General features: G+C 37.3%; 5 protein-coding genes across 5 annotated transcripts; 3 read left to right on the top strand and 2 right to left on the bottom strand.

The window, feature by feature from the left end:
- Window positions 1–26,572: 26,572 nt before the first annotated feature.
- On the top strand, window positions 26,573–29,281 carry LOC104214901 (uncharacterized). Its single transcript, XM_009764626.2, has 5 exons — window positions 26,573–26,842; window positions 27,496–27,549; window positions 28,007–28,110; window positions 28,667–28,705; window positions 28,877–29,281. Exons 1-5 carry the CDS (start codon window positions 26,767–26,769, stop codon window positions 28,976–28,978), a joined length of 375 nt encoding a protein of 124 aa, XP_009762928.1. The 5' UTR covers window positions 26,573–26,766; the 3' UTR covers window positions 28,979–29,281.
- Window positions 29,282–31,475: 2,194 nt separating this feature from the next.
- Window positions 31,476–40,122, top strand: LOC104214900 (general transcription and DNA repair factor IIH subunit TFB2). The gene is made up of 15 exons (XM_009764625.2): window positions 31,476–31,726; window positions 32,392–32,559; window positions 33,402–33,470; window positions 35,374–35,467; window positions 35,636–35,736; window positions 35,868–35,916; window positions 35,988–36,047; window positions 36,783–36,851; window positions 37,032–37,115; window positions 37,220–37,303; window positions 37,562–37,647; window positions 37,983–38,073; window positions 39,093–39,173; window positions 39,471–39,545; window positions 39,648–40,122. The coding sequence occupies exons 1-15, from the start codon at window positions 31,614–31,616 to the stop codon at window positions 39,783–39,785; spliced, it is 1,362 nt and encodes a 453-aa protein (XP_009762927.1). The 5' UTR covers window positions 31,476–31,613; the 3' UTR covers window positions 39,786–40,122.
- Window positions 40,123–40,701: 579 nt separating this feature from the next.
- LOC104214899 (tetraspanin-19-like) lies at window positions 40,702–42,492 on the top strand. The gene is made up of 6 exons (XM_009764623.2): window positions 40,702–41,018; window positions 41,341–41,440; window positions 41,533–41,613; window positions 41,749–41,853; window positions 41,940–42,136; window positions 42,215–42,492. Exons 1-5 carry the CDS (start codon window positions 40,852–40,854, stop codon window positions 42,117–42,119), a joined length of 633 nt encoding a protein of 210 aa, XP_009762925.1. The 5' UTR covers window positions 40,702–40,851; the 3' UTR covers window positions 42,120–42,136; window positions 42,215–42,492.
- Window positions 42,493–42,918: 426 nt separating this feature from the next.
- On the bottom strand, window positions 42,919–44,551 carry LOC104214898 (sphingolipid delta(4)-desaturase DES1-like). Its single transcript, XM_009764622.2, is given in 3 exon segments — window positions 42,919–44,098; window positions 44,101–44,199; window positions 44,202–44,551. Coding segments are annotated over 3 exon segments (825 nt in total). The 5' UTR covers window positions 44,458–44,551; the 3' UTR covers window positions 42,919–43,628.
- A 1,841-nt stretch (window positions 44,552–46,392) lies between these two features.
- Window positions 46,393–51,812, bottom strand: LOC104214897 (E3 ubiquitin-protein ligase AIRP2-like). Its single transcript, XM_009764621.2, has 5 exons — window positions 51,466–51,812; window positions 50,084–50,234; window positions 49,914–49,980; window positions 49,577–49,811; window positions 46,393–46,927 (listed from the first exon to the last, which is right to left on the bottom strand). The coding sequence occupies exons 1-5, from the start codon at window positions 51,561–51,563 to the stop codon at window positions 46,717–46,719; spliced, it is 762 nt and encodes a 253-aa protein (XP_009762923.1). The 5' UTR covers window positions 51,564–51,812; the 3' UTR covers window positions 46,393–46,716.
- Window positions 51,813–71,427: the final 19,615 nt, after the last annotated feature.

Below are 71,427 nucleotides of genomic sequence, written 5' to 3'. Positions count from 1 at the left end.
TATTGATGATGTCCTTGTCTAGGTGGACAAATTTATCTTGCCAGCTGATTTTATGATCTTGGATTGTGAGGTAGATTATGAAGTTCCAATCATCTTGGGAAGACCTTTTCATGCTACTGGGAAGGCCTTAGTTGATGTGGAAGTAGGGGAACTCACCTTCCGGGTGGGTGATGAGAAAGTGGTCTTTCATATGTGCAAGTCAATGAAGCAGCCCAACAGTTCTGAGGTGTGCTCTTTTATGGACCATGTCACAACAGTGATAGTTGATGATACCAGTGCAATGATTAATGTGGAGGACCCTCTAGAGGTTGTGTTGTTGAATCTTGATGTAAATGAGGATGAAGGCTGAGTGGAGTGCGTGAATGCTTTACATGGAATGTGCTCTTACTCTTATGAGCCTAGGAAACTCTTTTTGGATCTTGAGAATAGGAATACTCCACCAACAAAACCTTCAATTGAGGAACCTCCGATGTTGGAGTTGAAGCGTTGCCTCCACACCTTGGGTATTAGTTCTTAGGCCCTAGTTCAAATTTGCCAGTTATTATTTCTTCTTGTCTTACTAACATGCAGGTTGATGCCACATTGGCGGTGCTTCAAAAGCGAAAAAAGGTAATTGGATGGACTTTAGCTGATATTCGATAAATAAGCCCCGCATTCTGTATGCACAAGATCATTCTGGAAGATGATGCAAAGCCCTCATTGGAACATCAAAGGAGGTTGAACGAGGCAATGCAAGAAGTTGTGAAAAAGGAGGTGATCAAGTGGTTGGATGTCGGGGTTGTGTACCCTATCTCTGATAGCTCTTGGACTTTGCCGGTACAATATGTACCGAAGAAGGGTGGCATGACTGTGGTTGCAAATTCGCAAAATGAATTGATTCCTACCAGGACCGTCACCGAGTGGAGGGTATGCATGGACTACCGCAAGTTGAATAAAGTGACCCGCAAGGATCACTTTCCATTACCTTTTCTTGATCAGATATTAGATCGATTTACTGCGCGTGCCTTCTATTATTTCTTGGATGAGTATTCTAGATACAACCAAATCTTGATTGCTCCGGAAGATCAGGAGAAGAACACATTCACTTGTCCATATGTCACCTTTGCTTTTCCTAGGATACCTTTTGGGTTGTGTAATGCACCGGCTATATTTCAGCGGTGTATGATGGCCATTTTCACCGATATGGTAGAAGATATTTTGGAGGTGTTCATGGACGACTTTAGTGTTGTGGGTGATTCGTTTGATGAATGTTTGAAAAATCTTGTTAGAGTATTGGCCCGTTGTGAAGAAACCAATCTTGTTGTTAATTGGGAGAAATGTCACTTCATGGCTGAAGATGGCATAGTTCTTGGGCATAAAATTTCAAAGCATGGTATAGAGGTGGACAAAGCAAAAATTGATGTGATTTCAAGGCTCTCTCCCCCTACCTCTGTCAAGGGAGTTAGAAGTTTTCTTGGCATGCGGAGTTATACCGGAGATTTATCAAAGACTTTTCAAAGGTAGTGAATCCCTTATGCAAGTTATTGGAAAAAGATACCAAGTTCGTGTTTGATGAGAGATGTATGCAAGAATTTGAACTTCTCAAGCATAAGCTGACCATCACTCCTATTATTACCGCACCCAATTGGAGCTTGCCTTTTGAGCTCATGTGTGATGCGAGCGATGTTGCGGTTGGGGCGGTTTTGGGTCAAAGAGTGAACAAAATGTTTTATCTGGTGTACTATGCAAGCAAGACAATGAATGATGCTCAAGTGAACTACACGGTGATCGAGAAAGAGCTTTTGGCTATTGTGTTCGCAATTGAGAAATTTCGGTCGTATCTCATAGGTGCCAAGGTCATAGTCCATACCGATCATGCTGCACTTCGGTACTTGATGACGAAGAAGGATTCTAAAGCTAGACTGATGCGATGAGTTTTGTTACTTCAAGAGTTTGATTTGGAGATTTGGACCGGAAGGGTAGTGAAAACCAAGTGGTGGACCACTTGTCCTGCTTGGAGGAGGAGGGGAGGCCTCGTGATGGCCTAGAGATAAATGATTCATTTCTCGATGAACAACTCCTTTCGGTGTCGGTGAATGGTATGCCATGGTTTGCGAACATTGCTAATTCCTTGTGACTGGTATAATCTCATATGAGCTATCTTCTAACCAAAGGAAGATGCTCAAACGAGATAGTTTGGATTTCTATTGGGATGAGCCGTACTTGTTCAAGATTTGCACGGATGGTGTGATCCAAAGGTGTGTCCTGGAGGAGGAGCAACTAAGTATCTTAGAGGCATGTCATTCCTCTCCTTATGGTAGCCATCATAGCGGGGTGAGGACGGCTTCAAAAGCTCTTAGTTATGGGTTTTATTGGCCAACTTTGTACAAAGATGCAAGTGAACTTGTGAAGAGGTGTGAAGAATGTCAAAGAGCGGGTGGAATTTCGAAGAAATATGAGATGCCCCTCAATACTATTCTTGAAGTTGATATTTTTGATGTATGGGGCATTGATTTTATGGGCTCGTTTGTTAGCTCGTGTGGGAACACATACATTCTTGTGGTGGTTGACTATATTTTAAAGTGGGTTGAAACTGTGGCTTTACCCAACAATGAGGCTCGGGGTGTTGTTGCGTTTCTCAAGAAGTGCATTTTTACAAGGTTTGGCACTCCTCGTGCAATCATAAGTGATTGGGGGTCTCATTTTTGCAATAGAGTTGTTGACACTTTGCTTGCAAAGTATGGTGTCAACCATAAAGTTTTTACTCCTTATCATCCTCAAGCGAGTGCCCAAGTTGAAGTCTCAAACAGGGAAATCAAGATTATATTGTCAAAGACGGTCAATGCAAATAGGACCGATTGGTCAAAGAAGTTGGATGATGCTCTATGGGCTTATATAACTGCTTACAAGACTTCGATTGGTATGTCTCCGTACCGGTTGGTGTTTGGGAAAGCTTGCCATCTACCGGTTGAGTTAGAGCACAAGGCCATGTGGGCTTTGAGGAATCTGAATCTTGAATGGCATGTGGCAGCAAATTTTCGTGTGGAGCAGCTTAATGAACTCGATGAATTCCGATTTCATGCCTACTACAGTTCATCCTTGTATAAGGACAAGATGAAGTACCTTCATGATAAATATGATCGTGGCAAGGAGTTCAAAGTGGGTGATTTGGTTCTCTTGTTCAACTCTCGGTTACGTCTGTTTCCGGGAAAGCTTAAGTAGAAATGGAGTGGACCTTTTGAAGTGGTGTTTGTGACTCCTTTTGGTGCACTTGACTTGAAAAACAAAAATGGGGAGGTTTTCAGAGTTGGGCATAGGGTCAAGCACTACCTGGGCAAGATTGATTACAGCCATGTGGTGGCACTTCTTCATCTAAAGTGATTTGATGGTAACCTGCATCGTGCCGCGACATTAAATCAGGCGCTTCTTGGGAGGCAACCCATGTGTCATTCTTTTTGTTTTTCTTTGATTCTCTTCTTAGTGTAGGATTTATTTTTGGACTGATTGGTTGTACGATGTTGTAGGATTGTCTTGATGCAGTGCAGGACCAAGTTGGAAAAAAATGCACACTCTCTGAAGTTTGCAATGCGGGTCGCACTTCATTTTGTGCGGCCGCAAAGGCCTCTTTACGGGGGCAACATTTCAATGCGGATCGCAGAGTATCTGGTCAAAAATGAGGAGTCTCTGATGTTTGCCACCGCGGCCGCAATGCATTTTGTGCGTTCTACGGTGGACCACTGCAGTCGCATTGCATTTCTTGCGGTCCGTAGTGGCCATCTTTCTAGTGTCACTTGTTTCTGAGTACCACGGACCGCGATGCAATTTTACGCGGTTCACGGTGGGTAGGTGAGATGGGCCCCGGGTCTTTTTTTATAAATAGGACCTGAAGCCCTCAACTTGAACTTTTTGACCTTTTACACTCAACATCTTAAAAATTACTGTTCATCACTCATTCTTGCGTGAATTTAACTGCTAAGTCTCGTTAATCAAGCTTGCATCTCACTTATGGTAACTTTAATTCCTTCTTAGTCGTTTAATTTTGCCATTTTCTTTTAATTTTTATTTTTCTTAGTTGTTTTTCTTTTTCTTCCCGTTTTTCTTTCAATTATGTAGCATAGGTTTGTCTAATCATGTTTAAATTAGGGCCAGTTATTTAAAAACAGTGATTAAACACTTAGGGGATCAAGAATAGATGAAAATTTGGACTAAAAACATAAAAAACTTGAACCTTAGGTTGGTATTGTTGTTGGGTACTCACCGCGGACCGTAGTGGATTTTGTGCGGTCCGCGGTGCTTCTATGCGGTCCGCAATGCTATTTTGTGCGGACCACGGTGGTAAAAGTTCTGAAAGCTGACAATTGAGGACCACGGCTGTAATGCATTTTGTGCGGTCCACGGTGCCTCAATGTGGACCGCAATTCATTTTGTGTGGTCCGCAGTGCCTGTAATCATTGTGAACACCTAATTTTTGACAACATTTAATTTTTTATCACTTCTTTTATGTAAATATTTTAGGGGGTTTTAACCTACTAATATTTTAGCTTTATTACACTTTTTTTTATAGGATAAAAATACAAAAAAAAAATTAAAAGGTGAATTATCACTATTAATATATTTTTTATTATTTTTTGTTTTTTTTTTATAAAAAAAATCCGAAAATATTATTTTTTTAAAAAAAATATTTCGGGAATGATTTAAAAAATAAGAAAAAGGGAAGTATTGAATAAAATAAATATAAAGTAAAAATAAGTGGAATTCTCTTTTAAAAAAAGTAAAAAAAATGTAGAAAATTAAAAAAAAAAGTTTTGTGGAAATTTTAAAAAATTTAAAAGTAAAAGAAGGTTGGAATTAAAAAATAAATATAAAGGTATCTGAAAATTTAAAAAATTTAAAGTAAATGAAAGTAGCATTTTTAAAATAAAAAGGAAAAGAAAGTGGTTTGTTTTTTTAAAGAAAAGTTAAATAAAGTGAGATTCTCTTTTAAAAAAATAAAAAGTGGGATTTTAAATAAGATAAAAGTAATTAAAATTCGAATTTTAAAAATAAAAGTAAATATAGGTGGGATTTCTTTTTCTAAAAAAATAAAAGCAATTTGTAAGTGGGATTTCTTTTAATTAAAAAATAAAAAAAAAATCTGAAAAATTTTGAAAATTTTGCTATAAATAGAAGAGAAAATTTAGGAAGAACAGGGTTCAATAAAAAGAGGAAAAAAAAGAAGAGAAGAAAAAAAGAAGGAGGCGGAGAGAGCGGTATACACTGGATATACACTCCGGATACACTGGATATACAGGGGCAGAATTCATTTTGGAGAGAGTAAATAGATGGAACCAAATTTTCTGAAATATTGAGAGCGGAAGAACACCAGAGAGAGTTCAAATCTAGAAAGAGAAAACAAAGAGAGATTTCCGGACTATTTTTCTTCTCCATTTTTACTGGTTTTCTCCATGTTGATGGGATTTCTGGATTGAGGTGTTGAAGCTACTGTGTTGGGCTTTCTACTGTTGTATTTTGATGTTTGTTGTTGCTGATTGCTTACCCCATTTTTCTGTTCTACATACCAGGTATTCTCTTGAAACTATGTTGGAAATGAAGCCTGATTAAGTTTGTGTAAAGATCTGTGAACCAAGCTGGAGTGTAAAGGAAAAACATTAAGTTCTTGTTGTAATTTCTGCTTGATGCTGTCATTTTATTGTTCATGCTTTCAGTCTAGTTTATTTTGGATATTTCATTCCTAGATGTACATTTGATTTAAATGTTGAGTGAACTTATTTTGAATATAGGTGATTCAGGAATGTTGTAAACCTCGTATAATCATGTGTTAATTGAAGATTATGATCCTTAATTAATTAGTTAAGATTGGATGATTTGGATGTACGTTTCATGGCTGTGGTTCAAATTACAAGTTTAGACCCTTCATGTGGTTGGTCGAGTAAGCTTTGGTTTGGGTTTATTTCCGACTGTCCATTTTAGATCTGTTCCTATATAGCTTGAAATACAGCACAATGGTTTTAGAGTTGTCCTTCAGTTCTGTTGTTGCTCATGTATGAGCAATTTTTTATCTTAAAATGGTTTTTGAATGGGGTTTGAGCTTGGTTTTTGACTTGAAATTTTCAGATCCAGATTAACCTTTCATATTTAGTTTTTCTTTGGCAAGTTTCCATGACATGTGGTATGTTTTAAATATGTTATGCTTGAATCAGAATTTAATATAAACTAGGGGGAAGGGACCTTTGAGTTTTGTTAATTGGTGAATAATTTGTGTAAATGTGTGTTGTTGCAACTAGGATTGTATCTTCATTTTGGAACCTATGTTAGCATAAAAATGTGCTTTGCATTTTATTCAAAGATTATAAGTATTTGTTCAATCCCAGAATTTCTTGAATGATGCAATTTGCTTCAAACATATTTGTTGGGTCATGTATTAGGCTGCCATCATTGGCCTAATTTCGATGGTCTTCCACTTCCACAATCAGGCTGCCAAACTGGGCTTCAAGTTGAGCCCAGTTATTTCACGCGTTGAGCCTGCAGTAATGGGCAACCAGACGTGGGTTTTTGACTAACTCGGCCTTTCCACAATCAAATGTGGGTGGTCTGCTACCAGTTTATTTTTTATTAAATTATTAGTTTAAGCTTTGGCATAACATAAGTAGGAATCCCTTTACATTCTTTGATGAACTAGTCACATCCTTTTAATTAAAGTCGGGTGCGTATTTATGTGATCCAAATCCAAATCCCAACGATGTTAAAGTATGTCCAAAAACCACGGGTGCATTTATGTGACGTGGTTCAAGACTTGTTTTAATGACGTTGCAATTTTCTTTAAAAATGAATAAAAGCGGTTAAGGTTAAAATTTGCACATAGGTTCACAATTGTTAAAATCAAATAATTTAAGCCAAATATAACAGTTGAGCGACCGTGATAGAACCACGGAACTCGGGAATGCCTAACACCTTCTCCCGGGTTAACAGAATTCCTTACTCAGATTTTTGGTTCGCGGACTGTAATACAGAGACAATCTTTTTCTCGATTCGGGATTCAACCGGTGACTTGAGACACCATAAATCTCCCAAGTGGCGACTATGAATCTTTAAATAAACAAATCCCGTTTTGATTGTCCTTTAATTGGAAAAACTCCCTTTACATGTATCCTTTTCCAGGGTGTAGGTGAAAAAGGAGGTGTGACAATCATAGAGTGGGTAGTCTGAACCTCACCTCAGTGCGAACCACAGTGGATTTTGTGCGGTCCACGATAACTTCTTTGCGATCGCACTTCATTTTGTGTGGTCCGTGATCTGCAACTTCTGAATATCTGCAATTTTTCTGCAATGCTTCACTGACTCTGCTGATACTAACAAAGTTCAACTGTATTCTCTTTGTAGATCATGGTGAAATCACGAGGCAAAAGTGATAAACAATTAGGGAAAGGAAAGTCCTCCCATGGGTAGGGGACGAGGCATGATAAGATTGACCCCACAAGCCCGGCAAAACATCAAAAATATCAGAAGGCTCATAAAGGCTGCTGATAGAGCTATTGACCAATCCGAGAGTGAATATGAGCCTTCCCGGGAGGCATCTGACTCAGACTCCGTGCCAGAGTATGTTTTGGACTGGCCGGAAAGGAACATATTGAGGGATACACCTCCGATCTCTCCCACTGCCCAAGCATCAATGTGCATATCTTCTGAGTCGTCTGAGGGCTCATCTGTAGGCAGTGGTAATGAATATTCCACCTCACTTACAGCTTCACTATCAGGGGAGGGGCTCGTAGAAGAAAAAGGAGAAGAAGTCGGAGGGGGTGAGCCCCAAGTAGGAGGGGTAGAGAGAACCAGAAATCCGGAGGCCTGGCAGGACAGGTTCGTGAGTGAAGTGGCCTACTACAAGTTCAGAGAATGGTGGCCCGAGAGGAGATTAATATCGAAGCAAAAATTCATTACCCGAAACCTTTTGCCTCACAACCCCAATGTTTTGAGACAGTTTAGAGAGAGCAGGCTGGGACTATTTCATAGGCCATGTGGAAGATGCAAATGAGCACTTGGTGAAGGAGTTTTACACGAATGTTACCCACATCAAAAAGGGCACCACAGTGACTAAAGTGCGGAACTTAAAAGTGAAATTTGATGGCAAAACAATAAATGATTATTTGGGCTTCCCGGAGGAGGACGAGACCTTGTACTTAGAAAAGGTGGCATTGGGTGAGGTTGCTCGTCCTTGGTTAGCAGAGTACTTGACAATCCTAGGTACCACCCCAGATTGGTTGACTGTGGGAGTGAAGATTCTGAGGAGGACCATGAGCTTTGAAGCAAAAGGGTGGGAAACATTTGTGTGTAGCAGGCTAAACCCCACCACTCATGACAACTTACTTCCTATCCCCCGGGCTATATTGGTGGCATCGATCATGGCGGGGTACCCGATCAACATCGGGAATGTGATGTCGAGGGTTATTACACAGGTTGTGAAAGAAGGTGACATATCCTATCCCTTCCCAAATTTCCTAACCATGTACTTTAAGGACCTAGATATAGAGAAGCGGAGATTCGATGTGAAAGTGAAAGCAAAGACACTGTTCTCCTAGTATAGCACCAAGGGTCCTGACAACCCCAAAGACCCTAAGGACAAAGCCACTACTTCAACTGGCCAGTCTAAAGAGCAAGTAATAGTAGTGGCTCCTACTCAGCCTCATTCCGCCACAACAGACATGGCCCCAGGACCCTCCACTTCTACAGCTCCAGAGATCCCCTTATCCACTGCATATCCTTTGACTACCCACCGCTTGAACCAGACCCTTGCTAGTATCAACAACTGGATGCAGACAACCACTTCTAAACTGTCTGTACTATCTACTTCGGTGGCAGCCCAGTCAACACCTCCTCTGCCATAGGTCCCACAGTTAGTAGAGGACACTCCCAAGGAGTTTTTGGACAACCAGAAGAAGCTCATGGATGCTGTTGATACTCATGGAAAGACATTGAAGGAGATTGCTTGGGAGGGAAAGAAAATGAAGATGACTCGTGCTTCAAAGGAGTCGGTGAAGGAGTTACGGGTGGAGGTAGAGAGGTGGAAAGCTGATCACTTGCCTCTGGATCTGTTATTGCATGACCTGGCTCCAGCAGCCCAGCCCCAGCCAGATCAGGAGTCAAAGAGGCCACCCAAGAGGAAGAGGGTGATTCCCCGTACTGATGATGTTGTCATAGAGTTGGAGGACCCGCAGAGAGGTTCCTCTACCCAGCCCTAGATTCTAGTACAGGCCCAGAACTCAGTCCAGGCCTAGGTCCCAGTGGAGACATAGAGTACAAGGAGCCAGTCATAGGTTCTCGAGCAGACCGAGGACCCTGGGACCCAGACTCAGGACTCTATGCAGACGGAGGGCCAATATGGAGTTTCTTTTTCCTCTCTTCCTTATTTTGTGCTTATTTTGGTTAGTTAGTATTGAGGACAATGCTAGCTTTCATTTGAGGGGGTAGCCCTATTTGGATGACTGTATATATTACATTATTTTTTTTCTTTTATGCTTTCTTTTTACCTTTGGATTGTACATAATTTTATCATTTTATTGCACTTTTCGTACTTTTACTTTTTGTCTATATATAAAGTTATGTTCCTATGTATATATTCATTCTCCCTATTGTATATTCGACTAAATTCCTTTTTGTATATATTCATTTTACTTTCCATATTTTTCCTTTCATAGCTTCTTATTTTATGTTCGTAGCTTCTTGTTTGAGTTTTTGCAATAAGCCTTTGGTTTTCTTAATGCCATGATTCTTTCCAAAGGTGGAATTTGTGTGAACCAGGTGGCTCGCCCCGATGATGGATGACATGACAACCTTCTTTAGGGTTTGAGTCTATTTTCTTTTGCTTTTTAGTAGCTAGTTGGTAAGGGTGCCTCAAGCAAAGCTTCACTTGGGCCTAACACATTTGCCTTTGATCCTATGGTCAAAAACAAATTGTTATGTATAGGATGGTGAAACTCGTGACCTTGAGACTCTTGTGTTGGCCGATAATCATCAAGTGATTTTTCGGGACCATTGTGTTGCTCAAATCTTAGCTGAAGTTGTTGTGGGCCCCCGACTCTGTTTCTTTAGCAATTTCATAGCTTGCGTGGTGAGAATTTGAATTGCAAGTCCAAGTCCCGAGCCATTAGTCTAGAACTTGCCCCGAATGTTTGTCTAGGAGAAATCCTAAGTATAATTTGACTTAAGATGTGATTATAGGCTCTCCTTGATCTGAATGTTATCTTGAACACTTCCATAGTCTACCAATGATAATATCCATAGTCAACTCTTTTTGAGCCATAGACCTTTTTCTTTCAAGAACCACGATACAAGCCTTTACCCGTTCTAAAAATACCCTCTCTTGGCGCCCGATCTTTCCTTAGCACAATGCAAAAGCATAATTTTGGGGAGATAGATGAGGAATGCAACAAAGTGATAAAAGGTACAAAATGAATAAAAAGAAACGCAATGAAAAAGAAAGAAAATCAAAAAAACAAAAAGAATGTTCAATGTAAAAAAGAATGAAGAGATTCAATAAAAGCAAAGAGATGAAAGGTGTGGAAAGTTAAGAAAGGAGAAAAAGCTTGAAATGAACAAGAAAGAGTGACAGTGTGTCTCTCTAACCCCTAAGAAAGAAGCAAATGACTTAAAAAGTCAAGTGAATGTGTGCCAAAATGAAGCAAATGAAGTGCTAAAGGGAATATGGAACTTACTTAGACCAAACATTTCCTACCCTAACCAAAAACATTCACTATATCTCCACAAAAGCCCTATATGATCTTGAGTTGAATGAAGCTTACATTAGTAGTGACTCACATAAGGGGCAAGCTTAGAGCCGAACTTGTGACCTTTCTTTGAGAGAGATGAGCATGTTTCCACTATCCTCGTTCTGAGTACTACAATCTTAAAGGTGAGGTTTGCTTAGGGAGAGTTGAGGATGTATGAGTTTGGGTCCACAATGACCAAAGTAGTAGAAAGAGTTTCTCTGATGGGTTGAGTCAACTCTTGATGCTCTTGTATCGCGCTAAAACCATGATGCTTGAAAGAGTGAATGTTGTTAATGATTTATTTGAATTGAGGGCAATTGTTAGTCCCAATTGATGCTAGATGAGGTCACTTTAGGTCAGCTGAATTTTCTTGGATTTATTCTTAAGGGGTGGGTCTTATTTTATTTGCTTGAGGACAAGCAAAAACTTAAGTTTGAGGGAGTTGATAACTAGGGATTATGGTGCATTTTAAACTCCTTCTTACTTGAGTTTTGATTAAAAATGTGTACAAAATAGTTCCAAAGGCATACATATTGTACTTGTTTGCAGGGTTTGGTCAACAAGGTGACAATTAGTCAAAATCAACTCAAAAAGGAGTGAAACATGCACAAGTACCAAGAACAAGTCCAAGCACAATGCAACCGGTCCAATGCGGCCGCACTCCATTCTGTGTGGTCCGCAGTGAGGAAGTTCAGACAAGTGCTCATTTCAGACACTCAAGCAATGCAGCCGCAAAGTAGTTTGTACGGACTGCATTAGCTTCATCGCGACCGCACTCGATATTGTGCGGTCCGCAAAGCTGGAGTTCAAAGAGTTGGGGATTTTGAGGTTGACACCAATGTGGTCCGCAGTCCTTTTTGTGCGGACCGCAATAGAAGCCACCGCGGTCGCGGTGCATTTTGTGCGGCCTGCAGTGTCCAAGTTCAGAAAGCAGAGATTAAAACCAAGAAACCTCATTGCGGCCACACTTGATTTTGGGCGGACCGCACTACCCTCGCGGGATATTTTTGTCCAGAAAATTTGGGCTACTATAAATAGTTTCTTTTCCCATTTTTAGGTCATCAGTTGTATTTTAACTTCCAGTTGTGCTCGTGAATAGTGTTTCTTACCCATTTTGAGTAATTTTAGAATAGTTTTATCATTGAATCTTCAAGTATTAGCTTGTAATTAAATATTATGGGGTTTTCTTCATCTATTTCTTTATTTTCTTCTATTATTATGAGTAGCTAGATCCATTATCTAGGGTTATGGCCCAACCCTAGTGTGGATATTTGATGGGTCTTATGTTTTAAAACTTGAATGTCTATGGGTGTTTGATATTTGAACTAATTTACGGTTTCAATGTGGAATTAGTGGTTGCAAACACTAATTTGTGCCTATTTGACTTGGGTTCTTCTTGAGAAAGAGAACTTGAGTCTAGGAAAATTAGTCCAACAAGGAGTTGGGGCGTATTCAAGAGATTGATAGCCCCAATTAAAGGGTTAAACCTAGAGATAGTAATACCTGACTTCAACCTAAATTGCTTGCACAATTATCATTCCCAATTGGTCTTGAGAAAGTCAATTAGGGCAAAATCACTCAAACTACCGAGAGGTATAGAGTAAGAAGTTCATTGCATTGGTTATATCGTAATCCCCAACATGACAACCTAGCCTTAGACTAGAGAAACCCGTCAAGTATCCACCTAGGAGAAAGTCACTTCCCTAGTGCCTACTTAACTATTTAGACAACCCTCAAGTATTTCACTCTTAGCTTAATTTAGCATCTTATTAGCATAATATTAGAAGTAATCAAAAGACCAACTATGATTAGAAGTGCAATTAAGAGCAATTACGCATCTCTAGTTTAGAGAGAAACCCAATTCCCATTTCTAGCTCCCTATATAAATCGATCCCGACCTTCTCGGGTAAAAGCTACTTCAACCATTCTTGCTACTTTGTAGTAGTGCAGGGTTGGCACCGATCAAAACCCGAAGGGGTTAAGAAGCGGCATATGGTTGTCCATTCTTGTTTCCAAAAGAGTTACCATGCAGGGATGGTGAGTATTGACCAACTCTCTAAAGTTTAACCTAAAGTTATCGTTGTTTCCACCTCTAATGTTCCATATGATGAAGTTGATAGGTCTATTCATCATGATGTTCCAGTTGTGAAGGTCTCCATTCTCCAGCACTCTTGGTGCATGAATTGGATTCCTTCTCTCGAAAGGAACCAAGATCATTGCATGTTGCCCTATGGTCAGATCTGTCGGTGGCCTTATATACATTGTACACTTGTAGAGAGCCATTGGACACTTGAGAATCTGCCTATGCTCTTGCATCTCCATGAAGATGAACACCTTTACCTTGTCGAGATTTGAATCCTCGAGTATTGGTTCTGGGATTAAGTTGGGTTCCACAGCTTCCCCCATTGTTTCTGTGTGAGGAATGTTTTGCGGTATGTTTGGGTGAGTTTGTGGGTGAGATGGTCCTGGTTGGTGGAACTAGGGTGCAAGATGAGCATTTGGAGTTTGATTTTGGTTTGCATGTGCATCCCATGTGACGATCCGACCAGTTATTTCATGAGTTATCGCTCCGTTTTCCCCATTTCTACTTCTTATTGTCTTGTTCAACGATATTATGTGTTATCGGGTTGGTTGGCTTGGGTTCGGAGAAGTTTTGGTAAGGTTTGAAACACTTAGTCTCTTTTGAGGAAGCTTAAGTTGGAAAAGTCAACTGGATGTTAACTTATATGTTATAGGGCTCAAATGTGAGTTCCAATGGTTCAGATAGCTTTGGGAGGTGATTTTGGACTTAGGAGCCTGGTCGGAATGTGTTTTGGAGGTACGGAGTAGATTTAGGCTTGAATTGGCGAAATTGGAATTCTGGCATTTTTCGGTTGATAGGTGAGATATTGATATAGGGGTCGGAATGGAATTCCGGAAGTTGTGGCAGGTTCATTGTGTTATTTGGGAGGTGTGTGCAAAATTTCAGGTCATTCAGACGTGGTTTGGTAGATTTTTTGATCAAAAGCATAATTTGGAAGATTTTGGAACCTTAGGCTTGAATTCGATGTGTTTTGGTTGATTTGATGTTGTTTGAGGTTGATTTGATGTTCTTTGAGGTATTTTGACGATTGATATAAGTTAGAATAGTGGTATATGGCTTGTTGGTACTTTTGATTGAGGTCCCAGGGGCCTCGGGGTGATTTCGGATGGTTGCCGGAAGGTTTGGAGCTGAGTTTGGGAGCTGAAACATTTTTGGCTGTTGTCATAACCGCACCTACGGTAGGGAGGCCGCAGGTGCGATGCCCGTAGAAGCGGAAGACAGCTGTAGATGCGGCCAAGTAGAAGGTTAGCGGGAACCACAAAAGCGATCGAGGAGGCGAACCTGCGGTGGTGCAGGTACGATATTTCAACCGCAGATACGGAAATGGTCAATTAAGTGAAAACCGCAAGTGCGATGGTCTATACTGCAGAAGTGGGACCGCATGAGCGGGATTTGGACCGCATGTGCGAAAATCCTGGGCCAGGAGGTGTAAAAGAATTCCTTCGCAATTTTTGAGTTGTTCTTCACCATTTCAAGTCGGATTTGGAGCTTTTTGGGAGATTTTGAAGAGGGATTCAAGGGATAGCGTCTGGAGGTAAGATTTTTGAACATAATAATCGATTTTATGGCATTATTTCACTGATTTGGCCTAAGATTAATGGAAATTAAGGGTTAAGAATTGGGGATTGGGGCTTGGTATTGGAGACCTTGACTTGAGGATTTGAGGGGCCATTTTTGGTCGGATTTTGGGACTTTTGATATGTATGAACTCGTGGGGAGATAATGAATCTATTGATGTAGATTTTATCGAATTCCGAGATGTGGGCCCGAGGGTCGGGTTTTGGTTAATTTCGGAATTTATGTTGTAAATTGATTATTTTCGCATGGGCTTTGTTCAATTAGCATATTTTGACATCGTGATTCTGATTTTTTGATAGATTCGACGCGAGTTGAGGCCGATTCGAGAGGCAAAGGCATCACGGGCTAGAGTTTGGACCGGATTGAGGTGAGTAATGATTGTAAATGTTGTCCTGGGGGTATGAAACCTCGGATTACACATCGTTGTGCTATGTTGAGGTGACACACATGCTAGATGTCAAGCGTGGGGTCGTGCACTGTTGGAGATTATGACTTAGTCCATCCCGAATGACTATTCTACTGCGTATTTGATTGAAAACTATTTGCTATCATCATGTTTTGGGCTGAATGCCATATTTGGGCCTCGTGCCAACTGTTTTGGATCCTTATGGGATTTTTACTCCTATTTCCTCACTATTTTGATTTTATATCTGTACTCTGTCATGCTATATTCTACTGTTTTCATAACTCAGCCATGTTTACTCTATTTTAACACTTTAAATGATATTTTGGGCTGAGTATCATGTTTTATTGTGCGCGAGTGGCTTTTAGAGATTTCTGACTGAGTAAGGCCTAGGGTCTGTATTGTGAGGATACTTTTGGGTCGGGCTGCATGCCGCAACAATGATACATTGATTCATGATTATGAGGCCGAGGGCCTGAGTTGTACGCCACAAGGTGGCTTGATATGAGGCCGAGAGCCTATTGATTATTCCACGAGATGGCTTGATATTGCGCTTGGGCCGTAAGGGGCCCCTCATGGAGTCTGTACACCCCAGTGAGCGTGGGTACCCATTGTGATATGAGATATAGCTCGAGAGGCTGGTGTTGTTCCACATTATTGCTCGAGGGGCTAATTCTGTTGACATTGTGCCCGAGGGACGAATTTTATGTGTTTATCTTTTCTAGCTGTCTTTTATTTACTTGTTTAACTGTTAAAAATGTGTTTTAAAGAAGCTTATACTGAACTAAGGTGTTATATGAGATTTCACTATTTTATTGCACTTTATTGGTTTTACTCTTCCTCTTTATAGCATGTTGTTGTGTTTTTACGTGATTTCTTATCACTCAGTCTTTATTTATTCTTATTGCTCACTGAGTTGGAGTACTTACTTTACTCTCTGCACCCTCTGTGCAGATTCAGGAGCTTCGGGTCCTGCTAGTGAGGGTTGATTGTTCCCAGCATGCCATTTGGAGTTCGCTAGGTGCGTTCGCAGCCCAGTGTTCCTCCCTCCTATCTTACTTTTGTTTTCTAGTTCTGTAATAGACTGTATAAACTCTTTCAGACTTTCAGACTTATGTTAGATGCTCATGACTGGTGATACCGGATGTCGGGTTGTGTTGGTTTTTCCACAAATTATACTATTTCACTGTTTCTTTTGGGATTTAATCATGTTAATGACTTAAATTGTGATATTTTAATTGTTTAAAATGAATTGGGTTTTGTATCAGCTGGCCTTGTCTTCACGAGAGGCGCCATCACGGCTGAGTCCGGGTTTAGGGTCATGACAAGTTGGTATCACAGCCTAAGTTACATAGGTCTCACGAGTCATGAACATGTTTAGTAGAGTCACGCAGATCAGTATGGAGACGTCTGTATTTATCCTCGAGAGGCTACAAAACCTTTAGGAAAACTTCATATTCTTGAAATTCTTGTCATGCGAATCTGTTGATCCGAGTACTAAACTTTTGTTATTCTATTATCTCATAGATGGTGAGGACACGTGCTACCGGTCAGGATGGACGACCACTAGTACCACCAGTTACAGCCACTAGAGGCCGAGGGCACAGTAGGGGCAGGGGTGTGGCCCGCACAACAGCTAGGGCAGCACCTACAAATCCACCAACCATCCCAGTTCAGGATCAGGTCCTAGTTGTGGATGCTCCAGCAGCACTAGCTCAGGCACCAGCTGTGCCCATTGTGATTCCGGGTCTCTAGAAGGCCTTGGCTCAGATTCTATCAGTATGCACTAGCCTAGCTCAGGCGGTCTCAGTTACTGTAGCCACAACTACTTCTCAGGCCGGGGAAGTCACTTAAACTCCCACCGCTCGCACACCTGAGCAGGTCGTGCAGGGACTTCAGACACCAGGGGCACATCCAGCTCACCAGTTGCAGTTGCACAAGACTATCTAGCTCCTGCCATGCTAGAGGACGAGCAATGCAGGTTGGAAAGGTTTGGTAGACTTCAGCCTCCAACTTTCAGTGGTGCAGATGGCGAGGATGCCCAGGATTTCTTGGACAAATGTCAGAGGATTCTTCGTACAGCTGGTATTCTGGAGACCAGTAGGGTCGCTTTCACTACTTTTTAGTTTTATGAAGTTGCCTTCACTTGGTGGGAGGCTTATGAGAGGTATATCCTATTGGTGCAACACCCCTTACCTGGCAGCAGTTCTCCGTTCTCTTTTTGGAGAAGTATGTGCCACAGTCTCGTAGAGAGGAGCTGCGCAGGCAATTCGAGTGGTTGCGTTAGGGAGAGATGACTGTGGCACAGTATGAGATGAGGTTCTCAGAGTTAGATCGTCATGCTATTTGGTTGGTTCCGACAGATAGATAGAGGATCAGGAGGTTCGTTGATGGCCTCACATATCAGCTTCGTATTCTCATGACCAGGGAGAGGGTGTTTGGTGCTACTTTTGAGGAGGTTGTTGACATTGCCCGTGAGATTAAGTCAGTTCATCACCAGAAGTGAGATGAAAGGGAGGCTAAGAGGCCTCGAGGATCTGGTAGTTATGGTGGTGCTCCTTCGAGAGGTCAGTTTCAGCAAGACAGAGGTCGTCTATTCAGGCATGCTCAGCCAGCTCGCCCAGGTTATCGTGGGGCATCATCGGGTCATGGTTCTAACAGTTCTCATCAGGACCAGTCATCACTTAGGACCATTCCAGCCCAGATTTTGTCCCGTGCTCCATTAGTTCCGGGCTCTTCTATGCTAGGTGCATCTACTAGTCATTTCGGTGCTAGGGGTTCCCTTCAGTCCCCGTCTCCAGCACTCAGGAGTTGCTATGAATGTGGAGAGATGGGTCATATGTGGAGGCAGTGTCCTCGCCATTTTGGTGGTTCATCTCAGTAGAGGAGTCAGCCATCGGCTTCAACACCAGTTACTTCGCCACCACCCACCCACCCAGCTAAGTGTGGAAGTCAGTCAGCTAGGGGCCGCCCTAGATGGGAAGGTCGATCAGGTGGCAGTTATGCTTGTTTCTATGCACTTCCAGCTAGACCCGATGTTATTGCTTCTGATGTTGTTATTACAGGTATTGTCTCAGTCTTCCACATAGATGCCTCTGTATTGTTTGATCCTGGTTCCACTTATTCTTATGTATCATCATATTTTGCTTATTATTTGGATACGCCTCGTGAGTCTCTTATTTCACCTATTCATGTATCTACTTTGGTGGGCGATACTGTTGTTGTAGACCGTGTGTACCGGTCATGTATGGTGATTATTAGGGGTTTGGAGATCCGAGTGGATCTGTTATTGTTATGTATGGTAGACTTTGATGTGATATTGGGCATAGATTGGCTATCTCCGTGTCACACTATTTTAGACTGTCATGCTAAGACACTAACATTGGCTATGCCGGGTGTGCCACAGATTGAGTGACGAGGTTTGACTGATTATGTTCCCAGTAGGGTAATTTCATTTTTGAAGGCCCAACGTATGGTTGGGAAGGGTTGTCTTTCGTATCTAGACTTTGTGGGTGATGTCGGTGCAGAGATTCCTGGTATTGATTCTGTTCCTGTCGTGAGGGAGTTTCCCGATGTGTTTCTTGCAGACCTGCTGGGCATTCCACCAGACAGGGATATTAATTTTGGTATTGATCCGATGTTGGGCACTCAGCCCATTTCTATCTTACCGTATTGTATGTCACTAGCGGAGTTGAAGGAGCAGCTTTAGGAGTTCCTTGATAAGGGGTTTATTCAGCCTAGTGTGTTGCCTTGGGGTGCGTTGATTCTATTTGTGAAGAAGAAGGATGGAATGATGAGAATGTGCATTGATTACAGGCAGTTGAACAAAGTAAAAATCAAGAACAAGTATCCTTTGCCTCGTATTGATGATTTGTTTGACTAGCTTCAGGGAGCGAGGGTGTTCTCCAAGATTGATCTCTGTTCAGGTTATCACCAGTTGAAGATCAGGGACTCGAATATTCTTAAGACAACTTTCAGGACCCGATATGGTCACTATGAGTTCTTGGTGATGTCTTTTGGGCTAACTAATACCACAGCAACGTTCATGCATTTGATGAACAGCATGATCCGGCCTTATCTCGACTCATTTGTCATAGTCTTCATTGATGATATTCTGGTATACTCGCGTAGTTAGGAGGAGCACGTAGAGCATTTAAGAGTTGTGTTTCAAATATTGAGGGAGGAGAAGCTTTATGCAAAGTTCTCCAAGTGTGATTTGGCTCAATTCAGTGGCTTTCTTGGGGCACGTGGTGTCCAATGAGGGTATTCAGGTTGATCCGAAGAAGATAGAGGCGGTTCAGAGTTGGCCCAGACCATCCTCAGCCATAGAGATTCGAAGCTATCTTGGTTTGTCGGGTTATTACTGTCGGTTTGTTCAGGGATTCTCATCTATCGCATCGCCCTTGACCAAGTTGACTCAAAAGGGTGCTCTATTCAGGTGGTCGGACGAGTGTGAGGAGAGCTTTTAGAAGCTCAAGACAGCCTTGACCATAGCTCCAGTGTTAGTTTTGCCAGCAACTTCAGGTTAATATATCGTGTATTGTGATGCTTTGAGAGTTGGTATTGGGTGTGTATTGATACAGGTTGGTAAAGTCATTGCTTATGCTTCTTGTCAGTTGAAGCCCCATGAGAAGAACTACCATGTTCATGATTTGGAGTTGGCTGCCATTGTTCACGCGTTGAAGATTTGGAGGCATTATTTATATGGCATGTCTTGTGAGGTGTTTACTGATCATCGTAGCCTCCAGCACTTGTTCAAGCAGAAGGATCTCAATCTGAGGTAGCGGAGATGGTTGGTGTTGCTAAAGGATTATGATATTACTATATTGTACCATCCGAGGAAGGCCAATGTGGTGGCCGATTCTTTGAACCGGAAGGCGGTGAGTATGGGAGTTTGGCATATATTCCAGTTGGAGAGAGGTATCTTGCAGTTGATGTTCAGGCCTTGGCCAATAGGTTCGTGAGGTTAGATATTTCGGAGCCCAGTCGGGTATTGGCTTATGTGATTTCTCGATCTTCCTTATATGATCGCATCAGAGAATGCCAGTATGATGGTCCTCATTTGCTTGTCCTTAAGGACAGAGTTTAGCATGATGATGCTAGAGATGTGACTACTGATGATGATTGGGTGTTGAGGATGCAGTATGTGTGCCCAATGTGGATGGGTTTCGGGAATTGATTCTGGAAGAGGCCTATAGCTCGCGGTATTCCATTCATCCGAGTGTTGCAAAGATGTATCAGGATCTGAGATAGTATTATTGGTGGAGGAGAATAAAGAAGGACATTGTGGGATTTGTGCTCGGTGTCTCAATTGTCAGTAGGTGAAATATGAGCATCCGAGACCGGGTGGCTTGATTCAGCAGATGGATATTCCAAAGTGGAAGTGGGAGCGGATCACCATGGACTTTGTAGTTGGGCTCCCACGAACCTTGAAGAAGTTTGATGCTATTTGACTGATTGTGGATCGGCTGACCAAGTCCGTGCACTTTATTCCTGTGTGTATTACCTATTCTTCAGAGCGATTGGCAAAGATCTATATCCGGGAGATTGTTCGTTTGCATAGTGTCCCAGTTTCCATCATTTCAAATAGGGGCACTTAGTTTACTTCGCAGTTTTGGAGGTCGGTGCAGTAGGAGTTGGATACTCAGGTTGAGTTAAGCACGACTTTTCACCCTCAGACGGACGGGCAATCCGAGCATACTATTCAGATATTGGAGGACATGTTGCATGCTTGTGTCATTGATTTCGTAGGGTCATGGGATCAGTTTCTACCGCTCGTAGAGTTTGCTTATAACAACAGTTACCAGTCGAGTATTCAGATGGCTCCATATGAGGCTTTGTATGGGAGGCGGTGTAGATCTCCAGTTGGTTGGTTTGAGCCGAGTGAGGCCAGGCTATTGGGTACAGATTTGGTGCAGGATGCTTTAGACAAGGTGAAGGTGATTCAGGAGAGGCTTCGTACAGCGTAGTCGAGACAAAAGAGTTATGTTGACAGGAAGGTTCGGGATGTGTCCTACATGGTTGGTGAGAAGGTTCTATTGAAAGTTTCACCCTTGAAGGGTGTTATAAGATTTGGGAAGAAGGGTAAATTGAGTCCTCGGTTCATTGGGCCTTTTGAGGTGCTTCGGAGGATTGGGAAGGTGGCTTATGAGCTTGCCTTGCCACCCAGCTTGTCTAGTGTGCATCCAGTATTTCATGTTTCTATGCTCCGGAAGTATATTGGGGATCTATCTCATGTTCTGAATTTCAGCACGGTTCAATTAGATGATGATTTGACTTATGATGTGGAGCCACTAGCTATTTTGGAGCGTCAGGTTTTAAAATTGAGGTCAAAGGATATAGCTTTAGTGAAAGTGCAGTAGAGAGGTCGGCCCGTGAAGGAGGCTACCTAGGATATAAAGCAGGAGATGCAGAGTATATATCCTTACCTATTTGAGGCTTCAGGTATGTGTCTTGACTCGTTCGAGTATGAACGTTTGTTTAAGAGGGGAAGGATGTGACGGCCCGGCTAGTCGTCTCATGAGTTACCGCTCTATTTTCCCTATTTTTTCCACTTATTGTCTTGTTCAGCAGTATTATGTGTTATCGGGTTGGTTGGCTTGGGTTCGAAGAAGTGTTGGTAAGGTTTGAAACACTTAGTCTCTTTTGAGGAAGCTTAAGTTGGAAAAGTCAACCGGATGTTGACTTATATGTTAGATGGCTTGGATGTAAGTTACGATGGTTCGGATAGCTTCGGTAAGTGATCTGGGACTTAGGAGCGTGATCGAAATGTATTTTGGAGGTACGAAGTAGATTTATGCTTGAATTGGCGAAATTGGAATTCTGGCGTTTTCCGGTTGATACGTGAGATTTTGATATAGGGGTCGGAATGGAATTTCGGAAGTTGTAGTAGGCTCGTTGTGTCATTTGGGAGGTGTGTGCAAAATTTCAAATCATTCGGACGTGGTTTGGTAGACTTTTTAATCAAAAGCGTAATTCGGAAGATTTTGGAACCTTAGGCTTGAATTCGATATGTTTTGGTTGATTCAATATTGTTCGAGGTGTTTTGAGGATTGGTATAAGTTAGAATAGTGGTATATGGCTTGTTGGTGCTTTTGGTTTAGGTCCCGGGGGCCTCGGGGTGATTTCGGATGGTTGGCAGAAGGTTTGGAGCTGAGTTTGGGAGCTGAAGCATTTTTGGCTACTGTCATAACCGCACCTGCGGTAGGGAGGCCGCAGGTGCGATGCCCTTAGAAGCGGAAGGCAGCCACAGATGCGGCCAAGTAGAAGGTTAGCGGGAACCACATAAGCGATCGAGGAGGCGCACCTGCGGTGGCGCGGGTGCGATATTTCAACCGCAGATGCGAAAATGGTCAATTAAGTGAAAACCGCATGTGCAGTGGTCTAGACAACAGAAGTGGGACTGCAGGAGTGGGATTTGGACCACAGGTGCGAAAAGCCTGGGCCAAAAGGTATAAAAGAATTCCTTCGCGATTTTTGAGTTGTTCTTCACCATTTCAAGTTGGTTTTGGAGCTTTTGGGGAGCTTTTGAAGAAGGATTCAGGGGATAACATCTGGAGGTAAGATTTTTGAACCTAATAATCGATCTTATGGCATCATTTCACTGATTTGGCCTAAGATTAATGGAAATTAAGGGCTAAGAATTGGGGACTAGCGCTTGGTATTGGAGACCTTGACTTGAGGATTTGAGGGGCCATTTGTGGTCGAATTTTGGGACTTTTGATATGTATGAACTCGTGGGGAGATAAGGAATCTATTGATGTATATTTTATCAAATTCCGAGACGTGAGCCCGGGGTTAGGTTTTGGTTAATTTCGGGATTTATGTTGTAAATTGATTATTTTCGCATAGGCTTCGTTCCCTTAATATATTTTGACGTCGTGATTCTGATTTTTGGATAGATTCGACGCGAGTTGAGGCCGATTCGAGGGGCAAAGGCATCGCGGCCTAGAGTTTGGATCGGATTAAGGTGAGTAGTGATTGTAAATGTTGTCCTGAGGGTATGAAACCCCGAATTACACATTGTTGTGCTATGTTGAGGTGACACATGCGCTAGATGTCGAGCGTGGGGTCATGCACCATTGGGGATTGTGACTTAATCCATCTTGAATGACTGTTTTACTGCGTATTTGATTGAAAACTATTTGCTATCATCATGTTTTGGGCTGAATGCCTTATTTGGAACTCGTGCCAACTATTTTGGACCCTTAGGGGATTTTTACTGCTATTTCCTCACTGTTTTGATTTTATATTTGTACTCAGTCATGCTATATTCTACTGTTTTCATAACTCAACCATGTTTAATCTGTTTTAACACTTTAAATGATATTTTGGGCTGACCATCATGTTTTACTGTGTCCGAGTGGCTTTTAGAGATTTCTGAATGAGTAAGGTCGAGGGCCTGTGATGTGAGGATACTTTTGGGTCGGGTTGCACGCCGCAATAGTGATACATTGATTCATGATTATGAGGTCGAAGGCATGAGTTGTACGACATAAGGTGGCTTGATATGAGGCCGAAAGCCTATTGATTATGCCACGAGATGACTTGATATTGCGCTTGGGCCGTAAGGGGCCCTTTCTGGAGTCTGTACACCCTAGTAAGCACGGGTACCCATTGTGATATGAGATATAGCCCGAAGGGCTGGTGTTGTTCCACGTTATTCCCTGAGGGGCTGATTCTATTGACATTGTGTCCGAGGGGCGGATTTTATGTGTTTATCTTTTCTAACTGCCTTTCATTTACTTGTTTAACTGTTAAAAATATGTTTTAAAGAAGCTTATACTGAACTAAGGTGTTATATGAGATTTCACTGTTTTATTGCACTTTATTGGTTTTACTCTTTCTCTTTATAGCATGTTGTTGTATTTTTATGTGATTTCTTATCGCTCAGTCTTCATTTATTGTTATTACTTACTAAGTTGGAGTACTCACTTTACTCCCTGCATCCTGTGTGCAGATTCAAGAGCTTCAGGTCCCACCAGTGAGGGTTGATTTTTCCCAGCAGGCCATTTGGAGTCCACTAGGTAGTTGCTCGGCGTTCGCAGCCCAGTGTTCCTCCCTCCTATCTTACTTTCTGTTTTCTAGTTCTGTAATAGAATGTATAAATTCTTTCAGACTTTTAGAATTATGTTAGATGCTCATGACTAGTGACACCCCGATGTCGGGATGTGTTGGTTTTTCCATAAATTGTACTATTTCACTATTTCTTTTGGGATTTAATCATGTTAATGACTTAAATTGTGATATTCTAATTGTTTAAAATGAATTGGATGTTTTGTCGGCTAGCCTTATCTTCACGAGAGGCGCCATCACGACCAGGTCCAGGTTTAGGGTCGTGACATCCCAGGGTGTGAAAACTAGATTGATGTTGGTCATTACCTCCGGAGTGAAGAATGGAAGATCCATCAGTGGGTTTGCATTTTGGACTGGGATGAAATGTCGAGGAAGACTCCACAATCCCATCATCATTTGAGCTATGTTGGGTGATATATTTGGGGCTATTGGGTGAAGAATGTTGTTCACCCATACATGGTTCATGAAGTTGTTCATTGCCATCCGGATCCCTTCCGAGATTAGCTGAGCTAGATAGTGAGAGTTTTGAATCACTATTATTGTCTCCCTGCAATTCAATATGTTGAAGGATACGGCATAGCTCATTAGACCCAATTCCACCCATGATAAAGGTTGGTGGTTCTCTAGAAGTGGGGGTTGGATAAATATGGTGGGAGTGTTTGTTGTTGGAGTGTTGGTGGGAGGTTGATTCTCCATAGTCAGAGGCCTTTGTTGGCGTAGGATCTGGATGAGGCGATAACGCCTTCTGCTGGGAAAAGGAATTATTGGCATTTTTTGTTGGAGGGCTTATATGCTGTGTTTGGACTGTATCAGGTTCTTTTGGATGCAGAGTATCTTTGCCAATGATTGTATGTTCGATTCACATGGCGTTTGGAAGGAGTACCGTACTTATTTTATCGAGTGAGGAAGGGGATTGGGCTTGGTTTACGTGTTTGAAGGTATTTGCCATTTGAAGGAGGGTTGTCTACTTTTTAGACAGGTGTGTAAATTCATTAGTGGCATGCAAGGTTAAATTATTAGGAATTATTGATTGATTTGGGGAGGTGGCTGGTTTAGTACATATATTATAATTATTAGTAGGAGCATTAGTGGTGATGTGTGACACGTGTCCTAATGATATGTCATTAATAATGGAGGTATTAGTTTTTTTGTTTGTTTCCTATTTTATCCTCCGATGGGTGATTTGTGGTTTTACCAAAAACCATGTTCTGCTCCATTAGAGTAGTAAAAGGATTGTTTGTTTGGATATTGTTACTGCAGATTGAGTGGGATTCTTTTGTCATAGATTTTCCAGTAGCATTTTCAGTAGATTTATTGTGATTAGAGAGGGATTTATAATTAAAGACTTGGGAAGTGGGGAACTTACCTGTGTTGGCATAAAATTTTTTTACATTGATACCTACAACTTTAGTTGATTCTGTGCCTCTGTTGGAAGCAGTAGGGATCTTCTTTTTTTGGTTAAAAGTAACTGTCTTCCATTCGTCTTTCTCTTTGGAAAGATATTCTTTCTCCTGACCTCTCTGTTCCTTTTCGCCATTGTTCATGGGTGCTGAGGTTGCTGGACCATGTGACTTGATATTGCACTGTCTAGCTGTATGCCCTAGACAACCACATTTTTTGCATAGGAGATTTTTCCTTCATAGAGGATCTGTTGTTTGTGATTGCCTATCCATACGTTGGATTTCACTGGTTTGTCTAGAGGAAGTTCTACGCAGAGCCCGGCATAATAACCCCTTAAGGCTGCTGATGTACAAGCATCAACTTTGAGTAGTCTGCCAACTGTGTCACCTACTTTTTTCAGAATTTCTTCATCGTAAAATTCTGTTGGAAGATGTGGTAACCGGATCCATATTGCAGTTAAAACTTGTTTGGCAGTAGCGGGAACAAAATTTGGTTCCCAGTGTTGTACTGAAAGGAAGTGGCCAAAGACAAACCATGGCCCTTTTTGTAATACATTCTCCAAGCTCTCTTATTTATTGAATTTTACTATGAAGTATTGTTCACCAAGATCTATTAGGGGGAAAGTTTCAGTTGGTTTTCAGAGATCTATGAGTTTACGTTTGATAACTTGGTGGAGGATTTTTTTATCTAGTAGTTTTATTATCACTAAAAATCTCCATGGGTAGTAAATATATAATTTATCTTCCCCACTTATGGGAACTTTAGTTTCCCTATCAGGATTCTCAAAAGACTTTTTATCTTCTTCCTCGTTTGTGTCCATTGACATTGGAGATAGGTATGTCGGTGGCGATAATATTGAGAAGGTTTCCTTCTGCTCATTGACTAGTAGTTTGTCTTTAAAAAAGGCAGATATAGTATTGTTTAATTGAGGGGAATTAATGTCTGGTGGCTTTGGAGGTATTCCACCTTGGCAGTGTTGTTGATTCATTAGAGTTGTAGGAGTGTTTGTTTAGAAGAAGTGTAGTTAAGAACAGATCCTAGTAAGAAGGGAGAGCTTCTCTCTCTAAACTAACCCGATTATATAGACTTCGAACAAATTAAACATGCAATGGTCGTTATATACATCGTGCTTTCAATAGGGAAGTAGTTATTTTAGTTTGATTTTCATTTTTGATAATTCCTGTCTTCCGTTAACGTAAATGTACATGAAAACAAAGAAAAGTTTCTTCCTTTTGCATGGTGTCCAAAAAGACAAATAACAACATTGGCACACAACAGATCAGTCGCCTAAATTTACGAATCAACAATTATTTCCTCCATCGATATTCCTAGTTATTTTTCTATGTTTTGATTCAGTCCATCCTCTTCCTAAATCACATTCCTCCTCTCTATTTTTCCTTCAAACTTCATCTTCTACATTAAAACTTCCATTAATGTTCCTATCTCCCATTTGATTAGAGAATATATAAAACAAGAAAAAGCTAAAAATGATTCCACAACAATGGACGCCGCCTTGTAACAAACAATGCACCAATAAATTCTCTGCTCTCACCCAAATTCCTTGTAATTTACTCTCTCCCTTTTACAACACCCCCCCCCCCTTCCCAAAAAAAAACATGTTTTATTGTGGTATGATGTATGGAAGACTTTGTTTATGGATGTGGGAATTTTGTTGTTTTATGTAAAGGTCTCATTTTTGTGTTAATGTTTACTATTGGAAATGCCAAGCTAGTTATTCAAGAAAAGAAATGAACAATAACGATTATGAAACTCATGTCTTTCTTGAGCTTATTATAAAATAGTAGTTTTAAATATCTTGTTTAAATCATTGAAATTGATATTTGTATAGGAATAAGATGGGCCAATAGAGCTTAATGAATCTAGAGAATTAATATAGGCGAACTCAACTAGCTTGTGATTCAGATATAATTGTTCGACTGTTGCTTTGCAACGTTCCTGTTGAAACTTGTAAGCCTGAATCACTGTTTCAAAGTTACATAATATTGCTGCATTTGACTAATCCTTGTATAAACACGGAATGCTTTATTCTGCATCGGGCGGCCCTTAGACTGCATTAGGCAGAAGAAACTGCGGCGAAGATCTTCAACATACTAACTCATGGAGTAGTATTTTCCTCCTTTTAGTAGTTTATTTCTTGGAATGCATATTTAGCTTGAAACCACAACTCAAAATTTATGATGTGCAAATTCTTATAGGGAGAGTTTTCTGCAAAAAGGCGTGTGATGCTGATGGTGATACATGGGAGGAATGTAAGTTCCAAGCTTCTATATTATTATGTGTAAATTATTCTCTAACATAGCCAGCTTAAGTGAAGACATGGCCATTTGAACAAGCAATTAAGAATTCATAACTCAAATTTTCCAGAATGTCCATAATATGTTGCTTCCCTTTGTGATCAGTATCGAAGCCAGGAATTTACTCAAGGGTATTCAAACTTGAAAGAAGTGAAAAAATTCTCCGAGAAAGAGTGTTCAATATATGTTATATACCTCTAAAATCAAATATTCTCTGTATACGCAGTGTAATTTTCCGAGGAACATGTAGCTTCGCCCATGTTTGTGATTGAACGAAAAGCATCTCCTCGATCGAGATGTTTATTTGAAGGATAACTAATGGTTATAAGATGTCTTTTGTTGAATTTTGCAACCTCATGTGATGCTTCTCTATTTAATTAAGGTAGAATAGAAAATGAAAAGTTATATGCAGGTTTGGAAGAATGTGAGGAGATGTGCTATAAGGGTCCAGTTCTGAAGGATCAACAATGGAGTGCTTATATTGATCGTGCCCCTGGTTCTGCAACCCAATCTGAGGTTTCTCCAATCTCTTCCTTTTATATTCTCACATTTGTTGTCATTTTTTACACTTCCTGTCAACATTTGTTTTCTCTTCCCTGTCTCTATGGCTTCAATAGAACTTTGTCCCTATAGCAGGAGAGATGATAATGCTGAAAATGTGTCTAACAAACTAATTAACAACATGAATTTGTGGTGACCGATCAACCAAACATCGATCGAGTATATATGGACTTGGAAGCAAGATCCATGCACCATTAGCCAAGATTTTGAACCCTATACTTCTGTTTCAACTTTTAGGTTTGGAGTCATACCTGCTAATGGTAGAATATAGTGACTAAAATCAAATTGTAAAGAAGAATCCCCAAGTGTTTTTACATCTTTACTATGTTGGCAACTATCTGATATATATATATATATATATATATATATATATATATATATATATATATATATATATATATATATATATGTTGGCATTTGGAGTACAATTATCAAGTAAACATATATTTGGCATTTACTGTTTTTTCCTACCTGCACATATATGTCATATATTCTTGCTATATGAATGCAGGATTGCCATCGTGCTTGTGTAGCTGGCTGTGGTTTCAAGGTCAGATTGTCTTATTTAACCCACTTAACAATTGATGGTTCCTTTCTGCACAAAATTTGTCAACAAACATGGGATTAATTAATTAGTAGAATTTTAATTCTTCTAATAGACTGCTTGTCATCTGCATTTCTATGTTTCGTTTTATTTGACTATTTACTGTTTGTTATGCAGTTTGATATCCCTACTGAGAAAGTAAATAAAATCCAATCAAGCAGATCATCCAAGCCTCTTGTAGAAGAGGAGCCAACTGATAAGAACAAGACCACTGCCTGAAGCCAGTTGAACTATATATGGCATATATATCCTGGACATTCACATAAATCATAATGAAGATAATTTTGACATTTTCTACAACAAATTGTGCAATAGGCAAGAATAGCATATATAATAGTATATTCACAGGATTACTACTTCAGTTCAAAGATTTGTTTTAAGGCAGATAACATGGGGTGAAAGTTGGTCTAAAAGCACATGGAGGAAGTTTTTGTACAATTTTTAAACAAACAAGCAATCAAAAGATTGCTATCAATTGAAACAATTAGAAAGATTAATATATATGCTACTTATTTGAAAGTATAGCATTTTACTTGTGCATATAAATATAAGTGTTGATTTTTTTTTTGTTATTTTTTAGAGTTCAAGTTTTGTTTGCTGAGAGTGTATAAATTTTTTATAATGTTAAATTGACCCACAACAATATTTAAGTCTTCGTAGCATATTTAATTTTGGTAATCTAAAAAAAATTAAGTAATAACCTATTATTATCTGTTAAATTTTACTAATAGCGTAGAGATTTTTTTACATTATTAGTGTGTCCGACTTAAATTATATTTTTATACTAATTCCAAACTTGTCCAGAAGAAATTTCACGTAAAGGACCAGTTTCCTCTTAGAAATAGTCCGTCTAACATTCTTCTTTTGGTTTTCTTTTCCATCTTTATTTTGATAGCTTAGAATTTCAAAAATTTCCAAGTGATAAATCCGTTATAAACCATTATAACATGAGAGTGGCTAAGCTTTTATAAGCTAGTCAAACTAGCTTATAAACACTTTTCGGCTTATTTACGTCTTTGGTAAAGTTAAAAGTGTTTATAAGCCAAGTACTTATAAGTCAAAAATAAGCCAAAAGCCATAAGCTGAATTTTTAGCTTATAAGCACTTTAAGTTTGATCAAGATTTTTACTATTTTATCCTTAAAATATTACTCCAACATCAATACAAACTGCCTCAAGTATTCAACCTAAACACCGCCCTCCGCCCTCCCTCGCCTCTTCAAATCTGCAATTCTCATTGACTATTTAAGATAAGCAAATTAACTATTCCTTTGCATATTTATATCTATGTGATTGTGTATTAATCTTTGAACTGTATGTAATAAATGAGGACATATTAAATTTTTGGTGTATTGCTTTCTAAGTGTTGTGGTGACAAAGACAATGTTTGTTTCTCTTCAAATATTGTCCTATTTAGGTTTATTTTTTACTGAGAAGCTTTTGTCAATTTATTAATTATTATAACTTATGATTATATGTTTATCATAAAATAAATTATATTTATCATAAAAATTATCTTATCTAAGCACTATTGTATTTAAAATAAAATGACAAATAAAATATTTTATATTTAAATCTATCCGGAATCTAAAATTTTGAAGAAATTACGCCCTTATAAGTGTAAACAATTCTAAGGTTATTTAAGTCATTTTAACAGAAAAAGAGATTATCAGCACTTTGTTATTAAATACTTCAATAACTTATTATCAATTTCAGCACTTATACCCAAACACGTAGCTGCTTATTTATTAAACCAGTTTCAGCACTTAAAATTGCTTTTCAACATCTAATACTTATCAGCTACTTTAAATCAGCTAATCCAAACGGGCTCATGGTCTTTTGTCTTGATTTTAATAACATGGTTGATTAGATAAGAAAATATAAATGATTTTAGCACGAAAGAGAGCACAACACCTTTAATAAAATATACTTTATGTTTTCTTTGAGCTAAATCTGAAATTCAAAGTTTAACTTACATTTTTTTATTTATTTTATTTTATTTTTATTAAGAGTATCTATAGTGTTTTCGCGCTTTTTCTTCGGCGTGACTCGAACTCAGATCATAACGGTCGTGGGTGGAGGTGATTTTACCAACGGAGTACATTCCAAAGAGTTTCAGCCGTTAAGCATCAAAGTGCTTTTGGGAATTGTTTTTTTTTTTTGGTACCAAATAATTGACTAATAGCATGTTTAATACTCTTAAAGTAGAAAATTACTTTTTTGTTTTGGTTTCCTAACTCTATTTTTCAGCGTTCTAAATGCATTTATTTTCTAATGCACTAATTAGCGACTGTTCTAAAAAAATGCTAACAATTTTTTTTTTGAAAACACTTTTGTACTTTTTTTCTTCAAACCAAACACCATTAGAGATTAGTTTTTTCTATTTTTGCAAACAAAATAAGAAATACATCTGGAGCAATTTTCCAATTTCGCAAAAAATATAAAGAAAAAGCCAATTTTTAGTTGAATATACATTTCAAAATCTTTTCGAAAAATTGTTTTCACATGTTTTTGAAAACAAAAGCTTCTAATTGTCATAGACGTAATTTATGAAGGTAAAAAAAAACAAAATACAAAACGAAATAATTCCACCCTCGATCTCGAAGGCCCAAACTTGAAATCCAAAGCAAACGCTAGAAAGTCCAAGAGCAACTGGCCCAAATCGCAAGAATCAAAGAACTTTTCGATTTTCATCGCTTGAGCTTGCTCGAGTTTACTTCATAATCTGCACTTTTCTTTGTCATGATTCGTATGAATATATTGGCGAAAGTACCATAGAATCATCAGAGTTAAACCCTAGGTTGAGAAACTGAAATTAAAAACCCTAATTTGATCCAAAACAGAGATTGGGAACAATGCCACAAGTGAAGATAGTGGCCAGGAATTTCATGGACATGGTGGCTTCATTGCCTGCAGTGAAGCTCGACATGCTCTACGACAATTCCTTTATCTGTGAAGCCATCCTCAGGTTAGATTTTTTTTTTTTGTTGCATAGCCATTTTTATATGTGCAAACTTCGGTTTCATATTGAGTTAATCCTTAATCTTGCCGTTTTTATTTAATTTTGCAATTAAAATTAGATGTAATCTTCACAATTGTGTTTTCCAATGTTTGATAAGTAATGTGTAAGTTTGGATGCAAAAGAAATTTGTTTTCTCTTTGGGCTTATTATTCTGGAGAAATGAACTTCAAGCTAGTCACAAGTATAATACACACAAGACAAAATATATAATGTTGAACAATTTGAGAAAAATATTACTATTACTTATTATTTAGTTCAGTGGTTCCTTGGGCTATAGCAAGGAGATATTATGGGAACCGACAAGAAGTATGACTGTGGATGCGATTGTCTTTTTGAATCTGATAAAATGTAGTTCTACAAAGAGAATATATATGGAATATGATGAATCTAATGAACAAAATAAGTTCTAGAAAACCTTGTTGATGTGATGTAAATTTGTAAATTAATCATGCTCATGATTACTTGTAGATACTGAAAAAAATGAAAAAAAATATCTTTCTTTTTGGTAGGCAAAAAAGGTACTAGTTTATTCGGAAACAAAAATCTCTTTTGGTTATAGTATTTAGAAATATGCTGTTTTAGGTGTTTATTTTATTCATTTCTTCTGCCAGATCATTACCTCCCTTAGCAAAGAAGTATGTGCTACAATTGTTGTATATAGACATACCAATCTCGGCCAAGTCAATGGAGGAGTCGGTGCTTCCAGATGGATTCTCAAAGCATAAAGTTGCCATTGATAGATTGATACAGCTGAGGGTAATGACGGAAACATTTGACAGGTTATTGAGCAGATCCTTCTCTTTCTTGATAGCTGCTATTTTATTTTCTTGATTAATGCTGTTTATTCCAATTTTAGTAATGAACGTGGTAGTTAGCCTTTGCTGGCAATTGCAATACTTCCTGTCCAGTAGCATAGGGGGGTTGGAACTTATTTACGAATTGATTTTCTTGGAAGTTCTTGAGCATCTGATGGAGAAGGGATCACTATCATGAATATATTTGTAATATGCGTCTCCCAGAGGCTATTGTTATAATGAAATATTTACCTTTTTCTGAAAACAGAAAGTGCTGGAGTGCGCTTAAACCAAGGTGTTTAGGCAGCTTTGTATTCTCAGATTTCTAGTATTTAAAGACATTAATTTCTAAATCCTAACGTACTATATTTCTATTTACCTTTTACTTGCTCTTTATCTTGTTTTCATGTTTTTCTCTAGCACTCTAAATGATGACATGTGAGCTAGTTTAGAACCTTGCTCAAAATAATCATGATCAAAGGGAATATCTTGAAATCCCAATGCTTGCTTAGCTTTATTTTGTTTTCATGTTGCAGTTTTGCTTTTATAAGCATTATAGAAGTTTTAGTTTTTTGTGTCATGCCTCAACTGTTGCAGTAATAGTTTCCTCTTCATAAGTTATAGAATTGTAGGTTATTGAAATTGTGCCGCAATTATTGGGATGATAGTTAACTGGTCAGGGCGGTTTATTATTTCTTTGCTGAAGACACTGTTAATCCCCAAGTTCAAATTCAATTTAATTGGCTCTAGTTTCTTGTCAATTTTCACTTTGTTGTTTTAGTTAGTTTTTGATTGTTGACCGCTGCCATTTTCTTTGATTTTTACAGGAAGAAGGAAGCGATGTATCAATTAAATCCAAAATTTCAATTTAATCTTCAGAAGCATATAGTCCATGGGTAAGCTTCCTTATCTTGTGTATTTTACTTTTCTTTAGGTAGTTAACGATTTAAAAGGGCCTTCTTTGAGACTACTGGTATAAAAAATGAAAGTATATGCACAATTAGATGAATTACTAGCCAGTGGGCAGTGGGCACTTAAATCATGCGGACACCAGACTCCATTCCTATTAATCCCAGTTCCAAGCAGCATGACCAGTTCTAACAAGAATAACATTATGAAATTCTAGGTAAGAAAGATACATGTGGAACAATAAGGAAATAGTTAAACAGAGGAGCACAAGTTGCAATAGCATCTACTACAGTTTTGCTTTCTTCTGTTGGTTATCACAGTGCATTGTCAAAAGTTAAACTCCGGGAGAAAGCTAAAGTCCAAACTTGCTCCATCCAGTAACTAGTTTTTGCGAATTCATCTGTTTGTTAACACATCCCATCAGTTTTTGATACACTTTTGTAGTAGAACAATCTTTATTTGGTTATTCAGTATTTATTTTATTTTTATTTTTTTTGGGGGGGGGGGGGGGAAGAAGGCACTAACTTGTAATGTAGATTTAAGATGTACTCTCTTTCTCTCTCTCTCTCTCTCTCTCTCTCTCTCTCTCTCACACACACACACACACACACAGAGTATATCTCTCGCTCAAAGGATCTCCAGTAGTTGGTCATTATTGGATTAGGGAGTTATGATGAGCTGCTGTCTTTGAATTTACTGCTATGTTTTAAAGTAGGCTGACAGTTTTGTTGGAGCGTATAAGTACCTTCCAGTCATTAGAGCGCAAGACTCTTACTTGTGGTTTTGGGGTTGAGCCAAATGGTGTGTGACCATTATTATTTTCCCTAATTTGTCTTAAAAGATAAATTATTGCGTATTGGAATAAACCCAAATAGAGTTGAATAAATCATTGTTCTTAAAGACTCGTTTAAAGCATGCTGAAGCTCGGAGAAGCCCAGTTATGCTCTTCGCTTAATCGGTGGTTTGGGGTAAGAGTCAAGGTGCTAAGGCATGTGCACCTTCACCAATGGGTTCTGTTTTTAATGGCACAACCGCAAATATATAGCTTTATTGTAGTTTTCCCATTCTTATTGTTTGTGTGTATAGTTACATTTTCTTGCATTACATTTCTATATTTTTATTTTTTTCATTGGTGCTTCTAATACTTTTTATTTGTATACATAGCATCTAATATTTTCTATTCGTATGTGCATAATATTGGCATGCGATGAGTTTAAATGGAGTGACGTGGTCAGCGATGATTCATATAGCCGACCCCAACTTGTTTAGGACTGAGGCGTGATTGTTGTTGGTGCCTGCACTTTAACTGCACTTTTCACTTAAAACTCCAAAGATTTTGGCTCTTTTGGAATTGAGGCATACTGTTCAGCGAAAATGGAAAAAGAAAAAACTATTTTGGTGTTGAGGCATAGTTGTTATTGTTGTTGTTGGAGAAGTATCTTCTCAGTTGTGTATATGTTTGTCTTATTCGTGCTGTGTGACTGGCGTCTTAATCTTGTCATGCTGCAATTCAAAATTCAGCTTCAATTTGCAATTCGACCCTGTTATATTGACCCTTGGTTAAACTAGAAGGTGCTAGACTTGATATAGAGATTTGTTGTGGTAATATTTTCTACTTTGACGGACATGTGTTTTCCAATTTTTGCATTTTTAAGCAAAAAAGGACCAGAAATTTTCTGCTGGAGCGTTGAATCCTTTGCCTTATTATTTACGAGACTTAGTGAATAAGCTCCTGCAAAATTATTCAATATCTTCAAATTTTTAAATTTGTTTTGGAATTTTCTTTCATTTTCCGGAAAAAAAGTGAGTTGATGTTGAAATATTTCTTTCCTATCCTTGATCTGTAAGTTGAAAATTTTGGATGATGACTTGTGAGTTCAATTACTGTAGTGGAGTCTTACCAAGGGAACCAATGCCTTCTAATATCACTGTGAGGCTTCCTAGCTTGGAGGAGTTAGAGGCATATGCTGTTGAACAATGGGAGGTATGAATTGCATTATATTAGTAATTCTTGTATTTTCATCTTGCTGGAGAGTTCAGAATATGTAATAATATGTTGTGAGACGATCTACTTTGCTCTCCATCTTGATCAATCTGCAGCTTGACTATAATTTTGGCAACTCTTTTTATGACTTGCAACTGTGGCAACCAGTGCTTTCTGCTGCATCTTATAAGCTCCAGTGAAGCTGGAAAGACCACAAACATAAGCTCTTCAATGATGAAAGTTTTCCAGCGTGGCCTTTTAAGTCAGAGGTACTTTCAAGTGTAATATTTTTGATAAATTTTGAACACACACATATATGTATAGTGCTGTGTTCACGTATGATTGGATGATTTTTGTAGTAATTGACATAACCTCAATGAGTTCATGCCTTCTTAAGCAGAGATGAGAGGGAACCTCCAAGGTTGACTGAAAGTGGGTTCCAGTTCCTGGTACGAGTCACTAAATTATCTCAGTCAATCAATATCTCATTTGAAGTTCTATTGAGCATCGTGTGTAACAGCTGATGGACACAAATGCACAGCTTTGGTACATCATCAGGGAGTACATAACAAATGCTGAGGTAATAATTCTTGATGTTTTATTCATAGAACTCATTTTACTTCTTTTCTCTCTCTCTCTCTTCTTCTCTCTTGTTAGCTCTTTCATGGAAAACAGCATCATTTTTTGAAACCCAATTACATTTAATAGTTGCTTATACTTCACTTCGTTGACAAGTGTTCTGAGAGACATTGAAGATAAGGAGGTAGGTGGGAAAATTAATTTCAGAGCAGATTATTCTACCTGCCAATTTAGGGAGCTGCTCATTCTTGCTGCCTATTCCGCATATGTAAGCTTCACAAAGCATAGCTAGTCCCAAGCTCAGATAAAGAAAGAGGGTTGCGGGAGGTTGACATCCCACGTAAAAATAGTCAAACTTTGATGAATCATTTGAATACTGAAGAATAATGCGGAATGGATACATTCATACAGGGGGTTCATATAATCTAAACTTGTTTGGGATTGAAACATAGTTGAATTGAGCTCATAGCTTCCACCTCTGAGTTTACTGCTCTTCATCTCATATTTTTATTCACTCTTTCCTTTATCTAATGTTTCCTTTATTTCTTAACTATAAATTAGTCAATGCGACCAATATTCTGGAATGTATTCGCTCTATTATTTAAGATCTTGGTTGGAAAGATACTGTGCCTATGACCATAACGTTGAATAGATGTTGTGTTTTACTCAAATTCTATAAATGACGACTTATGACTTTTACTTAATTATTTACACTGTATTTCTCATAATAATGAAGGAGCGAGGTGTGGATTCAGCAGATCTTATTGCATTTCTGTTGGAGCTAAGCTTTCATGTTACTGGCAAGGTATTACTAGACAGAGCTAGCACATTTTGGACTAATTTTGCCCCAGAACTGTAGTAAATGACACCATCCTTTTAATTATGAATGTATGGATTTTAGTTGGTTCTGGAGCACTAAGTTCTGCTGTTATTTATCCTTTTTTTCTGAGGATGCTTGATTTTTGTATTTTTTTGAATTATATAGGCATACAATACAAACACATTAACTGATATCCAGCGAAGTATAACTAAGGACCTTTCAGATTTGGGACTGGTCAAGCTGCAGCAGGTGAATACTACTAATTGTCCCATCAATGGTCTCTCCAGAATGAATGGAGCTTTTATTTTCCATGATGTTCATGGAATCCTATTTATCTATTTGTTGTTTTTTAGGGAAGGAAAGAGAGTTGGTTTATTCCCACCAAACTTGCCACCAATCTGTCAATTAGCTTAGCAGATACAACATCCAGGAAACAGGTATGATGCACATATAAGCATTCTCTAGAGTGGTTGGGTCAAGCTACATAGCAGTCCATTTTTATTTATTTGTTTTCCATCTTTAGCATTACAATTTTCTTAAAACGGCAAATTCTGAATCAGAAATTTAGAATTTTGTGCTTCCTGTCATCCAGATTTAAGTTCTCGAATTCGTTTTAGTAATGGTGGGATGAGTTCAATGATACCTTACTGGCTGGAAACACATCTATTGATTTCCTTCCTTCCCCCTTTCATCAGGGATTTATCGTTATTGAAACAAACTTCAGGTTGTATGCATATTCAACATCAAAATTACACTGTGAGATCCTACGCCTCTTTGCAAGGTACGCGGTTACTTTCTTCCATTGCATGTGTTTGTTTCTGTCCTTTGGTTGGGAAAAAAAGAACATAAGGGCAATAAGCGCCAACTCTCTTATCTCTTGAAAGTATTAGCATCTGTTGTTTCATTTTGTTGGAATTGGTAAGAATACCATCACGACCTTTATGTGGTGGATTGGTGCTCGTCAAGAAATGCATTACTCTTTTGAATTTTTAAATCTATGTGCTACGCCTAATACTCTTTTTGGCTGTTGAGTGCTGATTTTCTAGCAGTAGATCTCTCTTCTTTCACTTTTGTGTTTGAACTCTCTTGAGTAACAAAATTTAGCTGCAAATACAGGGTGGAGTACCAGCTTCCAAATCTCATTGTCGGTGCTATTACGAAAGAAAGTTTGTATAAAGCTTTTCAAAATGGCATTACTGCTGAGCAGGCAAGTTTCAGCTGCTATTTTGTTTATTGACAAGCATTGTCTTATTTTGGAGTCGACTAATTAAAAAATATCTGAGAAAGTGAACTGTATTTGGAGTGCCATATTTTATATAAAGCAAAAGGTGAAGGAGGTTGATAGTGCGGGACATGTTTGTCAGAGATTCTTATTAATTCTTTATCAGCTGCTATTGCTAAAGAAAAAAAAATCTTGATTAGCTGGTCGATGTTGGTAGTTGTTTAATGGCAGACCTCTGAAGAATGTTTCTCTTATAGTTTTGTGTCTGGTCCCTCAATGTACTTATCTGGTCTAATGTTATTTACATTGGTGCACCTTTCTTAACTAGTACATGCTTGAAAGCATGTGAATTACAGGAAGTATTGTGCTTCTGGTGCTATATTCTTACTGACTTCTGGATTTTTAATTCTGTATAATTGAAAAGGTTAAGTTGGCGTTTGGACATAAGAATTGTAAAATTCCAAAACAAGGTGAAATTTTTTTTCAAGTGAAAACGGTATTGGAAATTTAGAGTTGTATTTTGGCATGAATATAATTTTGGGTTGTTTTTGAAGTTTTGTGAGTGATTTGAGTGAAAATTTTGAAAAACAGCTTTTTGGAGTTTTTCAAATTTTTGAAAATTTCCAAAATGCATCTTCAAGTGAAAATTGGAAATTTTATGAACAAACACTGATTTTGAAAAAAAGTGAATTTTTTTTTAAAAAAGGAAAAAATTTCTTAGGTCCAAACGGGCTCTTAATATGAAAAGTAGAAACCTTTGCTTGTGTTGATCGTAATGTGTATTCAAGTTCCAATTATCCTTATCCATAGCTATCAAATGTATTAGGTTAAATGTCATGTTGACTGGTTTATCCCCTCAAAAAAAAAGGGGAACAATAAGTCACGATGATTTGCCAAATGTTTCAAGTAGAATTATAAGGTATTCTATCTGGACGTGGTTATAATTGAGCAGTTGCAATACAATTTTTTCACTTGAAGTATTTGACTGCTGTGGTGCTTTGCAGATAATTTCTTTCCTTCAGCAGAATGCCCATCCTAGGGTTGCAGAGAGGATACCATCCGTGCCAGAGAATGTTACTGATCAGGTTTCTCTTACTATTTCATAGCGCATTGAAATTGAATGACAGTAAAGCTCTAGTAATAAAAAATACATTTTGGTTATTTGATAGATGATTACTGATTGGACCCCATTTATTATTTAGACTGATTCATTGGTAGAATATATTCTTGAGTAGTATCACATTCCCATCATTGTGGCCAACCAGAAGCTGTTAAACCAATTCAACAGTATATGTCTTCATTGACAAATACTGATGAAAGGATTATTAGGAAAACAAGTTCTTTTCAAGTCAACTAATTCAACTACTACTTTCTCATGCCAGATTAGATTGTGGGAATCAGATCTGAATCGGGTTGAGATGATGCCCGCCCACCTCTACGATGAATTCCCTTCTAGAGTGAGTGCCAAGATAATTGTTATTTGCATTACAAACTTAATTTTGATTGGTTTTAATATTTATGGCTATATGACATGATTGTTTTTGTTTACATAACTGTAGGATGTGTTTGAGGCTGCATGTGATTTTGCCAGGGAATATGGAGGATTACTGTGGGAGGACTCTAAGCAAATGCGCATCATAGTGAAGGCTGATATTTTGACAGAGATGAAGGAAATCCTTCGTCGTCAAAAGCAATAGCTCATTATTTTTTGATGGCCTTCATTTTGTACGGCAAGGAAGATTGATGAGGGGTGTTACTGCTAATATGTTTTAACTGGTTGCCGTGCTGTAGATGAATTTTGCTGCGGGTGTATCTTTTTATTGCGCTTCAGCTGCCTTCTTTCTTATTAAAAATTTGGGGTTTAAACATTATTGAAGAAAAGTGCTGTCGAATGATTGTTGGTCAACCTAGATTAGAAATATCTTTGATCAAAGGAAAACAAAAATGCTACATGATATTACAGATAATCTTTCCCTTGTATATGCTCTTTAATGTTGGCAGTGAAATGTTTCCAGTGACAAATATATTAGCTTTTGGATAGAGTTATAGATATAAATAACAATACTACGACTTCATGATGCTATTATTTCTTCTAAGCATCAGATGCTTAGATATTCTAGACTCTGTCAGTGGTTCCATCGTAGCGGTAGTTATGAAGTAAAACCCAATTCTACCAATTAATATTCTTTTTTCTTCTTCTTTGGTAGCGAGAGGAGGAAATTTCTTAAGAGAATTCACACAGCTAAATAAAGAAAAAGAAAGGAAAGGTAACCTAAAAGAACCTTTTCAATCTGTCAGACAAAACATATCAGTGGCTTGGGCTACGATGAAGGCATTCTGTATCTTTTCCATTTATATCATCACATCATATTTCACGGCCTGAGCTAACTAATTGCAGTCGCCAAACACTATATCTACTTAGAATCATTTGGCAATAACATAATTATCGAAATAGACAGTTGTTATCTGTCCACATATTTGGCAACCAATTTTCAGGTTATACAAAAAAAGCAAGCAACTGATAATTGAGTAGGTCCCTCAACAAAAGTACAAAGAATAAGCTCTTTCTTGGAAATTTCCTTCCTATCTACCTGGGAAATTCTTGCATATCCTAATTTCTTACAAATCAAGACTCCAAACAGTTATAAATGTAACAAATATGCTCTGTCATGCATTCCTCAAAGTTATCATTTCAAACTTAAGAGCTAGTGCTCTTCTAATTTCCCAGTCAAGAGAGTGAAGAGTTACTCCTTAAAGTACAAGATGGTAAGACCTATGAAAGTTTGCCTGCAATGGTCCCTCAAGTTCACAAATTTAACTATAGGATGTCTGGGTACTACAATGCTTTTTTATGGTATATGGATGATTAGAGTTTGGCAGCGTGATGCTGCGGACTCACATTCATCCCCTGATTACGATCATTTCCCATGGTGAGTTCTCAACTTAGTGGTATTACTTTCACAACCTAGTTTGTTCTGAAATTCTCACAAGGAAATTCAAAGGAATGTAAAAATGTCACACCTGAGATTCAAACCTGCGACCTAAACTAATTTTTGAACCACCTTTGCCTCTACACCGCTAGATACTTCACTTATATCAAGGGGATTCAACTATTTGCACAGTATATCTTTCGGTGAAAAGGATTAAATTGAACTCCCTTTAGACCATGTAGCTCTGCCCCTAATTTTAACTCCTTGCCAATAATACAGTCTTGGCATAAAAGAAATGCTAATACTGCTGAAATCATGACAGGTACATCCATGCATTTCTTGGTATTGGCACTGCTTTGTGTGCTATCACTTGCCTTGGCCATGTTGCTGCACACTCTGCCAACTACTATTGCCTCTCTTCTGTATCCTTCTTCTTTATAGTTCTCATATATGCTTGTAGGAAAGAAGCTGCATAGGAAGAGATCAAAAGAACGGACCTTAACAATAATTATAGTATATGTTCATCATATTTGTGCTGCTTCTATCAGAGGGTGTAATGGCAGCTGATGTTTTGTTGAATGATGAGTGGGAGAAGGTATGCATCTAAGAAATCTTTATCATGTTGTTATTCAAGTTAGCTTTCTGTATTCTATTGACCAAGGCATCGACAAAAGAACCTCGTTGCTTCTCTCCAATGTTCTGATTATGTTTTTTTTTTTTACCTAATCAGGATTTACCAGAAGATCCATCAGGAAGGTTTGATGAGTTCAAGGAGTTTGTGATATCGAATAAGGATTTCTTCCGATGGATTGCCCTGTTTAGTGTTCTAGCACAGGTAAGAAAAGACCCCTTGAAGAAATTTCAGTATTTTTTGCGTCCGTTATGTTATGTGGTTCTTGATCAAAATTTTTTGATAAGCAGGGGTGTTCTATGCTATTTGCTATAATGCTAAGAATTATTGGGAAAGTTAAGGAGTATAGTAATGAGAATGAAGGTGAATATTCAGAAACATGGTCTCCACTTCTGCGCCCACCAGAACTGCCACCAGCTACAGTGTATCCACCATATGTTATTGGTGAACCAGTCTACAAGAGTGTTTGAGTTTTGGAAGAGAAAAGGTTAGATCCATACTAAAAATGGAAACTCTTGAAACTTTTTTTAGCATTTAAGTTATTGAAGTTTTCCAGTTTTTGCAGAAGCTGAAGTGAATGAAGCTTTCCTTTATGGGAGGAAGGTTGCTGAGGCAACACTTAGTAGCACAACTCAAATATTGAACTTGAAATTTGGAGATTGGGACTAAGATATAACCTGCCTAGGCAGTTTAGCTAGGAATATTGGTTATGCTATGTAGCTTCTCCAATTTCTTAAGAATGAATTTTATAGAAATAGATAAGACCACAATGTATATTTAATAGTACCATTTTGATGTTTTCAGTATCACAATGAATTATCACAATGAATTATATTTGTCGGATACGCTATTGCCAATACAAATATTTGAATATTTGTTTTCATTCTCTATAAATTATAAATATTGAATATTGAACAAAGAGAAAGGAAACAAAGAAAATGAAAGAGCTAACCATCTCCACTGATAGATTAATATGAACTACTAAAATAATGGGGGAAACGCGAGGTAGAAATAAATTGTTAATCCTTGATGTCAAAGAAAGTTTTCTTCTAGTTCCACTTCTTGCTCTTCTAATTCAAAAAGACTTGTTGGAATATTTTATAAACTTTTTTATTTGTCATCAAATGAATGACATCTTTCAGTGATAACTCTCGCTATCTCAGGATGATATTGAAAAATCTCATTGCTTTTACTCAAACAAGCTTTGGTATTTGCACAAATGTGGGGTTTAACATCCCTTGTACTTGAAATCTATAACGGTAAGGGGTCGTCTGGCCATTTCAGAAATAAAATTTGCTAACATCTTATTAACTTTTGATGTAATATTTTTCGGTAGAACTCAGGGTCTACCGGAAACAGTCTCTCTACCTCTCTAACGTAGGGGTAAGGTCGTCTGTGTACACATTATCCTCCCCAGATCCCACTTGTGAGATTCCACTGGGTATGTTGTTGTTGTAATAGTTTCAAGAAGAGGTTAGCTTAAATACACCGGCAGTGTAAATCTTTACACTATTAAGTCAGTCAAAGATATCTACAGGTAAAACTCCATAAAAATAGGAATCTGTATTCTTGAAAATGAAGTAGGTTACTTGCTACAAGCCTACAACAAGTAAAGGTGACAGGATGTGTAAAAATTCTCTAAACTATCAGCGTATAGTCCTATCTTTTGCAACTTTATTCATATATTTGGTAAATAGGAGGCAATATTATACGCTAAAATATAAATTTTACTTTCCTTTAAGTTTACAAAGAATTCTGAAGGACCAAAAATGGCTACAGGGAGAACTCCAAATGATGTTACAGAAATGATCAAAGATGGAGCTGGACATTGATACATGAATGGAACCTATGACATCTGACACCAAATTGCTATAAGAGTATTACAAAAGGTGAATCAAAGAATAGACAAGATCTTAGGAAATATCCCTTGCAAAGACTGGAAAGAAAGGAAAAGGAAAAGATTACCAGCAGAGCACCATCTATTCAGCTTTCTCATTTGTCTTTGTAGACAACTTCCTCTTCATCCTGCTAAAAGGCCCTACAGCACGATCCATTACATACATGTAGATGACCTGGCTCCAAGAATTGTACGCCATCAAGTTGTCATAGTATTCTGGTGCGATCTCCTTCACCTTGTAGAGCTTGCTTCCAGGAATCCTCGGGAAATCATGGTGCTCGTTGTGGTATCCGACACTCCACATCATAAGATTAAGGGGACCATAATTGGAGTACGTCTCCTGGTCAGACTTGAAGACATAATGCTCGGAAATGAAGTGACCAGCCATCGGGTGCATCCCTTCCCCAACAAAAGTAGACAGGATCAGGTATGCAAAGGATTTCTTGCCCCAAAAGTAAACCATGGCTCCATGAAGGCATAGCTGGATAATCAGATTGATGAACTCCCACATACCGGGTGGTTTAGGTTTGACAAAGAGAGGTCTGAGAGCTAAAAGAAGAGCTGGAGGACAACCCATATAGATTTTGTGACGACGTTTTTGACAGCATGCGCTTCAGCAAGGCTCGGAATGTCCATGTCAAATCCATCTACATTTGGTAGAGATGATGCTCAAGGTGATACTTTTGGAGGGTAACAGACATGGGAACGCCAATGGGAAGGTTGGCAAAAATGCCAAGCCATCGGTTATAGACTGGAGTGGAGAAATCGAGGTTGTGACTGAGTTCATGAATGGCGAGCAAGAGATTGTGGTTGAGGAAAGAACCAAAAAAGTAGGCAACTATCAATATTTTCAGCCAACTTGCATCGTGGAGGAAGGTGGCAGTCCAAAGCTGACCAAAACAACCCCTCATATCTTCATTGCAAAAAGTTCATACAGTGATTAAAAGATTAACTCGATATGTTGATAATAAACTAGTTGGAAAAATCATATGATCATGAAGATTTCATAGCTGCTCTCATGCATAGTTAATCACTACAACGGAAGAAACTCAGATTCTTGTTAATACTGCTGTCCAAATAGAATTTTGCACAGTTTAATTACTGTAGCTATTTGATAAGAAGAGATTCCCCCTAAAATTTTGAGCTCCATCAAACACTTCAACAATTTCAATCACTTGTTATTGGGTCTATTTGAAATTGACCTGCAGCGCCTACAGGTTTTTCTGTGACTGATTCCTCCAAGACTCATCAAACAAATATCCATTAATTTCTGTAACATTATATGTTCGTTGTTTACAAAGGAAACATTGGGACTGCTTTGCTTTGCTTAAATAAGAGGAGAAGATAATAAAAGTATGGTCAACGGGAGGTTTACTCTTGTCTCTATCAGTTAAGCTGTCGCTCAACTACAATAAAACATATGTCATCGGAGAACCTTATGTATATATCAGGAATTTGCACTTTGTAAAAGGGGCTCTTGTCGCACCATTGTAATAAAGACATTACATGTTCAACAGGCAGATCAAATCTCAACTGCAAATAGGCACATACCATATTTACTATTTTCTGATTTAATATTATTGTCAATCTCTATATCCCCTGTCAAACTATTTTCAAACTGAATACATGGGAAGTCTAGCCTGCTTATACATAAAGGGTCAATTCCTTCACCATCAGTTGCATCTAGCAAAAACAAACAACTCCTAACCAACTAATCCATTCATAAAACTATGATAATAACTCCACAAAACTAAGGGAACGGAAATTAGAAAAAACTATCCAATTTTGACTTAATCATGAATCCTGCTGGATTTTCACAAATTAGAACTCCAAATAAGGGCATAAGTACAAGATACGTAATCTAAGAAAGGCAACTTCATTGTTCATTTTCAGGAAAAAGGGGGACAAAATGAAAAGAGAACAATAATGAATTACCTTTACAGAAAAGTTTATAGCTTGAGAATACCGCCCATTATATTCAAGATGCAGATAGTTGCGAATAAAAGGTAAAAGGACTCCAAAAATATTCCTAGTACTAAACTGTCAATACCTAAAAATACTGCATGTAACCTCGAATATAATGCTTAATTCAAGAAAACAGCTCAAACCCACAATCTTAATTCTTAACATGCAAGAAAATCTTGAAAACGCAATGTGAAACACAAACATGGATACAAAAGAAGCTCCATTGAATAAAATCCCAAACTCATTCTATTTTTCATGCACGTGGCCTGTCTTTCACTAGGATTTCCACTTTAAAGGGAAAAATTAATCTCAGTTTCAATATTTACATTTTAACTGTGTCGATTTATCATAATAGATAAAATTAAAGTAGGAATAAGTATTAATTAATTAGAGATAAATGCTATAAAATAAACATTACTAATGTGTTTATTGAATTGGCATATAAACATCAAAAGTGAAAAAGTTTTTGATGCATTGATACACTAAGTTATGTTATTATTATCAAATGATAAATACATATTACTCCTACAATATATATATTAATCATCCACTGATTAAACGATAAACAATGTATTTAAAGACATGCTATGCAATTTATTAAATTGGTGTAAGCATGAGGTGTGTGTAAGATTTTCTTGGTCTGTGTTTTTATTTTCAACGAAATATATAATTCGACCTTCATAGTTAGACAAATGGTCAATAAATTCTTTGTACCGAAGAAACAATGTGTGAAGTTTGGTTCTCGAATGGGGACGTAAAAAAACAAAAGATACCTTTGCAAACTTTTTCTACAGTATTTGAAACACCAAAATATTTTCAAATTTTCTGAACCATCTCTTGTCCTTGGGTTAAACGTAACAGCTATATCCTTCAAAATGCTTGCAAGAAAAGGAAATGTTATAAATTGGCAATTAAATACATCCTATATCATATATTTCGAATGCAACCACAACAAATGCTGAAGATTAGAAACAAACAACAAAAGGGTACTGTGCTTCCAAGAAGTAAACTGGAACCTGTACAAGAATGTACAAATTAGGAGATGCAATTAAAAAGCTCCTTTTTTTCAGGCTAATCTAACTTAGCTTCAACCCCTGCACCACACCGATGCGGTCGGGTTCTACTAATTCAGAAAGTGGAAAGTAGTCCACCTGCATTTCTAAATCTAGTGCAACCAATTTCTTGGTCTTTAGGGCATTGCTCCTCTACCTTATATGAGTGTCATAGTGGTCAAATACGTTATCCGGCACGATCAAGGGTAACTTCTCTATATACATGAATAGCCTTCTAAGGTTCTCCCTTGTTATCGTTGTCATGTCCACGACGTCTTTGTTATCCATGTATACCCACAGGTCCCCGGAGTTTACCCTTTTAAGGCTATCACGGCAGAAGGGGCATGACTGTGACCTTGAACGCCTGCAATGTGTTGTATTAGATCATTCTTAGCATACATCATATGTATGTAATTCGACAAGCAATAAGATAAAATGCTGAATGTACTTTTTTTGTAGAGAAATAAAGTACAAATTCCTAGTTGAAGCAAGTGCAGCAGCGACCAACACTAAAAAATATGTGAACACCAGCAAGAGCTGCTATTCTCCCTAAAAGAGCCCCTTTAACAGAAAAATGGCAGCAAGTTTCGTATGCAATAAGAACTTGATTATTTGCAATACAATTTACAAATTGCTACAGATTAGAATCGATTTAGCATACTCAGACCACAAAACTATGCCACAGTGCTTTCCCCTTTCGCCCCTCTTAGTAATTTCCCATTAGGTTGTAAGACACAATTCTGCAAATTTGGTGCCAGTATATGGCACTCCTCCTGTTTCATTTCACGTGAATGTATTAGACCGGACACGAAGTTTAAGAAGATAGAAAGACTTCTAAAACTTGTGATCTTAAACTGCGCCTGTAAAATCATGTCAGTAAGGGTATAATGGAAGTTCAAAATTGAATTGTTTCTAATATAGAAAGGTTTTCAAAAAGACTAAAAAGGAAAGAGTGCCACATAAAATAGAACGGAGGATATAATGATTTTCCTAGATAAATAAGAATATTCAAAGCCACCCAGCCGATTGAAATGCAAACTCCACTTAAAAGGAAAATATCGGATGGGAAAATCCCATTGAGAAGGAAATTACTATCTTAAGCCTAAGAGGTGAGCACGTAGAATAGATCACCAAGGTTGAGAAGGAAGCTCTCGAATAAAAGGATCATTTTAAATGGGAGAAGGATCAAGAAAGGATTTCCATTCTATATTTGTACTAAAACCAGGAAGGGAAAAACTTTCCTCCACTCCTGAACCAATAGTTGGGGGGGGGGGGACATGGTTTCAGAAATACGGAGAGAAAACAAGATATAGCAGAACCGTATTTACTCCACTCCGAGGTAATTGAATGACAGAGCAACTTATATCCAGCAGAAACTTTATGCCTCCTCTAGTACTTTAGAGGACCAGGGAAAACTGTTATCTCGCTTTCCCTAAGAAACAGTTCCCCATGGAAAGACACCAATCTAAGACTCTAGAGACATCTTTACAAATTATCATTACAATTCAGAACGTTCATTAAGTGGGAAGAAGCATATTTACAAGGACTAGGAAACAAGTTCCAGGAGCAGCGCGAGTATGTGTGTGTGTGTGTGTGTGTGTGTGTGCGCGCACTTGTAAATTAGCCCCTTGGAATCTGCAGAATCGCAGCATATCTAGGTCACTGCAGGATTTCGACATTGTACAAGAAAAATTCATCAGCAAGCAAACGAACTTAGATCCAAATACAAAGGCAAAAGAATAGGTCCATTCCTTAGCAAGGGCCACCGAAAATATATTCAGTTAGAACCTCAGTTTATGAGGTTTGCCTCTTTTCATTTAAATTCATCAATAATTCATTTGGTCCTATTATTAGGTAACATTCTCCCTGTCACCCAGGGTGTGGGGTCGTAAAATAGCTCGGAACAGTATGTCCAAAATAAGACACAAACTCAGTATTGCAGTGATCCACCTTCTCAGACAATGCAGAGTTACCGGTTAGCAGGAAAAATCATAAACACTCTGACTGCAACATTGGAACATACCGAGGAAACAAGATGTTTCCATGATGACCTCTAGTTTGATGCAGAGCTCAAAGCTAACAATACTCTCACTCAATAAACTGAATAACAGTAAAAATTTAGGATAGAGCACTTTTTAACACAGGCATCACTTGATTAAAAACGATAACAGTAAAAGAGCAATGTATAAGCACACAAAGCAGACCAGCCTAATCTTAAGGCTATATCACTTCAAGTAGTCCTCTTTTACTATGTTCATGCCCAACTATGCCGTTACGCACAGAGGGAAAACTGCCACCATGCCTGAAGCATATAAATTTTTAAATTGCCACAGTAATTTCATTGCTAGTGGATTTTTTAGTTTTTTATTAAGTTCATTGTTAGTTACTGATATTACAAAACATTTGATTATGACAAATTACCAAATGCCACAAATACAAAAGGAAGGGGAGATACAGATGCACAAAATTACCCAAGCATTGTCATCTCTATAATATATTTCAAACACTAAGGTACAAAAAATCAGCTTGAATAAGGAAACTTTCATATCCTAAAATTCTGTGGCTACCAAGCAAACAAAAAATAAATACTGACCTAACCCTAACAACCTAGACCTAGCTATTAAATTGTACCTGCCTTGGCTGTCGAGAGCCCTAGACTACCAAAAAGCGGGAATATCCACAGGACTTCTACACCAAGAAGCACTTGGTGGCTGTTATATAAGCATTTATACATACATAAGAAGGGGGATAAAATGAGTACACCTGAAATAGTTTTACTCCTATGCAGAGATCCTTAAATTTCTTATGATTATCTAGTTTCTCCAGCAGTGACAATCCTTTCCTTTTCCTGAAGGAATTTTCTTAACTTTAACTGCGGGGGTGGAGTAGGATGGGAGAGTTAATGTTCTTAGAAGTAGCATAAAATTTACCAGACGCTCCATACTCGAGAACTGACTATCAAATCTATTGTTTAAACTTAACAGGAAGTTTCTATCTTACACATGGAACATACCATTCATGATAGCATTTCAAGCACAGGGCGTGATTGCATTTGGGAAGGACAATTTTGCTGTTCATTTCCATGCAGATTCCACATTCGTCTTCCTTTTCAATGTCCGAGTCAGAAGACTGTCTGTAATCCTCATCATCTCTTCTCCTGTATCTCTCCGAGCAAACTGCTTTTTGCTTTTTGTCTTCTGAATCCGTAACACCTCTTTCAAGTTGAAGTAAGGAGGGATAAATAACAGCTGCACAAGATTAATGATTATTCGAAACCATTATCCAGCACAGCTAATTTATCTTAAGAGTTTACGTGATTGTATCAAATGAAGGAAAATGTAGAAACTCACCATAGAATTCCCTAATGCTTGCTTTCCTTTCATGAGTTGACATGGTTGTGGTGCCATCAACATAAACCTAGAGCAAGGAACAAGAGAGTGATCCAATGCCACGGTTATTGCACACAATAAACAGTTTGATATAGAGGGGTTTAGCAATGCATGAACAGGAAAATGCAGACCTTGTAAATTAGAATTCTCAATAATCCAAGGGCACCAGCAAGGTGGCAATCAGTCCACTGCACTAAGAAAAGGAAGAGGTGCGCAGCTGGACTGTAGGACATTCGCATCTGTAGGCAAGCTCCATCGTACTCTCTGGAAAAGTCAGATGCTCTGCACCCCAAATTCCAACAATCAGACTCTAAATGACAAAACATAGAAGGACCAAATAAACACTGAATTACCTGGTCCAGACAAACATGTTCACCATACAGAACAAAGGAAAGTCATCAAACCAACCTAACCGATTTAAAAAACCCCTAAATAAAGGAAAGGGTGGGAGAAAAAGAAAACGGAAAACTTGAAATGAGGAAAAATACAGAATGCGACAATTTACTTCCTTCTGCTATTGTTTAGCTATGTAACCACATTGCAACAATTTAATTTTCAACGAAAGAAACAACTTCACACGAATGGATTTAACTTATTAAACTCCTTACGCTATCACCATATTTTAACATATTGTATTTGGTAACCTGCCGTATTACGGTTAACTATATTACTCTTTTACATGACATGATAGTATAGAAATTTTTACATTGTCAGTTGTATAAAACCAATTAATTAAACTCTACCCAAATATGCAACTCCAGGCCCCATAACCCCACCCCCATCCCCACCGCACCTAAAAAAAACCCAGCAGAATTCCCTTGGAGCAGGTATCATAATGGATAAAGTTAAGATGAAGGTAGGCCTTGGAATCATAAACAAAGGCTACATAATCATAATAATGTAATAGTGTTTAGCGGCTTTTACAAACTAAGCATCAGATTAGCATTAAAAATGATACCTTTATCTCTATTTGAAGCAATCAAAGAAGTGAACTCCAAACAAACACTGATAACAACCATAGTATCAAATGCGCTACACTTCTAAACACAGTTAAACAAAAAAAGGAAAAGCAAAAGGGTAAACACGTGTCATCACTGCCACAACATCTTAGCAAATCTAACCCCAGAACGAAAGAACATATAGGAAGAAAGGGGAAAAAATCAAATAATGTCAGAAATAAAAATCAAAAAGCAGAAAAATCAGAGAGAATGAAGCTTCAAATTTTTAAACAAGAAACAAAAACCCATATCAGAAAATTTTCGTTCTGAACAAAATATGACAGCAAACAAATCAAAAACAGAAAAAAACACTTGAGAACCGAAATATCAAAAGAAAAGGGAAAAATAAAAGTAGACTTGAAAATGGTGTGGAACCATAAAAATCCTATAGTGCACAAAAGGGTTTTATGGATATGCAGTAAATTATAGAAAACAACAACAAAAATGGATAAACAGAGCAAAAAAAGAAGAATGAAAAAAAGATGGTTTTTTTAAAAAAAGGAAGCAGGACTTACAGAGTATTAGCATGCTGAATATCAGCTTCAAGAACTTTGAGAGAATCCTTAAACGACCTTCGCATTGGCCCTCCTATTCCTATTCCTCCCCTATTCATAATCCCAAAAAAGAATAAACTGAATTATTATTATTATTATTATTATTATTATTATAATACTAGCAACCAAACAGCCTTTATCATCACTACTAATCCACTGCTCTAAAACCCCTTTTTCTTAATTCTCTCAGTTGAAAGAGATTCTTCGGATATTGATTTTTCCCAAATTGTGATGACTCTGATACAGAATCCTGGGCTCTTCTATTCTCTTCTAAACTTCTTCTTAACTATTACTGTGCAGCGGAAGAAAGAGAAAAATTGGAGGAGGAGTTGTTATTAAAGGAAACGTGGACTTACGCTGCTGACACCCGATGAGGATTGAAAAGTAAATATCTGAAGGGCAAATTTGGAATTTTAAGTAAAGATAATGGACCACTAGCACTGACTTCATTGTGAACTCAGCGCAACTTAAATTACTACTCCTTTGACCACTTTTACTTGCGCAATTGTTTTCTTTGCAATCCCTTAATAAATATTACCTTCGTTCGTTCCGATTTACGTGAATCGGTTTGAATGAGTACGAAATTTAAATTTTTTTTTGAATTTATAATCCTAAACAAGTTAAAATAGGGTCTAAAATATTTGTGTGGTTATAAAATCCTCTTATTAATGATCAAATTGAAAATTTAAGCTAATTTATTTCTAAATTTAAAAAGGAATCATTCTTTTTGGAACATGTCAAAAAAGAAATAGGTTCATGTAAACTGGAACGGATGGAATAATAAATAAAGTGTATAATCTACCATAATACTCATATTAAATAATATATTTGAAAAATGACTTGCATGGAGTAATTAATATTAAAGGATAAAATAAAATAAAAAAATTATTTTTTCTTGATATGTGAAAAGTAAGAAGTAAAATTGAAAATTTAATTTTTAAAATACTTGATAATTAAAAGTGAACGGAGGGACACCCTTTTACCCTTTTAATCTGTCCATGAACTGTGTCACCGAATGAGACAATATGTAACTGAAATTTGAAACAAAACGTATTTAAAGTTGAGAATGGAAAAGAATATTTGAAAGTTATATTGTTTTTTTTTTAAAGTGAACTTTTAAATTTGAAGTACTTCTCAAATTAGATTTTAAATTTTAAATTGAAATTAGAGATAATATATCAGATTGTATTACAAACTTATTTGATATTCTACAACTTATTAGAAACTACTTTATGCAACTTTTAAGCAATGTAAATTTTTTTCAAGTGTCAGAAATTAAAGTAGCATAAAATTAGACTTGATGAACCAAAATAATATAGAAAATAAACAAGAAATAAAATTACATATAGTGCATACATGCATGTAGTTCAATTTCTACATACTTTATTTTCCAACTCTTTATTTCATCTTGTATACTTTTATATGATATTTTAAGCAAACAATAATTTTGTAGAGTTTCTTTAATCTGAAAGTCGATTTTGAAATCCTAATATCACCATTTGAAGACAAACAACTATTTCTATAGTAGAATAATTTTCAATCATTCTTTTGATATTTACTTTGGTGAGAAGTCAAATTAATATTCTTACTCCATATCTAATTTTAAAAAAATTGTCGTATATTAATATTCTTACTTCGTAAAGATAATGTACTAAACAACACTGACATGATTGTAAACAGGTTTTTCAGTCAGTGAGATGTGACACTCTTCTATTTTTTCTCTCTTTGTTCTCTTCCCTTTTTATTCTCTTTTCTTTTTCTTTCTATTTTCCGTTTTTTTCTTTTGTTTTTGTTTGGTTAGTTTTGTTTTTGTCTGCCACTTTACCCTCAACTTTCGGTTGCTTTCCCTCCACGCACCGATGACCATGACCCCACATCCTTCTTTACTTTTACCCTTTTTATTCCTGTTATTTACCACTCTTGCCCCCCCCCCCCCCCCCTCTTCCCTCTTCTGCTATTTGACCTTTTCATTTTTTGCCTAATTTGTACGGCGATATAATTTAATTAAAATAAATCTATGGGATTATTATTGATTTTCTTTGTTTTACCTTGTTTTAATTTATCATCCTTCCATCTCAAATATAATGATGGGATTTCAAGGTGACTTGAGTGATTCAATTTTAAAATAAAATTGAAATATTTAAAGGTTACACAATAACGTAACAATCACAATTATATCTAAAAAATGTGTCAAAATTTCAATAACATTATTTAACTTTAAATCAGCTATAATATATTCGATTTTATATGAAGAATATGTGAAAGGGATTCAAAAGTATATATGATTCGAATTTTGAAGCAGAATTCTCAAAGAAATGGAGTAGCAAATATTAGAGGAGAAAATGTCCCTTTAGGCAAAAGAAAAAACTAAGTATTTTGGGAAAAAATTCAACCCGAGTATTTTGGATTGATCAATATAAAAGCAAGACATTTTCTATATATAGAGAGAGAGTAGTTATGCATTATCTCCATCTAAATTACATTTCTACTCTTTGGATTTTCAGGAAAATATTTACCTAGATATAGGGTAAAGCTGCGTACATCTTGTCCTCCCCAAACTTTACTTATGAGAAATTAGATATAGGGGTAAGACTGCGTACATTTTACTCTCCCTAAACCCCACTTGTGGGAAACTACTAGGGGTGCTTATCGGGCGGATAATCACGTTTAACAGTTCGGCTTATCGGTTATCGGATTATAAATGTAATAATCCGCTAGCCATCCAATAAGATAACGGACGGATTGGTATCGGATTGACAATTACTTCGCGGTTATCGGATGGTTTATTGGCTAAACCAAATAGAAATTTTTTGAACAATCAATATCAAACGGCCAAATGCATAGTTCAAACTGTCTCTGTTAGTTGTAGTAGCTTTTCCTGATTAGAAGCCAAAGACGACTGCTAATGCCATTAGCTACAGACATACGACAGTTCTATTGAGAATTAGAAATTAGGGATTTAGCCATTTAGGTTCTAATAGTACTTTATATACATCGGGGTAAAAGTATAAATATAAAAATTCTTAACGGGTTAGTAGTTTATCCGATAAGAAAATAGAGTAATTCTCCTCCAAACCGTTAAGCCACTAATTATAAGATCTCAATCCGTTCACCATCCATTACTCCGATAATTCGATATCAATAAGCCAATAAGCCTTCGATTCGGTTCGATTGGGTTAACGGTTTCGGTTCGATTTTGAACGGCTGAGTCCGTTGTTGTTGATGCTAGATTAGAATGTCCTAATTTTTTTACCTAACGCCCTTGGAATGATGATTAAAGTAACCTTGTTGACTTTTGATGAAATATATAAGGGGATTTATTATTTTACAAAGGTGATGATTGTTTAAATTAAATCTACCCAGTGTCGCATCAACAAATATTTCTAATTTATCATGACTAAATCCTTACCAAACTTAATCTATCATTATATTGTCCGTCATCATTTAGAGTGCAGAATTACATACAATAATAGAATCATTACATCTTAATCACCAACCTCAACCAATCATAATTATGTGTTGGGTGATATTCCATTATTACAATAATTATGATAAAGGTAAATTTTCAATGACAAACATAATCTGTGACTTTCGCCTTTTTTCTCCTTTTTTTAGTTTTTCCTGTTCTTTGTTTTGTATTCTGCAATTAATGGGGGGAAAACAGGTACTGTTGCATCTAATCCCAAGAAATATATGACCAAATTTTTTTTATAAAAAACAAGAAATAAAAAGAAACCTCTCAACACCTTTTGAGAAGTTGGTCTATAATATTTTTGTGAGATGCGAACTTTTTGGTGCTTGGGATCCATCGTTTCTGGATCCCCATACATGTTTGTTAATTGCACTTTCACCTATTTCTTTTCTCTTACAAACTGAAATTATTATTTTATCTTTAATGATATAATTTATTGATATAAAAGTCTATTATTTTATTTTCAAAAAAGTGAAAACAAAAAGACATAAAAGTCTCCTACTTATTTGAGATTGTGGCATTATTATTATTGTTGCCAAACACCTACATATAAAAGAAATTACTAGAATGGAAGAAGTGAAAGCTTAGTAAATGAAGATTGACAAGTGAAAAAAAAATTATTTCCAAATTTATGTGGTTCAAAGTTACACTATAAACATAAAGTTTGAACTTGATGAATCATTCTTGAAGTTTGAATTAATCTATGAATTTTTCCTAGAGTTTATTACTTTAACAAATTTTCAGACTTCAAGAAAAATTATTAGAGTTCTTCGATGTTTTAGATAATAATATTCTTATCCATGTTTATTTTCGCATTAAAAAGTGATTACTTTTCAATTAGATTAGAGGCATTTCAAATATATGAATGACACTTTCTACATTTCAATTTAATTGTTACCTCTGGAAAAAACATCTTCTTTTGTTCCTTCAATTTAATTTTTCTTTTGGAAATATCTAGCATAATAGATTAGAAGGTTTTTTTTGGTTTCCCACTCATTGTCCGATATCCGCATTGGAGTCTGACTATATTCGGATTCGCGCCGGGTAAGGCCCCATTCGGGAGTAGTTCTCCCTACCAAGGATTTTTCCATACCGAGAGCTCGAACTCGAGGCCTCTGGTTGAGGGAGAAACAACCTTATCCACTGCACCAGAGGCGGACCTACATGGACAGTAGAGGGGTCACCGGAACCCATTAGCCTCGGCAAAAACCATGTATATATATTTGTATATACGACAAGGACCCCTTAAATAATTTTGATGTGCACCCTAAACACAAAAGAAGGATTGGCTTCGCTGGTTTAGTACCTGCATTTGTCTCCACTTGACTAGGGTTCGAGACCCATCCACCAGCTTCTTTTCATTCAATTTTTTTCCTCTTTCAATTCAAGATAGATTGGTATCTCCTGTATTTAGTGCTCTACCTTGGTGTTTTTTTCCCTTTATGTTTTCTAAGTTCATGAATAATTATTTAGCACTAGTACATAGTAGTCAACTTCTACACAAAATAGTCTCAAACGCTTTTTGAGAAATATCTTTCTAAACATAAAAAAGGTAATAGAGAGACATAAACAAATATTAAAGGAAATTAGAAGGGGATAAGTTATTTCATTAGCAAGAAGTCAATCATCTTCTTTATCATGATAACTAAGTTTTTAAGCATTACCAGTTTCTTTACATGTATAAAAATAAGTAATTTAATTTTTCCCAAAAACAATAATTAAAAAAACTCCAAAAAAGCTTCTGCCTTTAAGGATCATTTCGGCAAAGTAGCAGATGTCCATCGATTTAACGACAACGATTGAGACTTCTGCTTTACAGACTTTCAATCGTGTCTTATTAGACTAAATTTTTGATATTTTTTAATGTACTTTCGATCACTAACTCAAAGTCACTAAGTTTTTAAGGAGTTAACACGTCATATTTTGTCGTTATTAGCTGACATATCTATATTAATAGTGGTGCCCCCGCTGCACACAAATCCTGGGTCCGCCTCTGCACTGCGCCACATCCGTTGGTGGTAGATTAGAAGTTAGGTAAGAGGTAATGAGATAGTTGTCACTTTAATGTACTATTTTAAAACTTGTATGCAATTCTTTTTGAAGGTTTGAGAAATTCCACATATAAAATGGGGACAATGGTTGATAAAAGAGAATTTAAAACTAACACATGTATATTAATCTAGTGATGGTGCTAAAGTCTCTTGGAAATATTAATATTTAACTTTCCTGTGAATTATATAGTATCATTTTATTCGAATATCATTTCTTTATAATTCAAATATGTCTGCCGTTTTCTAACAGTTTTCTTCGGAAGATAATTTTAATACCATTAGCGCAATAGTCAAGTCAACTGATCTCTATTTTTTCTTTTCCAAATTATTCCTGAAAAATCACCCACCCTACAAAATGAAATCATTAGTGGAAAAAGAACTTTATTTTGTTCTTTATTCATTTGATATGAGAAATTAATGACTGACTAATTCAAATTTGTGTAAGGAAGACCGAGTAAGGAGGGGAAGACACTCCATATCGAGTAATTCCATTTCTATTAATCGTACTCGAGACGTAACTCCACTCCATTTTCTCTTTCTTCATTTTCCCAAGTTATAACTTGGATAAGAGACAAATGTCCCATTTTAAAATCGATTGTTTAAATTTAACTAATTAAATGAAGGTTTTAATCGTGGTTACTCTCTAAAAATTTCACAATTCTAGCTACACTTCTTCTTATCCATAAATAAATTAAGCTTTTTTCATCTCTTTACGAATTTCTCATTTTTCAAAGTTCTAACCCTTATGTTGACTATATAGTCCACTGTATCCCCTCTTTTCGCAATATTTTCATCTCTTAGGATAAAATTAATTATCAATATTGCATGGATTAAATTTGCTAAAATTTTAATTAATATGATTGATTCAATATTTAAAATATGGGGGGTTTGTCGTTGGTAAGAACCAAATACAAAAAAGTTCTCAAATTCCATAATTTATACCATTTCCAATATTTTTTTTGTTTGTTTGTTATCGACGTCACCGATTAACAGTCAATATTGATCAAGATCCATGAGAAAAAGAGGGAAAAACACACTATGATGTCAATCAATTACTATATAGTATCAAATATCTATAATTAAGCCAATATCAACAGAGATGACACTTTTAAAAAAAATAAAAAATAAAGCTAGAGCGGGGATAATAATTTGAATACGTTTGATTACTAAGTGCAAGAAAAGAAAATTACTCCATTGCAATTAGTAATAATAGATGGATAAAAGAGGAAAATCAAGATGGAGGGACGAGATGGAAGTTTGAAATCTGGAAATAGGAGTAATTATGGAAAGGTTCATAAATTTGTTATAAATTTATTTTTTACTCTAACCATGGTTAGACTTTCAGTTACTTAATTAGATCTAAGCCATTGATTTAAAATAGGATAAGTATCTTTTTATCTAAGTAAGAACTTAGGGAAAATGGAGAAAAAGGAAATGGAGAGGAGTTTCATCCTCGAACTCGGACCTTTGGTCATGAATGAAAAAAATTTAATTATCACATCCTATCCCTATATTTTTTTTTTTTTGCTAATAGAGCTTTGATTAAAAACATCATATTCCTTAGTGGTAAGTAGAAAAAGCAACCGAAAGTAATAAATATTTGTAGTAATTACTGTTTAAATACAGTAGTTTGATAAGTGACATGCTTTTGAATTGTATACACCTCCTTCTTTTCTTAATTATTTTTGGGGTGTTTCCATCTCGTACATAACATCCATTTTGGAACCCGACCAATTCGAATTCACGTTAAAAAATTTCACTTAAGGAATAAAGCACTTTCGTACAAAAAATTCTTTTAAAATCCAAATGAATGTGATAAGCTATACAAATTGGCTAAGTAACCAGAAAAGTAGGAATAACAAAAGAGAAGGTAACAAGAAAACTGTGAATGAATTAATTTTTGGGAGATAAAAGCTAGGAAAAAGATATTATAAATGTTTTTGGGAGATAAAAGCTAGGAAAAAGATATTATAAATGGTGGGTCATATGATCATAGAGATAAAGCTTCATGATAGGGGCATATAATGGGGGGGGGGGGGTTATGTCCAAAACATTAAATACATTATCTTATTTTCTCCTTCAATGTCACTATCCCACGAACCATGCAATCAAGTAAGGATAAGGACATGGATGCATTTATCTATTGCTTAAATATCATAAGGACTTGTATGATATTTAAATAATATCCAATTCCAATACTTTTTTCTTTTTGGCATTTTCTTTGGGTAGTTATTTTCAATAAGAAGTAATATACTAAAGCCCCCATCCCCCTCCATGAAAAAGACCTTGTAATGATACAATTTAATGTTTCTTGATATTTCTACTTTAGTCTCGCAATAGAATTACTCAGATGTCATCCTCATGAAGGAGCTGAAAATAAATTAAATCTCTTGAAAGTTAATATCACATGCGTAATTTTTTTCTTTATAAATTGACCTTTTAATTTTTTTAAATATCAATATATAATTAAAGATATCTTTAATGGTGCATCCGTGATACTATGATTAATGTGATTGAAGCATTTGAGTAAAATTCAAGAGGTAATCATGCAAATCGTACAGTATTTCCCAATGAATCAAATGGCATGGGGTAGGTATCTTTTGAAAAATTGACACTTGATTTAGTTACTTTGTACCCATTTGCCGTATCAAAATCCAACGCCTAGTAAGTTAAAAAGTGTCCAAAAGGAACAGTGTCGTGCAAAGCCCGGGTAGGTTTTAAAGTGGCGATGCAAAGCACAGGTAGGTTTCAAGTGGACGTGCAGAGCACAATTAAATTCCAAATGGCCTTATAGAACACGGTTTGAAGTAGCCCTGTAGAGAATGGATAGTTTCAAGTTATTGTGTAGAGCACGAGTAGGTTTTAATGGTAGGTTCCAAGAGGCCATGTTCTATACGGGTATATTCCAAGGGGTGATGCAGAACACAACTAGATTCTAAGTGCCTTGTAGAGCATAGCTAGGTTTTAAAATATCTTTATTGAGTACGTGTAGGTTCCAGGTGGTTGTGCAGAGTACGAGTAGGTACCAAGTGATCGTGAAGAACACAGCTAGGTTCCATGTGCAGTGCAGAACACATATAAATTCCAAGTGACCGTGCAAAACATGAGTAGGTTCCAAGTCCTCATGCAGAGCAACAAGGGTAGGCTCCTTTTTTACCAGATACTTTTGTGAGATCAATCTGTTTCATACAATTGTTACGCTCGAAAGTTATTCATACATAATTTCCCACCTTATTGAGTCATTCATATTTCGATCCTCCCCTTTCTTTTTTTCTTTTTTTTTCCCTTTCCTTTAAGAGGGATTTTTGTGTCCTTGAAATTCATGCAGTGGGTGAGGGGACCTTGGTAACATAGATTGATCTAAATCAAGGGTTCCTCAAGTACGGTATTGTTGGATTTTATTTAATAACAAAAGAAGGGTGAATGGAAAATGGTGGGAAAGAAATGGAGGGAAGTGAAATTTTGAATGAGTTCACTCATGCACTTTGTCCCTCGTTGGTAGAAAGAAAGTAAGTCTTGGTGCTTATATAGAGAAGCTCATCTTTTAGCTCTTAAAGAGCTAGTAAGAAGGCAAGTCTCGCGCCGTCGTCGTCGCTCGCTCGGATTCGGATTTATCAAAGATTGATTGATTAATCTTTTTGGACAAAATTCTTTTCAAATATTTAATTAAATTAATTAAAGAAAATTCAATCCGAAATAACCAATGACCCGCGACCCAATCTGGTCCGGCCCGCTTTTCTTTCCTGGATTAATTTAAATTCGTTTTAAATTCCCCGCAAAAATTTCCAACAGTCATGACTGTTCTGAAAGGTTGCAAACCTCTTCAGAGTGTCACACCTGTTCCAACAGCCATGATTGTTCTGAAAGGTTGCAAACCTCTTCAGAAACATCACCAAGTTGGCTATAAATAGACCTTTAAATCCCAGAATATTAACTTACGAAATTTTCTGAATCTTCTTCTTCTTCTGCACAAAATATTCCAGTGTGTTTTACGACCATTGAGTGTTTCGCCGGTCACCAGAGTTTTAGGTACCGATACACTGGTGAGTTAAATCGTTCTATCCTGGGAGGATATATTCCAAAACCTCGGGTACTTGAGGGGAATAATTTCCTTAAGGACACACTGTGTATTCAGTGGGCTCGATTTGTTCCTACAACGTTTTTCCAGAATTTATTTTGAAGAAGTTTACTGTTTTCGGAATTTAATTTCTACTAACTTTCTGTTTCTGTTTTCAGAAAGATTATTACTTAATATATTTACTGTAATACAGATTGATAACAATCTTAAGGAAATTATTAATTATATTCTGTATTTTGTCGGAATTTTATTATTCTGATTTGAAGATATAAAAACTTCATCAGAGTATTAAAATTCAGAAAACAATTTGAAGAATATAAAAACTTCATCGTTTTTCCGGAAAAACAGTATATAAAAACTTCAGTTGTTTTTATTACGTACTGTTTATTAATTACAGTATTATTTACTGTTTTGGTTTTGCCATTAATTGATCTCTTCTGTTGTTGACAGTAAGAAATGGCAAATGAGAATGGAATTCCTTCCGCGACTGTTGGTGCAACGACGATAGCCTCGTCAAGCCGCACTGTTGTTCCTCCGGCTGAGAAATCGGGGAAATTTTCTGGAACCAACTTCAAAGGATGCCAGCAAAGGGTGTTCTTCTGGCTTACCACTCTTGGTATGCAGAAATTCACTAGTGAAGAGCCTCCAGTTCCTGCTGCGGACATGCTGGATAATGAAAAGTTCATGGTTGTTGAGGCATGGAAGCAGGCAGATTTTCTTTGCAAAGGTTACATCTTAAGTGCTTTAGAGGATGACTTGTACAATGTGTATAGTGCAATAAATACTTCGAAAGAATTATGGGACGCACTTGAGAAGAAGTACAAGACAGAAGATGCATGCTTGAAGAAGTTCGTGGTTGCCAAGTTTCTAGACTATAAAATGATAGATAGCAAAACTGTGGGAACCCAAGTTCAGGAGCTTCAACTTATTTTTCACGACCTTATTGCTGAAGGTATGGTCGTGAATGAAGCATTTCAAGTAGCTGCTATGATTGAAAAATTGCCTCCTTCGTGGAGGGATTTCAAGAACTATCTGAAGCACAAACGCAAAGAAATGAAGTTGGAAGATCTTGTGATACGTCTAAAGATCGAGGAAGACAACAAAATAGCCGAGAAGAAGTCTCGTGGAAATTCAACGATTATGGGAGCTAATATTGTTGAGGAGACTGCTCCAAAAAGTAAGAAGAGGAAGAGGCCTTCTGGAAAAACTAAGGAGCAGAACAAAAAGAAGTTCAAGGTCAACTGCTACAATTGTGAAAAAGTTGGTCACAAAAGCCCTGATTGTCGTCTCCCGAAAAAGGATAATAAGAAGGGACAAGCTAACATAGTGGAGAAGAATGATGACATTGATGATCTTTGTGCAATGCTTTCGGAATGCAACCTTGTTGGAAATCCGAAGGAGTGGTGGATTGACTCTGGAGCCACTCGACATGTTTGTGCTGTCAAAGAAGCATTTGCGACTTACTCTACTGCTGGTCCCGAAGAAGAAATTTTCATGGAAAATAATGCAACAGCCAAGATTGAAGGTTATGGGAAGATATTCCTAAAGATGACTTCCGGCAAGGTGTTAACGCTCAACAACGTTCTTCATGTTCCTACTATTAGGAAGAATTTAGTTTCTACTTCTTTACTTGTAAAGAATGGATTCAAATGTGTATTTGTTTCTGATAAAGTTGTTGTAAGCAAGAACGAAATGTATGTTGGAAAAGGCTACCTCACGGAGGGCCTTTTCAAACTCAATGTAATGGTTGTTGACAGTATGAATAAAATTTCAGCTTCATCTTATTTATTGGAGTCAAATGATTTATGGCATATTCGTTTAGGACATGTCAATTATAAAACCTTGCGGAAGTTAATTAATTTAGAAGTATTGCCTAAATTCGAGTGTAATAAATTGAAATGTCAAATATGTGTTGAATCTAAGTTTGTAAAACATCCATATAAGTCTGTTGAAAGGAATTCAAATCCTTTAGACTTAATTCATACTGACATTTGCGATATGAAGTCGACACCATCTCGAGATGAAAAAAAGTATTTTATTACTTTTATTGATGATTGCACTAGATATTGTTATGTTTATTTGCTTAATAGTAAGGATGAAGCAATTGAAGCATTCAAGCAATACAAGAATGAGGTAGAAAATCAATTGAATAAAAATATCAAAATGATTAGAAGTGATAGATGTGGAGAATATGAATCTCCGTTTGCAGAAATATATTCGGAATATGGAATTATCCATCAAACTACTGCACCTTACACACCCCAATCCAATGGAATTGCAGAAAGGAAAAATTGGACGTTAAAAGATATGATGAATTCTTTATTAATAAGTTCCGGATTACCGTAGAGTTTGTGGGGGAAGCTATCCTTACAGCTAACCGGATACTCAACAAAGTACCCCACAGCAAAACGCAATCTATTCCATATGAAAAATGGAAAGGAAGAAAACCCAACTTGAAATATTTCAAAGTGTGGGGGTGTCTAACAAAGGTACAAGTTCCTTTACCTAAAAGGGTTAAAATTGGACCAAAAACAGTAGATTACGTTTTTATTGGATATGCTACAAACAGTAAAGCATGTCGGTTTTTGGTTCATAAATCCGATAATCCCGAGATTCATGTTAATACGGTAATGGAATCAGATAATGCCGAATTCTTTGAAAGCATCTATCCGTATAAAACTGAAAGCGAGTCGTTAAGTGAAAGACCTAAATGACCTCGGGAAGAACCAAAGGAAAATACTCCAAGTATAGAAGATCCAAGGCGTAGCAAACGTCAAAGAACATCTACTTCCTTTGGACCAGATTTTGTGACATTCTTACTTGAAAATGAGCCTCAAACTTTTAAAGCAGCTATGTCGTCTTCTGATTCAGCATTTTGGAAAGAGGCAGTCAATAGTGAGATTCAATCAATTTTGGATAACCATACATGGGAATTGGTTGATCTTCCTCCTGGAAATAAGCCTTTAGGTTCGAAATGGATCTTTAAACGAAAAATTAAAGCTGATGGCACTATTGACAAATATAAGGCAAGACTTGTTGTCAAAGGTTATAGACAAAAGGAAGGCCTTGATTACTTTGACACTTACTCGCCAGTAACAAGGATAACATCTATTAGGTTATTAGTGGCACTAGCGGCCGTGTATGTCTTGAAATCCATCAAATGGATGTTAAAACAACTTTCTTAAATGGAGAATTGGAGGAAGAGATTTACATGGAACAACCTGAGGGTTTTGTGGTTCCTGGTAAAGAAAAGAAAGTTTGCAAACTTGTTAAGTCGCTTTATGGACTTAAACAAGCACCTAAACAATGGCATGCAAAATTTGACCAAACAATGTTGGCAAATGGATAAGATTAGGAATGAAGATATTCGAGAGAAGGTGGGCGTGGTCCCCATAGAGGACAAGATGCGGGAAGTAAGACTCAGATGGTTCGGGCACATTCAGAGGAGGGGCACTGATGCACCGGTGAGGAGGTGTGAGCGACTGTCTGTAGTGGGCATGCGGAGAGGTAGAGGGCGACCTAAGAAGTATTGGGGAGAGGTGATCAGACATGACATGGCGCGACTTAGGATTACTGAGGACATGGACCTTGACAGGGAATTATGGAGGTCGAGCATTAAGGTTGTAGGTTAGGGGAAAGTGTGAATATTTCTACAGCACAATAGAGTGAGACTAGCCAGTTAGAAGTTATACTAAGAATGTCATTGGTGTCTATTGATGCAGGGCTTTACCTGCTAGTTTTACTATACCATCCATCTATTTCGTATTTCGTATTCTGTATTTCATATCTCTTATATTGCTGTTATTTTGTTATGCATTTCTTATGGTACTAATATATCGGCTCCTGTTGCTTTTTTTTTTGAGCCGAGGGTCTCCTGGAAATAGCCTCTCTACCCTTCGGGGTAGGGGTAAGGTTTGCGTATATATTACCCTCCCCAGACCCCACTTGTGAGATTATACTGGGTCGTTGTTATTGTTGTTGTAATGTTAACAAATGGATTTAAAATCAACGAGTGTGACAAATGTGTTTACATTAAAAACACTCCAAGTCATGAAGTCATTGTTTGTTTATATGTTGATGACATGTTGATAATGAGCAAAAATATGACAGATATAAATGCTACAAAACGCATGTTGTCTAGCAAATTCGACATGAAAGACTTAGGAGTTGCTGACGTGATCTTAGGAATCAAAATTCGCAAGACTCCACAAGGTCTAGCATTATCACAGTCTCACTAAATTGAAAAGGTACTTGACAAGTTCAAGTATTTAGATTTCAAAATTGCCAAGACTCCAATTGACGTGAGTTATGCACTTCAAAAGAATGAAGGTGAAAGTGACTCACAACTGGACTATGCAAGAGTATTGGGAAGTTTGATGTATATCATGAATTGTACGCGACCAGATATAACATGTGCTATTAGCAAACTGAGTCGGTTTACAAGTAATCCCAATCAAATACATTGGATGGCAATGAAACGAGTTTTGGGATATCTGAAACATACCCAAAATTATGCTTTGCATTATAACAAATATCCTTCCGTGATCGAGGGATATAGTGATGCAAATTGGATCACCGTGTCATCTGAAGTTAAATCCACGAGTGGATATGTTTTCACAATTGGGGGTGGAGCAGTGTCTTGGAAATCATCCAAACAAACGTGCATCGCCCGTTCTACAATGGAATCTGAATTCATAGCTTTAGATAAAGCCAGTGAAGAAGCTGAATGGCTCCGGAATTTTTTGGAGGATATTCCATTTTGGCCCAAACCTTTGGCACCTATTTGTATACATTGTGACAGTCAAATGACAATAGGTAGGGCAGGGAGCGTTATGTATAACGGAAAATCTCGTCATATTCGACGGAGACACAATACCGTTAGACAACTACTCTCTAGTGGTGTTATCACAATTGACTATGTAAAGTCAAGAGATAACGTGTCGGATCCACTTACAAAAGGCCTATCTAGAGAGGCAGTTGAAAGATCATCAAAGGGAATGGGGTTAAAGGCCTAGGATAAGTCATCATGGAGGTAACTCTACCTAGCAGACTGGAAATCCCAAGAGCTAGGTTCAAAGAGCTCAAACAAAGTTATGAATGACGGTTCAACATTGTCAACTAACTCAACCCATTCTCGTGATGAAGACAATGTTCAAAAATGAGGTAAAGCATTAAGGCTTTTTGATGAGTCAATAAAGCTTAAAGCTTTTAATGATTTGCTAAGTCTGGTAGGATATGACCAGATAGTGTGTCTTTAGGATTACACGTTTAGGAATCACCTATGTAAGTGTGAAGTGTAAGCCGTTTCAAGGAGAATGAAAGTAAAGGCCCATTCTCTAAGCACTCATGAAACCAGGCGGTGTTGATGGCTGAAACGAACACAACCGTGAGAACCATAGATGGTTAAGGATTGATTGTGTGACTTATGTTGTCTAGGTATACAACAAAGCTCGACGGTTCAAAGATATCAAATCTACCGATTGACCGAGTATATCCAATATAAGTTCACTACGGAAAGTTCAAAGGGAAACCTACTTATCCAGAGATAATCAATTCTTGCTTGTAAAACACACACACGTCCGTGCATTCCTTTAAGTTTATAGCCATTCCCCATTCATGTGGGGGATTGTTGGATTTTGTTTAATAATAAAAGAAGGGTGAATGGAAAATGGTGGGAAAGAAATGGAGGGAAGTGAAATTTTGAATGAGTTCACTAATGCACTTTGTCCCTCATTGGTAGAAAGAAAGTAAGTCTTGGTGTTTATATAGAGAAGTTCATCCTTTAGCTCTTAAAGAGCTAGTAAGAAGGCAAGCCTCGCGCCGTCGTTGTCGTCGCTCGCTCGGCTTCGGCTTCGACTTCGACTTCGGATTCAGATTCGGATTCGGATTTGGATTTGTCAAAAATCGATTGATTGATTAATCTTTTTGGACAAAATTCTTTTCAAATATTTAATTAAATTAATTAAAGAAAATTCAATCCGAAATAACCAATGACCCGCGACCCAGTCCGGTCCGGCCCGCTTTTCTTTCCTGGATTAATTTAAATTCGTTTTAAATTTCCCGCAAAATTTCCAACAGTCATGACTGTTCTGAAAGGTTGCAAACCTCTTCAGAGTGTCACACCTGTTCCAACAGCTATGACTGTTCTGAAAGGTTGCAAACCTCTTCAGAGTGTCACACCTGTTCCAACAGCCATGATTGTTCTGAAAGGTTGCAAACCTCTTCAGAAACATCACCAAGTTGGCTATAAATAGACCTTCAAATCCCAGAATATTAACTTACGAAATTTTCTGAATCTTCTTCTTCTTCTGCACAAAATATTCCAGTGTATTTTACGACCATTGAGTGTTTCGCCGATCACCAGAGTTTTAGGTACCGATACACTGGTGAGTTAAATCGTTCTATCCTGGGAGGATATATTCCAAAACCTCGGGTACTTGAGGGGAATAATTTCCTTAAGGACACACTGTGTATTCAGTGGGCTCGATTTGTTCCTACAACGTTTTTCCAGAATTTATTTTGAAGAAGTTTACTATTTTCGGAATTTAATTTCTACTAACGTTCTATTTCTGTGTTCAGAAAGATTATTACTTAATATATTTACTGCAATACAGATTGATAACAGGTATGTCACACCCTTTTTCCCCCACCTTATTAACCCCTCTAAATAGATAAAAGCGATTTTAAAGCTCACAAAGGTTTCAATTATGAAAAGTGACAAAATTATGTTTTAAAAGATTGTTCAAAGTCACCACCTGACATTTGATTTCGATGTGTCAGGCCACCATCTAAAAATAATTTTCTTTCAATACACACAACTCCAAACTGATTGCACGAGAGAATCTGAGTAAGGGGGTTCATTTGACTTGTGGAGAAGGTGTTAGGCATTCCTCGAGTCTCGTAAATAGTACGGTTGCATATTTGATCTACTCGGCTTTTGAGAATATTTTAATTAAGGTAAACACACAAAAAAAAAAAACAAGCACAAAGGAGGTTCTAGGTTATCCTCACCTAAATAAAAAGAAAACAAAAGAAGAAATAAAAAATAAAAAAATGAATAAAGTTCTATTCTATGATTCTTCACATCATACCGTCTTGGGCTTCATTTACATGTACTTCGGGGCATTCCCCTGGTAAAATGTTTACAAGCTTTCGGGGCATTCCCCCGGATAAATAATAAACTGAGGGACAACCTCTAACCTCATAAGAAACGGAAAATTCTAAAGATTGCCTACCCAGGTGTGGTCGGCCTAAGGTATGCTCCTAGCGATCAAATTAAAAATAAAGCAAATAAAGAAATAACAACAATCATCTTAAGCTCAAATCATTTTAATTTGTAGTTACCAGGCGTAACCGATATGTCTTGTGAATCCCAAACCTTCTTTTATGTTAACCCCAATCACCCCCACTGCCCACAAACCAATTTAACCCATGAACAAAGATTACTCTATTTCCTACTATTTAGCCTCAAATTTATTTTAGTTCATTAAGGCATCATCTGCAACCCATTAGCTGATAATCCCGGTATATCCAACCCAAAGAAATTCAATCGGTAACTCAAATAATTATATCATATCAATGTACTCTAGCTAATCAGTAATAAATCATGGGTGACTCAATAAAACTAACGCCTAATTAATGTAATTCAAGGCAAAGTATTTGATAAGAATGGACTTCAAGGTGTGACACCATTTAGTTACAATAATAGTGGTACGAACAAGAGCCGGAACCGGAAAAAACTCGAGCACCGAAACGAACAATCCTGATACCTCTTTGTCGCTCAAATATTTTTGTAAGGGTTTTTGAAACTTGAATGGGTTGGTAGAGTTTGTTAGAGCTTCTGGTGGCTGTGCAGCAGTAGCTGCAGCCAAACGATTTTTGAAGAGAAAAATTCACTAGCAAGCTGAAGTAAAAGGGAAAGAGTGAAAGAATACGAGTATGGCCGGAGAAGGAGAGGAATATGCTCTTGTTTTCTTTTGCGGCTTTGTGCGTGTTGCTTTCCCTTCTACTCTTACCTATATCCCTTTCTCATCTGTTCCCCTCCTTGTTCGTGCGTGATTCTCCCCTCCCCCCCCCCCAAAAAAAACCCCTGCTTCGCTCTTTCTTTTTTGCAGCTAGGTGGTGGCGGCTAGATTCTCAAGTCCTAGGAATAGGGTTTGAAGAAAGATGTGGGTTTTTTATGGTTCGGGGATTTAATGTAAGCTTCACACCCTTTTTTCACCTTATTAACTCCTTTAAATAGATAAAAGCGATTTTAAAAGCTCGAAAGGGTTTCAATTATGAAAAGTGACAAAATTGTATTTTAAAAGAGTGTTCAGAGTCCCCACCTAACATTTTATTTCAGTGTTTCAGGCCACCGTTTAGACATAATTTTATTTCAAAACACGTTTGACTCCAAACTGACTGCACCAAAGATTCTGATTAAGGGGGACTCGGGGAGAAAATGTTAGACATTCCCCGAATTCCGTAACTAGTACTATTGCTTATTTGATCTAGTCGGCTTTTGAGAATATTCTAATTAAGGTAAAACACACAAAAAAGAAAAACAAGCATAAAAGAGGTTTGAGGTTGTCCCCACCTAAATAAAAAGAAAACAAAAGAAGAAATAAAAAAAATAAAATACTGAAGTTCTATTCTATGCTTCCTCACGTCATCCCGTCTTTGGACTTCATTTACATGTGCTTTGGGGTATTCTCCCGATAAAATATTTACAAGCCTTCGGGGCATTTCCCAGATAAATAATAAACTAAGGGACAACCTCTAACCTCATAAGAAATGAAAAATTCTAAAAATTGCCTACCCAGGTGTAGTCGGCCTAAGGCATACTTCTAGCAATCAAATTAATAAGAAAGCAAATAAAGAAATAACAAAAATCATCTTAAGCTCAAATCATTTTAATTTGTAGTTATCAGGCGTAACCAATATGCCTTGTGAATCCCGAACCTTCTTTTATGTTAACCCGAATCACCCCCACTGCCCATAAACTAATTTAACCCTTGAACAAAGATTACTATATTTCCTACTATTTAGCCTCACATTTATTTTAGTTCATTAAGGTTGTTTAACCAAAAATAAGACTTTTGGCCAAAATCTAATTTTAGAAGAAAACGGGTTACTAATAACCAAATTATACTTCACTTTCACAATGATATCAAAAGAAATTAATAAAAATAACTTAGGAAATAATTGATAGACAAATTGCAAAGTCAAGGTAGAGAATTTTGAGAAAACAGAAAAGTAAAGAGTATATTTCAATATTGCCTCCAATCTGTCCCAACAAATAGAATTAAGTGTCCTTATATAGGAATATACAATAGTAACAATTTTTTTCCACATAATTTAGGTTGATTATTGGCATTAATGATATTAATTGCTCATTATCTCGGATATCCATAACTGACGTATTTGTTGCTATAAATGCCTCATATCTGTCCCGATTCCTCTTCCTTATTTACTTCCGGTTCATGTATCTTTCCCTCTTTTTACTCTTTATTCATTCTGTCCTCATTTATTCTTTGCCAAGTAATAGGCCTGGTTCTCTTTTCCGTACCGTCTCGTGGGTATTTCTTCACTTGCCTTCTCTTCTCTATCAATTAAGAAAACCACTTGTTGTCATATCATTATTCTATGTGTCATGTCATGTCAGCATTCCAATATTCCACGTGTAACACTTTTACACCACCAAGACAGATAGTCCCCCCACTTTACTGAATATTCGGAAAAGTGGAAAGTTTTTATGGCGGAAATTCCCTGCCGCCATGTGACGACCCGACCGGTCGTCTTAAGAATTAATGCCTGATCCCCTATTAACTGCTTTTCCTGAGTTTATTTCTGCTATTTTAATTTGCCGGGATGTTCCGTTTTGCGTTTCGGAGAGTTTTGGGACACTTAGTCCCTAAATAAGAGCTTGGAAAGGTGATCGTAGTTGGAATAGTGTGAAGACAACCTCAGAATGGAAATCTGATGGTTCCGTTAGCTCTGTTGGGTGATTTCGGGCTTAGGGACATGATCGGATTGTGTTTTGGAGGTCCGTAGCTAATTTAGGCTTGAAATGCCGAAAGTCGAATTTTTGAAGTTTCCGATCCGATTGTGAGATTTTGATCTACGGGTCAGAATGGAATTCTGAAAGTTGGAGTAGCTCCGTAGTGTTGAATGTGACGTGCTTACAAAATTTCAGGTCATTTGGACGAGATTTGATAAACTTTTGATCGAAAGCATAATTTAAGAGTTCTTGGAGTTCTTAGGCTCGAATCCTATGTTAAATTGGTGATTTGATGTTGTTGTGAGCATTCCGAAGTTTTGAACAAGTTTGAATGATGTTA

The sequence above is a fragment of the Nicotiana sylvestris genome, chromosome 2 (assembly GCF_000393655.2).
Source record: "Nicotiana sylvestris chromosome 2, ASM39365v2, whole genome shotgun sequence".
In the NCBI taxonomy this organism is placed as follows: Eukaryota; Viridiplantae; Streptophyta; class Magnoliopsida; order Solanales; family Solanaceae; genus Nicotiana; species Nicotiana sylvestris.
This window is presented reverse-complemented; position numbering and strand designations above follow the sequence as displayed.

Excerpts from the sequence above, each read along its gene's own strand:
- LOC104214900 (XM_009764625.2), top strand. The coding sequence starts at position 31,614 with ATGCCACAAGTGAAGATAGTGGCCAGGAATTTCATGGACATGGTGGCT. Across the intron at positions 35,737-35,867 it reads CGTGGCCTTTTAAGTCAGAG|AGATGAGAGGGAACCTCCAA; the intron begins GTACTTTCAAGT and ends CTTCTTAAGCAG. Across the intron at positions 39,546-39,647 it reads ACGATGAATTCCCTTCTAGA|GATGTGTTTGAGGCTGCATG; the intron begins GTGAGTGCCAAG and ends ACATAACTGTAG.
- LOC104214899 (XM_009764623.2), top strand. The coding sequence starts at position 40,852 with ATGGTAAGACCTATGAAAGTTTGCCTGCAATGGTCCCTCAAGTTCACA. Across the intron at positions 41,441-41,532 it reads ACTACTATTGCCTCTCTTCT|TATATGTTCATCATATTTGT; the intron begins GTATCCTTCTTC and ends CAATAATTATAG. Across the intron at positions 41,614-41,748 it reads TGAATGATGAGTGGGAGAAG|GATTTACCAGAAGATCCATC; the intron begins GTATGCATCTAA and ends TTACCTAATCAG.
- LOC104214901 (XM_009764626.2), top strand. The coding sequence starts at position 26,767 with ATGATTCCACAACAATGGACGCCGCCTTGTAACAAACAATGCACCAAT. Across the intron at positions 26,843-27,495 it reads TGCTCTCACCCAAATTCCTT|GGAGAGTTTTCTGCAAAAAG; the intron begins GTAATTTACTCT and ends AAATTCTTATAG. Across the intron at positions 28,706-28,876 it reads TAGCTGGCTGTGGTTTCAAG|TTTGATATCCCTACTGAGAA; the intron begins GTCAGATTGTCT and ends TTTGTTATGCAG.
- LOC104214897 (XM_009764621.2), bottom strand. The coding sequence starts at position 51,563 with ATGAATAGGGGAGGAATAGGAATAGGAGGGCCAATGCGAAGGTCGTTT. Across the intron at positions 49,981-50,083 it reads TGAGAATTCTAATTTACAAG|GTTTATGTTGATGGCACCAC; the intron begins GTCTGCATTTTC and ends TCCTTGCTCTAG. Across the intron at positions 46,928-49,576 it reads TTGAAATGCTATCATGAATG|GCGTTCAAGGTCACAGTCAT; the intron begins GTATGTTCCATG and ends AACACATTGCAG.